This window comes from Lactuca saligna, chromosome 5 (assembly GCF_052625555.1).
Source record: "Lactuca saligna cultivar CGN05327 chromosome 5, ASM5262555v1, whole genome shotgun sequence".
Lineage (NCBI taxonomy): Eukaryota > Viridiplantae > Streptophyta > Magnoliopsida > Asterales > Asteraceae > Lactuca > Lactuca saligna.
Genome location: NC_136421.1, coordinates 185,580,164 through 185,649,488, shown reverse-complemented (window position 1 = coordinate 185,649,488; position 69,325 = coordinate 185,580,164). Strand labels below are relative to the sequence as shown.

The 69,325-nt window shown below is 35.0% G+C and overlaps 4 protein-coding genes across 6 annotated transcripts; 1 reads left to right on the top strand and 3 right to left on the bottom strand.

Annotated features, from left to right (window-relative positions):
- Positions 1–16,839: 16,839 nt before the first annotated feature.
- LOC144998865 (VAMP-like protein YKT61) lies at positions 16,840–18,683 on the top strand. 2 transcript variants are annotated; one of them, XM_078958593.1, is made up of 7 exons: positions 16,840–16,985; positions 17,148–17,371; positions 17,597–17,694; positions 17,800–17,904; positions 18,010–18,075; positions 18,155–18,241; positions 18,402–18,683. In XM_078958593.1, the coding sequence occupies exons 2-7, from the start codon at positions 17,173–17,175 to the stop codon at positions 18,450–18,452; spliced, it is 606 nt and encodes a 201-aa protein (XP_078814719.1). In that variant the 5' UTR covers positions 16,840–16,985; positions 17,148–17,172; the 3' UTR covers positions 18,453–18,683. The 2 variants fall into 2 exon arrangements, with proteins under 2 accessions (XP_078814719.1, XP_078814718.1); XM_078958592.1 differs by having other exon boundaries at positions 16,843–16,985; positions 17,157–17,371.
- Positions 18,684–33,494: 14,811 nt separating this feature from the next.
- On the bottom strand, positions 33,495–37,528 carry LOC144997633 (glycerophosphodiester phosphodiesterase GDPDL7-like). Its single transcript, XM_078957517.1, has 8 exons — positions 37,135–37,528; positions 36,718–37,014; positions 36,333–36,445; positions 35,726–36,233; positions 35,275–35,595; positions 35,056–35,195; positions 34,123–34,603; positions 33,495–33,942 (listed from the first exon to the last, which is right to left on the bottom strand). Exons 1-8 carry the CDS (start codon positions 37,280–37,282, stop codon positions 33,632–33,634), a joined length of 2,319 nt encoding a protein of 772 aa, XP_078813643.1. The 5' UTR covers positions 37,283–37,528; the 3' UTR covers positions 33,495–33,631.
- Positions 37,529–58,188: 20,660 nt separating this feature from the next.
- ABCI1 (non-intrinsic ABC protein 10) lies at positions 58,189–59,592 on the bottom strand. 2 transcript variants are annotated; one of them, XM_078993468.1, is made up of 2 exons: positions 59,377–59,592; positions 58,189–59,064 (listed from the first exon to the last, which is right to left on the bottom strand). In XM_078993468.1, exon 2 carries the CDS (start codon positions 59,022–59,024, stop codon positions 58,401–58,403), a length of 624 nt encoding a protein of 207 aa, XP_078849594.1. In that variant the 5' UTR covers positions 59,025–59,064; positions 59,377–59,592; the 3' UTR covers positions 58,189–58,400. The 2 variants fall into 2 exon arrangements, with proteins under 2 accessions (XP_078849594.1, XP_078849593.1); XM_078993467.1 differs by having other exon boundaries at positions 58,189–59,105; positions 59,377–59,590.
- A 546-nt stretch (positions 59,593–60,138) lies between these two features.
- Positions 60,139–63,229, bottom strand: LOC144997890 (actin-interacting protein 1-2-like). The gene is made up of 6 exons (XM_078957751.1): positions 62,684–63,229; positions 62,187–62,348; positions 61,871–62,057; positions 61,343–61,768; positions 60,868–61,275; positions 60,139–60,773 (listed from the first exon to the last, which is right to left on the bottom strand). The coding sequence occupies exons 1-6, from the start codon at positions 63,073–63,075 to the stop codon at positions 60,516–60,518; spliced, it is 1,833 nt and encodes a 610-aa protein (XP_078813877.1). The 5' UTR covers positions 63,076–63,229; the 3' UTR covers positions 60,139–60,515.
- Between the last annotated feature and the right edge of the window lie 6,096 nt (positions 63,230–69,325).

Sequence of the window (69,325 nt, the reverse complement as noted above, 5' to 3'; positions counted from 1 at the left end):
TCAAATGCAGCCTGCTCCTCGGGTCCCCACCGAAAGACCACAACTTTCTTCGTCAGCTGCATCAGGGGTACGGCTATCTTGGAGAAATCCTGGATAAATCTCCAATAGTAGCCCGCTAATCCCAAGAAACTCCGAATCTCGGATGGAGACTTCGGAACCTCCCATCTCATCACAGCCTCGACCTTGGCCGGATCGACCAGAATCCCGTTCTGGTTGACAAGGTGCCCAAGAAATTGCACCTCGCGCAGCCAGAACTCACACTTGGAGAACTTGGCATACAAGCTCTCCCTCCACAGGGTCTTCAACACCTTCCTCAGATGCTCCTCATGCTCCTCCTGAGTCTTGGAATAAACCAAGATGTCATCGATAAAGACTATCACAGACCGATCCAGCATCGGTCTGCAAACGCGGTTCATGAGATCCATGAATGCGGCAGGAGCATTGGTGAGCCCAAACGGCATCACCACAAACTCATAGTGGCCATAACGTGTCCGAAATGCGGTCTTATGCGTATCCTCCTCCCTGACTCTCATCTGATGATAACCCGAACGCAAGTCAATCTTGGAGAACCAAGATGCTCCCTGAAGCTGGTCAAAGAGGTCATCAATCCTCGGGAGTGGGTAACGGTTCTTCACCATCACCTTGTTCAACTCCCGGTAATCTATACACATCCGATGCGACCCATCCTTCTTCTTCACAAACAGAATCGGGGCTCCCCAAGGCGAACTGCTCGGACGAATGAATTCCTTGTCTAGCAGCTTCTGCAGCTGCGTAGACAACTCCTGCATCTCGGGAGGAGCCAACCGATACGGTGCTTTGGCTATCCTGAACTCCATCTGTCGCTCCGGAGGTATCCCAGGTAGTTCCTCCGGGAAAACATCTGCAAAATCTCGAACCACCGGGACCTCGCTCACGGTCGCCTTATCCGTCTCCCGGGTATCCATCAAATACGCGACATATCCCGCGCATCCCTGCTGAAGATAGCGCCTAGCCCTCGCTGCTGAACATACAGTGGGTCCACACTGCGGCCGTTCGCCATGAATCACTAACTCTCCCCCGCTTGGGGTCCGGACTCGCACTAGTTGCTGCGCGCAGTCTATCACCGCCCCATTAGGGCTCAACCAGTCCATGCCAATAATCACCTTGTTCCCACGCAATGGAATGGGAACCAAGTCTACCAGGTAACGCTCCTCAAACAAGCGCAGAACGCAATCTCGAAACACCATCGATGCTCGCACCGATCGATCATCAGCAATCTCTACCTCTAACGGGCAATCTAACTCGCCTGAAGTCTCATGAAACCTCTTGCTAAGCGCAAGAGAAACGAACGATCGGGATGCACCCGAGTCGAACAACACCTGAACTGGGATGTCGTTTACATGGAACGATCCTAATGCATATATATACATACGGAGCACATATCAATATCATAACATCATAAAACAAAAGATAGAAGGAAAGAATCATACCCGTCACCACATCCGGCGCGGCGCGTGCCTCCTCGGTAGTCAGCTGGAATGCTCGGCTCCTCACCACTGGAGCCTCTGCCTTGCCCTGTCGGCCATCTGTGATCCACAGGGTCGCTGGAGCTGGCGCCTTCACCGGCGCTGAAACTGTCAACAGGGGGCAATTGGCCTTCTTGTGGCCCCTATGGTTGCAGTGGAAACATAGCAACTCTGATGTCTGAATAACTGCTGCAGGAGCAGTGCAATCCCTGCTGATGTGCCCAAACTTGCCGCACTTGTAGCAGCCTGATGATCCCATCCTGCACGCCCCCTCGTGCGGCCTGCCGCACTTCCTGCAGCGGCCCGGTCCTGATGGGCCTTTCGGACTCCCATCTGATCCCTTGGGCTTCTTCCCCGAAGCCCCTCCTGCCTGTCCCTCCTCTAATTTCCGTTTCCGGATGTGCTCCAAATCTATCTCCCTCTCCCTCGCCCTGGCGATCATAGAGTCCAAGGTAGGGCAAGCCGAAAAGCTAACATGCTCCCGAATGTCAGCTCGAAGCATATCGTGATAACGAGTCCTCCTCATATCCTCGTCACCAGCATACTGGGGCACCAACAAAGCCCTCTCCTGGAACTTGGCGGTGATCTCCGCCACAGTCTCCGTCGTCTGTCTCATATCCAGAAACTCCCTGGCCAGCTGCTGAAGCTCGACAGCCGGTGCAAACTCTGCCCTGAACCTGGTCACAAAGTCCGACCAGGTCATAGCCTCGATAGCTGAGGCTCCCAACGAGTCACCCACTGACTCCCACCAATCCCGGGCTTAGTCCCGTAAACACCCCGCTGCATATCTCACCTTCGACCCCTCGGGGCAGAAGCTAGTCAACTGTGCAGACTCGATGTCTGCAATCCATCGCCTGGCAGCAATGGGGTCCTTTACCCCATGGAAATCCGACGCACCACTTCCCCTGAAGTGTTTGAGGGACAGTGTGCGTGACCCCGACTGGCCAGATGCCAAATCGCTCCTGTATGCCCACAGGCGATCCTCTATCAACTCCATGATCCCTTCCTTGATCGACCCGAAGATAATGGGAGTCAACTCAAGGATACCCCTGGTGATCTCTAACGCGATGAACTCACGTAGTCCCTCATCTACCGGCTCGGAACCTGATCCCGAACCTGACCCCTCTCCAGAACCGTCGTCCACTGGCCTCGATCGAAGTACCACCATTCTGCAATACATCACCTCAATCATTAGATATACTGATGCTCCCTGAGGGATCATAGCTACTTACAAGTTCCCTGGTCTTGTCTTGGCCTTCCTTGGTTCAGGTACGGATCCTCTGCTTTCAGTAGTACGGGCCCATACTACCTTCCACATCTATCCGTACCTTCTTCAAGGACTGCCTCGACTCCACCAGATCCCTTACACTAAGGCTGGTTATTACTATACTCATCCCAGGCTCGCCCTAGGGAAATCTCCGGCTCTACTCGATTCAATCCTCAGCTGCTGCAGACCTCCTTGAAATGCCAATTAGCTATCACTTGAACACCATCACATGCGACGAGACTCAGATAATCCTTCGAGTACCTGACTCGTCCCTACAACGGTTGGACTCAAACAAGAGTTGCGCAGTAGGATCAAATCTGGTACTCTAAGATTATTCAACTCTGATCACATGTGGTGTGACGTATTCGCCTAATGGCTAATTCCCATTATTTGGAGTCCCACGTAGCACGAAGCAAGCAGTATTCGGACAAGGGAAACGACTTCAAACAATTCCGCTCTCATAGAGAGGAACTGAACTAGCACACCGTGTTAGCTTATACTACCAGACATACCCTAACAGGCTACCTTACCGCTGTCTACACTATACAAGCGTGCAATTCACATATAGGTGGAACACATAAAGCAGGCACATAAGGCATCATTCCTAGATCCTTAGTCCTATTCTAGCATGCTGTTCTACAAAAGCTGATAAACATAACATAAACTCGTATGGGTACTTTGGGGAATGCTTACTTGAGCTCGGCCGGTCGCGGACATCACACACACTTTTGTTCTTTCTAAAACTCTTTTCTCCTTGTTAGAAATCATTTTCTTAAAAAAAAATCTTTTAATCCCTAGATTTGAGTTCAGACACCCCCGAAGGTGAGTCCGAATCCCTCAAACCAGGGATCTGATACCAACTTGTAACGACCCAATTTTCACGTCCGAAAATTTCGTTCGAAAACATTACTTTAGAAAACATTGGCTATTAAAAACATTGTTTGATCAACCATAACATAACGTAAACCATGTCCAAAAAAAACCAAACCATACAACCCATCAAAATATCAGAGTACAAATCCCAGTGAATCTCGTAAATGCGGAAACCAGAGTGTGTGCATGATGTGCCGCTACCGCGCCAGCTCCTTCCCCTTCGGTGAAGAGGTACCTGAAAACAAAACTGTAAAACGTAAGCACAAAGCTTAGTGAGTTTCCCCCAACATACCACATACCATACAAACACATAACATGCATCCTGCCAGGCTATTTTGGGGTGCCTGACTACCTGGTACGGCCATTCTGGGGTGCCGACCTACCCATACGGCCATTCTGGGGTGCCGTCCTACCCGTGTCAAGCCATTCTGGGGTGCTGACTACCCATGTCAAGCCATTCTGGGGTGCTGACTACCCATCAGTCCTAACAACCGAGGACTGGTCCCCTCCTACTACCTCTATCGCATAACATAACAGGCCAATCATACAAACATATCATCACATACTTTCAGACATTTCTGGGGTGTCTGACTACCCTGCGGTCCTAACAACCGAACTCTACTACTATCGCATATAACGTATCATGCTAGCATATAACATATTAGGTAATAGCAAACCCAAATGATATCACAAAGACAAATCATCTATCATACGTCTCCTACTGGTGGGCCGACATTGTGGCCTTAGACCCACCCCTACTGGAAGGTAACTCACCTCAAAGTAGCTACTGAACTGATCGGGAACTGACTGCTGCTGCTACTCCGGAAATCCTCCGGCTGCAATTCCAACAACATACTCAATCAAACACTGCTAACTGTCCTTTGGGTAAAATGACCATTTCACCCCAGGTCTAACCCTGAGTCCAAGTCAGAGTCAACTTTCAGTTGACCCGACTCGCCGAGTTGGCTCACCAACTCGCCGAGTTCCTATCCAGACGATTGTCCCGAGTCCCTGATTCTACTCGTCGAGTTAGGCTAAGACTTGACTTGTTCTTCTTCTAAACTGACATTGAAGTTCTCCGTCCTACTCGCCGAGTTGTATGAACAACTCGCCGAGTCTGTTCTTGATCTATGAAGATTGCCTTGGACTCGCCGAGTCAGGACATTGACTCGCCGAGTCCTACCATGGGTGAGTTCAGCTTCCAACTCACCGAGTCACCCCCTGTGACTCACGGCTCAAACTCGATACAGCATAAAGGGACCAATTCGGTGACTCGCGAGCAGACTCGCCGAGTCACATAAATGACTCGTCGAGTCGTCGCCATGCATCCATTAAATACACCGATTTGCTCGATTCCAGTCCATGCCATTCACAGATCTGGGCTTCTAGGACACGAATCACACGTAAAGTTTCCAACTTTACGTGTAGATATTCACCAATATGGATTTTAGGGCTCAAAGTGCACCAAAAGGGGTAGATCTAGGGCTTTCATGCAATATGACCCCATAAAGGCATTAGATCCAAGCTCCAGGGACTAAATCATGCCTAGGTCTAAAGGCTAACAACTTATTACAACCCACAATGCACAAACAAGCTTGGGGAATGGCTCAAGAAGGACTTCCATGAAGCTAAAAGAGACTACAAGCTTGAAAACAGAGGGGAAACGAGCTATACCTCAAGGAAAACGTTGAGATGACACAAAGATGCGTGGCCTCCTTCTCCTCTTCTTGATCTACTCTTCTTTCTCCTCAAAATCTTCAAGAACACACCAAAACACTTCAATCTCTCAAGGAAATAAGGGTATAAACGATGTTGGGAGCTCTGAGGGTGAATGGGGGCGAGTTTGGGGCGGAAATGAGGGTTTAAATAGGGTGCAAACCCCTAAAATTTAGGGTTTCATCCAGGAACGGTGACTCGCCGAGTCGCCAACTTAAACGTGTCCTGAGTCTCGTCCCTACTCGGCGAGTCGGACCTATGACTCGCCGAGTCCAAGGCTAAAATGGGAAATACTCAAATAAGATTTACATAGCAGGAACCAGGTGCTACATCGATTTTATGTGACTTTTACTGATGATTATAGCAGATGTGGATATATCCACTTAATCAAACACAAGTCAGAATCCTTTGAAAAGTTCAAAGAGTTCAAACGTGAAGTCAAAAATCAATTGGGCAGGAAGATCAAGATGCTCAGATCTGATAGAGGTGATGAGTATCTTAATATCGAGTTCCACGACTATCTTAAGGAATGTGGAATTGTTTTACAATTGACACCTCCTAGGACACAAAAACTTAATGGTGTGGCTGAGAGGCATAATCGAACCTTGTTGGACATGGTTCGTTCCATGACGAGTCAAGCTTCGCTACAATCTCATTCTGGATGTATGCCTTAGAGACTGGTGCCTATATCCTTAATCTAGTCCCAACAGAGAAGGTTGCCAAAACACCTCATAAGATGTGGACAGGTATGGTTCGCTCGTTGGCACATATCAAGGTTTGGGGTTGTGAATTTTTTGTTAGACGAGAGACTCACAACAAGCTTGAACCTCAAAGTGAATGATGTATTTTCATCGGCTACCCACTGAAGTCCTTTGGATACTTGCTCTATAGACCTAGTGAGAATGTGGTCTTCGTAGCATGAAGGGGAGTCTTTCGTGAGAGAGAACTCATATGCAAAAGGGATAATGGGAGTCCAATTGGTCTTTAAGAAATTCAAGAATCAAGCAATGAAGGAACCTCTAACACTAGCACTCAACCTGAGGAAGAAATTCATGTTAAACCTATTGACGATTCATTACCTCTTAGACGTTCAAATTGAGTTAGAATGGCACCTAATTTTTATAGTTTCCATATTACTACAAATGGTGATATGTTCATCAGTGATAGTACACTGAGAAATTTGGATGAACTTCTAACTACAAGGAAGCTATGACGGGCCCATAATCTACCAATTGGAAAAAGGCAATGGACAGTGAGATCTAACCTATGTATGACAATCAAGTTTGGAACTTGGTTGACAATGTGCCAGGTCGTAAGATAATTGGGTCTAAATGGATCTTCAAGAAGAAGAATGACATGGATGAAAAGGTACACACCTTCAAGGCTTGACTGGTGGCAAAGTTTACTCAAACCCATGCGGTTGACTATGATGAGACCTTCTCACCAGTGGCTAAGATTAAATCTATTAGGGTTATATTAGCCATAACTGTGTTTCATGATTATAAAATCTGGCAAATGGATGTCAAAATCGCTTTCCTTAATGGAAAGTTGGCTGAAAATGTTTACAAGAGTCAACCAAAGGGTTTTGTAAATGGTAAATACCCCAATAGAGTGTGTAAGCTTGAGAAATCAGTATATGGATTGAAGCAAGCTTCTCGCAGATGGAATCTTTGCTTCGATGAGAAAGTCAAAGAGTTTGGTTTCTCTAGGAGTGAAGATGAGTCATGTGTATATGTCAAAGCTAATGGGAGTATAGTTAGCTTTCTAGTATTGTATGTTGATGACATACTACTCATAGGAAACGACGTTCCAACCTTGCAGGAGGTTAAGTCTTAGCTTGGAAAGTGTTTCTCTATGAAGGATCTAGGAGTGGCTCCTTATATTTTGGGAATAAGGATCTTGAGAAATAGGAGTAGAAGACTAATTGGACTTAGTCAAATTGCTTATTTAGATAAAGTGCTAAAGCGTTTTAGCATTGAGAATTCCAAGAAGAGAGAGTTTCCTATCCAGAGCAATACCAAACTATATAAGACTCAGAGTCTAAGTACTGTTGAAGAGATAGCAGAAATGAGTCGAGTACAATATGCTTATGTTGTTGGCTCAATCATGTACGATATGACATGTACTCGCCCTGATATGGCTTTTGCCTTCAGCATGGTCAGTCGATATCAAGGGAACCCAGGTAAAGCTCACTAGATAGCAGTCAAGAACATTCTTAAGTATCTGCGAAGGACTAAGGACTGGGTCCTTGTACTTGGTGGCAGTGACGACTTGAGAGTTACTTATTATTAGGGGTGCGCGCGATGCGGTTCGGTGCGGTTTAGAGTCAAAACCGCAAACCACACCGTATATGCGGTTTGAATATTTTAGAAACCGCAAACCGCACCACAGATGTTTAAAACCGCGTTATGCGGTGCGGCGGTTTATGCGATTTGGTTGTGGTTTGGTGAGTTGTTAAATATTAAATCTATCAAAAAACCAAAACACTGACTGGGTTAAAAAATTGATTGCTTTCATTTTATAAAAACAAATACAATTTTCAAGTTAAATCGTTTTCAATAAATTGATTTATGCTACTATAGTTTTGTAAGTATCATTGTTATTGCTTTATATTACCGTTATAGTTGCTATATTCTTGTAAACCGTCAGATCTTGATCCAATAGTGATTTAATGTTACGTTATAGATATTTGGTTATTGTAAGAAATATATTTATATACATCGTTTCCAAATCGCGATTTGAAGTTATAACAAAGTAAAGAAAAAAAGTGTGTGTGTGTGTGTGTATATATATATATATATATATATGTATGTATATAACATGTAGTGCGGTGCGGTTTGAACCGCAGTTTTATAATTACAAAACGCAAACCATACCGCATAGTGCGGTTTGATAAAATGATGAATCACAAACCGCACCACAAAATTCTAAACCGCATTATGTGGTGCGGTGTGGGAGGTTTGTGCGGTTTTTTGCACACCCCTACTTGTTATAGTGACGCCATTTTTTAGACAGACCGAGACAACTTCTGTTCTCAGTCTGGTTGGGTGTTTACACTCAACGGAGGAGCTGTGACTTGGAAAAGTTCCAAGCAGGAGACCGTAGCTGATTCAACATGTGAATCAAAGTATATGGCTGCGAGCAAAGCATCAAAGGAGGCTATATGGTTGAAGAACTTCATTGGAGATCTTGGAGTTGTACCAGCCATTAAGGAGCCGATGGAGATTTTTTGCGATAATAAAGGAGCGGTTGCCTTAACTAAGGAACCAAAGGATCATGGCAGATCTAGACACATCGACAAAAAATACCATTTCATCAGACATCAGGTAGAAGAAGGACTCCTCGTCGTCAATAGGGTATCGTCAGAAGAGAATATTGTAGATCCCCTCACAAAGGGTCTGAGTAGGATTAAGCACGTTCAGCATGCGAGGAGCATTCGTCTGAAGGATGATATTAGTTTTAGTGATTGAATAGATATTTAGAAACTTGTAATAGAAAAATGTAATTGACATTTGATGATTAAGTAATTGAGATTTATTTGTGAGTATTATTTACTATCTTTTGTCAATTTTTTACTTTTGTGTTTCAACTTTTGTATGTTTTACTTCCTGAATAATTGAATTATTCAAATTATCCACAGTCGATCATACTTTGGAAGTAGGTAATGAATTAATATTATCATGAATTGGCTTGTAGATTGTCTAAGTGTTTAGACATAGTAAATGTTTGTTGCAACGTTCATGAGTACTCCTGAAATGGGGATTTGAGAATTAGATTAAACCCATGCTTATAGAATTACTTCATGGAATTTATCTCGAGTAATTATGAGACAATAATATCATATAATCTTTAAGCGGAGATATATGAGTTGTTGTTTATGAGTTGGTTGTGCGTTGATAATGTGTAAACACATCAGTAACTTGATGTTATAAAACGTATTGTTGTGTATGATTTGATGAGTAAATAGTACAAGCATATAAGTCAAATTTTATCTGTTCTTTTTTCCCTATGGGGTAAAAGCGATATCTTGGGTCACTCGATGTGTTGCATTATGTGTCGGGCCCTATCGGGACTGAATTGATGTGTTCAATTAAGTTCATTGTCATACAAATCAAAAATCGGAATACCAACTGTTGGACAATGAGAATGATTCTATTCCATGTCATTTTTCTACATGATATCTTGTAGAATGGAGGATTATATGATCCCTTATCTTAGGATATGTAACTAAATGGGTTAGAGTTCGATAGTGACTTTGAGAGCTATGATTGCTAGTCAAAATTTGAGGTCATATTTGCAATCATAGTTATTAAACTTATCTATGTACAAGACTATTAGATTAGGTTTCTAAGCCCATAAATATAATTGATTTGTACTTGATTTGATAGTAGCATGATCCTTTTGGGTTGCCTTCACACTTACGACTAGACAGGATGACTATTAGAGAGAGAGGCTGAATTTATTATTTGGAATAATAAATTGGTGTATAAAATGATTTATTAATATGTTATGAGAATAATATATTAATTAGAATTCATATTATTAATTAGTATTTAATCAGAAATTATATTGGAATTAATTTTGGGATTAAAGTAACTGATTAAAAGTACAAGGGTTGTTTTGTAATTATTTGATAGTTGAGATTTTGTGCTCTTGGATCATCCTCATTGGGGTTGGCCGAAAATCCCTAGAAGATTCTAGAGGATTTCGTCCAAGCCTCATGGATGGGAGTTCATGGGCTGCTTAGGTCCTAAGCTAAGGAATTAGGGTTTTCCACCTCAAAACCCTAGTTGCCTCAACTATAAATATAACCCCTAGCCCTCATAATTTGTGCACCTCCAAAGAACCCTAGAAGATCCAAAATTCTAAACAAGTATGTCCACTCTCTCATATTCATCCTCTTACCCTAGTGTGTTTTTAGCCATTAGAGGTGCTACATGTGTGGTACTTGTTCTTAAAGCAAAGGATCTTCAAGTTTTTCTATTGTTATCACTACATAACAATAAAGGTATGTGATCTAATCTTTCTTTTATGGATTTTGAAATTATTAGGTGCGTGCTAGGGTTTCCAGTTTTGTGTTTAATGCTTGTATGTCTAATAGTGTATAGATCCTCAAACTAGGGTTACATGCACACATATGATTGTTTGCTATGTAGAAAACCCATCATATGAAGGGAAATTATTGAGAATAAGCTTTATTTAAGTTGCACTTGGTGAGTTGGAGGGTCTAACTCGGCGAGTTTATGATGGAAGATTCATGGGATTAAATGAGCCAACACGATGAGTTAAGGTGCCTCAACTCGACAAGTTGGTGTTTAGGAAGGAAACCCTAATTTTAGGGTGTTGCACCCTATAAAAGGCCTAAAATTCCTTTGGCTGGCCTCCTTAGCAGCCTCCATTGTTGTCAAAACCCTAAATCAAGTTGTAGCCTCCATTGTTAAACATTTGAGATTTGGATGAAGTTTGGTGGTCAGTTTGTGAATTGTGAAGGAGTTCGAAGATCTTGAAGTTCTAAGCTTGGAGAAGGAAGTCTTGGATCTAGAATATCAACTCATTGTGCAAGGAGTTTGAGGTATCAAGTTCTTATCTTGATGACTAGATGATTAGATCTCTCTTTTGGGTTAATTTGTTATGCTTTAGCCATGGGTTGGATGAATGTTTGGATTAGGACGTCCCAAAGCATTATTCTTTCAGATTTGGGGTTATCATGGACTCTTTTGGCTTAAAGGTGCCAACTTTATGGATTTAAGCACTTCTTGTGTGCATTAAGTCCCTTATTAAGCCCTTCTTGAGCTTTTGATCTTCTCCTAGGCATGCATGAATGTAAAGTTGGCAACTTTATGTGGTTTTCCATCTCTAGGATGTTATATCTTCAATTTTGGGCTTTTTTTAGAGATTAAGTGCTTAATGGTTAAGCCCTCACTCTTTTAAGTCTAGGGTTTGGGATTGAACCCATTTTGGTGGTTCCTAGGGGTAAAGTTGGAAACTTTACACTTCTAGATCTCATTTTGGTCGAGATTTGAGCTTTGGAACTCTTGGATTCAAAGAAGGCAGCTTAATGTATTAAGATGTTGGGTCTCGAGCGAACTCATCGAGTTGTTTTGGTTTTCCCTGTTTTTGAGTTGATGTAGAACTCGACGACATGACTAGACAACTCAGCGAGTTGGGTCAATATGGATTATGGTTCTTGTCCTTTTGGCTTATGTCTTTAACCAAGTTTGACCAAGGGGTGCTTGAGGTAAACTGAATTGTATCTAAGGAAAATATAGGCTTAGGATAAGGCCTATATGGGATTAGGACCAATTTAGAAAATTGGGCCATTAGTGGGTCTTTGTGGATCCTTTGGTTTTGGGCTTGAGAGTTTGAGTTATTAATGGGCCATCATAACACAAAGTGTTGGACTAGAGCGAGGTTGGGCCTTAAAAAAAGGCCATGTAAGGGGTTTGGACCCAATTTAGAAAATTGGACCAATGGTTGATTTATGGACAAGGTTAGGTAGGGGTAAAATGGTCCTTTTACCCCACGCATGGAGTTGTGGTTTGGTTTGGAACTTAATTGTTAATTGGTTGTCATTTGTTATTAATAGTTCGGGGATCAGTCAGCCTTCAGCTAGGAGTTTTCTACAAGATTCAACAGTGTGAGGTGAGTATTCTCACTATATCCATGGGTCGAAGGCACCAATGCTGGCCCATTATGTATTATGTGGTATGCTAGTTGTCTTTGTGATACGTGCATGGAAGACCCCGAGGGGAGCCCAAGGCAAGTGGATATCAGACCATGGGGGGATCCCATGACATTCCAGGTAAAGACTAGGAGGGGGAGCCCATGGCATACTAGATAAAGATAATAGGGGGAGCCCATGACAACTATATGTATGTGTGTGTGATAATTTATGATTGCATGTAGTATGATATTTTGGGAAACTCACTAAGCCTTGTGCTTACGGTCTTCATTTTATGTCACACCCCAAACCGGAATGGCTGAAATGTTCGGGTATGGATGACTTCATGTGTAGTATCACAACAATGCACAAGTGTTTTGTCATTTTTGTCGCGGATCTTCGATTGATCATAACTTCTTTGTTATAACTCGGATTTCAGTTTTCTTTATATTTTTGGAAACCTTGTTATGATCTCTACCACTTTATTCACTCCAATTAAGACTATTAAACAATTTATTTTTTACGCTTATTTTCGTCTCAATAAACTTCTATTTTTATTATTTCAAAATAAGTTACAATTTGACCTAAACTATTACATTGACTTGAAATATTAGGTTGTTACAGTTTATGTTTCAGATACTTCATTTTTCTAAGGAAAGAGTCCGGAACGAGGGCACACACCACATGTTTCCGCATTCTGTGAATTACACTAATTTATTCATGTTTTTGCTAACTCTTGGTTACCTTGGTTTCATGGGAAAGAAATGTATTAACGATTTATTAATCTAAAAAAAAAATTATGTCATGATTTTTGGGACGTTTCATATATATATATATATATATATATATATATATATATATATATATATATATATATATATATATATATATATATATATATATATATATATATATATAATTTGTGTGAAGTATTTCCCTTTTAGTAAATATATATAAAAAAAACAAAATAATATACAAAGTGTACTTAAAAATTTATAATCAATACATATGATATGTATGAGATGAAAAAAATTAGAAGTTTAATATACTCAACTTGAGAAAACGATGATTACTGACTAAAGTTACCAATTCTTAAAAGTTGAAAATTGACTCTTGATTGACCAAATGGGACTTAGAAGTCATAAGATATTTGAGAAGTTTTTTAAGGAAATATTGATGTATTAGTTAGCTTTCAAGTCAAAAGGATGATCTAGGTGCAAGCTAATGAAGTTGAGATCTAAAACTATCATCTAAACCAACCTTGAAGGACTAATTGTAATTAATCAAGACCATATTGATAAGAAAGGGAAGATTATGGGGCCAATGTGTGAGAATAAAAGGTACCATTAAAATACTAGTCAATGTGGTGCTTATTTAAGAGAAATTAAACTCAAAGGTCCATAGTGTAACATAGGTGAGTACATAACACTTGAGGGTTTTCTTCTATGGCGGGGAGAATCACGATCCAAGGAGGGAAGAGGCTATCATGGCCGAATTCTAAGAAACGCATGGTGGTTGTGAAGGATCAATTAAAGGGGAAGAAAATAACTGAGAGTTAATGATCATTTAAGATATTGAGAGGTAGTTTTCTTCTCACTTTCTTCCCTAATTTGATATAGGGTTCAATTCTAAACCCAAGTCCAAAAATTAGACTATATTATATTGATTAATGGTTTAATATAATGTTAGTTGTTTATTATCATGATACTCTACATATAATTTTGCTACAAAAAACTTTGGACTATTGCGTTACATTCTTGTTATTGTTAAATTCATCATGCGTGTAGTTTGTTCTTATCATAAGGAAAATATGAAGAAAAGATTATCGACATATCATAATCTCATTCATTCAAACTTTGTTTAAAAAGTATGCCATATCAAAATGTAACTATCACATAGGAGTACATAAAGCCACAAACCATTTACGAGTTAGTGGCTGTTTGTTTGGTTCTTATTTCCTCTTAATAAGAAGTAACTCCAAATCTGTTTGATTTAAAGTGTTTGTTTACCACTTATTTTAGCAACAGAATATGAATATTTGCTCTTATTTGGTCAGACATACACCCATATATGAAAGAAAAACACAAACAAGTTCCTTCTTTTCCCTTTTCCTCATTCCCGCTTCCTTCCATTAAACACATATGTCGAACTTCAATCAAACACGTATGCCGAACTTTCTTACCTTAGACCTCCTTTGACGACTCTTCCCTCTCCGACAACGTACAACACTGACGCCCCCTCGCACAGTACCACTGCTTTTTTGTAACATTGGTGCCCTATTTTCATGTCTCATATGTTAGAACTTCAACCACTACTATGTCCTTCAGTTTACTGCATCCTCCTACCTTTGTCGTCATCATCTTCCACAGTGCTGTCACCGTCGCCGTTCTACGCCAACAACAACACCCTTCGGTAAGCTTCTTTACTGAAATTGATTTCCTATGTAATCGATTTTATGGTTATTGCCTTTGCTCATAAAAGTTGTGTTTTTAGTCAATGGAACCAATCAAGTTTTTTGAGGTTGTTTGTTTAAGTTGCGGTAGATATAGATTGAGGTCGAATGTTGATATCAAGCATGTGGGAGAATCCTTTTATTGTTGGCAACGATATGGTGTGGATCTCTATAAGAGGCAATGACACAAAGATCCCCGATTGGATTGTAATTGCAACACCTATGGTGAAGGCTAGTACAAGATCGGAAGAAGAAAACTACCTTTTATGGAGATTAGAGAAGGGAGTTACAGAAGGGTTGATTGAGATCCCAAAAGGCACGTTTGGTTTGGTTTGCTTTCTGGATAATTTTGTGTAGTCTACCCTTTGAAACGCAAATGCAAATGCAATTGTTGAGATTAAATGTTTTATGTACACCATGTGAGTTACTTGATCTTATGAAAATGTTCTTTAATTAACGAATTCATGTCTTCAAAATTTGTGCTTTCTTTCATTTTGGTTTGTTTCATTTTCATTTGGTTTTTGTCTTATGGGGTTTCTATTGTTTCCTGTTTAACTTCTTCTGCAGATCAAGTTATTATGCACATTATGTGTTTGTTTTTTGTGCAAGAAAATGTTGGTTGTTATTATTAAGAATCATTGGTATAGTTGGTTTCTATTATGTGGGTAATTGATCACATAACATAGTGAATTCATGTTATTCACTCTTGGATCTAGATCTCATGGTATTACCCCCGGTAATGTTGTTGAATATTTTATTGAGAGCCACTAGAAAGTTGGATGTTGTACTGATGATTTGCACATAGTGGTTGCTACCTTTCATTATTATATCTTTGTTATTGATTCAATTGCTTATCGTTTCTTATTTATTATTTTATTTGTTTGTTGATTATTGATTCAATTTTTATAGTTTCTTGTTTGTTATTTATGTTTCAATTATTTATTGCTAGTTGTTTGATTTGGATTTATGTTTAATTTGGATTTTGTATGATGTTTATATATATATATATATATATATATATATATATATATATATATATATATATATATATATATATATATATATATATTCAGAAAGTTGGTTCATTTATTTTATAAAACAAAAATGTTGAATTCAACAAAAAATAGTACATAATGGTAGAATGATTATTTTTATCATTCAACACAACAATTCATATGTTCCAACTAGAGATGAACATTTGGACCGAAACTCGAACCAAATTAGACCCGAATAAGCAATTCGGTTCGAATTTCAGATATCTATGTTAGGCTTATTTTATTTCTAGAGTTTTTTTTTGGTCCGAGTTACCAAAATAAAAGTTTATTCGTTTCTAAATATACGATCCGAAATTTTAGCATGTTTGCAGAAATTTAGGCAACTTTAAACTGTAATAGCGTCTTCATGATTTAACCGATTTGCCTGATTTTTTTTCAGCTTGTTGTTCACAATTTTAATTATTTTTATTTAGTTTATATACTATTTTTGGTTATATATTCAATGAGAAACAAACCCTTAAACACGGGGTATTGAAGCTTAGTTTTCTGTTTAAACATGTTTGTAAAAATTTAAAGAACCGTGAACTGTCATAATATCTTCGTTATTTGTCTGATTTTCTTGATTTTGGTTTTGAATTTTATATTCTTATATCTCAGGATTAGTTAATTCGTGCTTACAATAAATTTTAAAAAAAAAGTAAAATCATTTTCAGTGTATATCAAATATTTGGTCTATTAATTTTGGAACAAAACATTACAATAAATATAATTTGTGTTTACATGTAAACCTACAATTAAATGTTTGTCCGTATTGTGTATGCTTACTACGACATTTTAACATATTTTTGTACCTTCGAAACAATTATTTATACATTCATTATTTTTAATTAGTAAATTTGTTTTTTTTAAAAGTTTTGTTATGAAATAATAAGTTAAAAAATAATAAAAAAAATACAGTATTTATAATGGTAAATAGAAAAATAATACGATTTATTTGGTGAATATTATATGATTCCTACCAAAACAGGCCCTTGGTGCAAGAAATCAACTTTTTTTTAATGGGTCCAAAGAGCACACAACCGACTTTCAAAGTTATAATGGGTGAACATGATATTAAACAAACAAGTTTAAATAAATAACTAACATTTATTATAATCTTATTAAAGGTGTACAATATTTTAATTGTAAAATTGATCAAAGTTGTTATAAAACATCAAAATAATATTCAAAATTAAAACCGAAAAAATCAAGTGACATCATAAACCAAAAATATAAATTTCCTCTTGCTTATGTGTAGGAAATTGAGTTATGAAAATAATCATATTTTTGTTAGATTTATCGTAGAACATAATATTTTTTTTTCAAAACATTAGTGACAGCTGGAAGTTATGGCGACGGAATATTTACAAGTAAAGGTCGGTAGGCATTGTCATGGTTCGAAATTCGATCCCAAAACGCCTTCTGAATTCTGATTCTTCATAAAGCAAAAGCGTGAAAATTTTCTTCGATCGCAAGGGTAATGCACTTCACTGATTACGGACCAGTGGATAATTCTATTGATCATCTTCTTTTTGACCTAGAATTCATCCATTTCGTTCGTTTCCAATTCGTACAAGCCTCATCAAGAATTTGTCGTCGGAAACCTAACCCTAATCTCTAATTTTTACTGTTTTTTGAGATTGAATAGGAGGGAGGAGAAGAGGATGAAGATCACGGCGTTACTCGTGCTGAAATGTCACCCGATTCCAGACGGTTCGGATCCAGTGATTCTAGCGAACGCGACGGACGTGAGTCATTTTGGGTATTTCCAGAGGGTCACCGTCCGGCAGTTCATCGTGTTTGTTGGTAGGACCGTCGCCAAACGAACTCCGCCTGACCAACGCCACTCCGTCCAACACGAAGGTTACATAAACCACCTCTGTTTTCCTTCTACCATTTTTCCTTGAATCATGTCATTGATTTCAAAATCTTATCACCGCGGTGATTATCGAAGATGGGGTTTCAATCGTAAATATTAAACGAATTACATTGGGAAGGATTCGAATTTCATATCTTGAAACGAATCATCTGTTGATTGAAGCATAAGCATAAGCATAAGTTAATCACATCTCTTTTTCCTGGTGATAGAGTATAAGGTGCATTCATATAACAGAAATGGTCTATGTGCGGTGGGCTTCATGGATGATCACTATCCAGTTAGGAGCGCCTTCTCTGTGCTGAATCAGGTAAGCTCATATTATTAAGAACTTTAACAACCACATGATCATATGATCAATCATATCACAGCCTTAAAGCTTTCTATAACTGACATGATGCTACATTTTGATTAGGTTATAGATGAGTACCAAAAGAAGCATGGAAATTCATGGCAAAACATACAAGCAGATATCACTGATCAATGGCCATATCTTAATGATGCTTTAACCAGGTTTCAGGTACAAGTTAACATCTAACCTTCATTGACATTGTTGTGCACTTGATGTGATCTTTTAAATCTGATATCTGAAATCATCTTTGAATCTTTTTTTTGAACTATACAGGATCCTGCACAGGCTGACAAGCTGTTGAAAATTCAAAGGGAGTTAGATGAAACCAAAATTATCCTTGTAAGCATCAAATTCCTTATTTTGGAAATGAGTTTTTGACTTTTGTTATTAACTGTTGTAAATAATTTTTTGTTCACAGCATAAAACCATTGATAGTGTCCTTGAAAGAGGTGAAAAGCTGGATAGCTTAGTTGAGAAGAGTTCAGATCTTAGTGCAGCTTCACAGGTTCATCTTTAATCTTTTCCCATCATTATGCATGATTTTAAAGAGGGTAAATTTGTAAAAGGTTAAGTTGTTCTTTTTGCATTAAGTCTTGTCTCCTGTTTAAGTCTATTAAGTAAAAACGAATCATCTGACAAAATTCTAATGAATGATTGTGAAACAGATGTTCTATAAGCAAGCAAAGAAATCCAATCAATGCTGTACTATTTTGTGAAAGCTGCATAAAGTTTTTACAGATTATATGATTCAACAAAGATATGGATTTTTGGGGATTTATACATGCTTTAGATAGACAAAAAGGCGCATGCTTGTGCTCATTCTTGTTTGTTATTTTCGTGTATCTAATTTGGTTTTTATTGTTATTTAGAGTATTGTCTTGTAACTAAGAGAGAACTAAAGATGATTTATCACAAAAGTAATTAAACATCATGTCATAATTTTAATACACTATGATGTTCAAGATTTGTGATGATATATCTTATGATTTACGACTTCTAAAAATGGGTTAAAGAATATGATATAAGGTCATGCTCTAGATACACATTAAAATATAATACCATTTTGCATAAAGGAAACTCAATGAGAGTGTGGTGATGTTAAAATGGAAATGACAAGTTTTTCGAAAAATAAGAAAACGTAAATCGTGGGTTTCAATTCTGAATTTTGTACCGTTTTTATTTTATTTTACTTTTTTCTTTGCTTGATTTTTAAAGAAAGTTTCAAGTCAATAACAACATTTACAATCAATAAAACATGCATTGTCATAAACATTCACCGGCTTATAAAAAGTTTCATTTATTTTTTATATTAACAATAGATTGATTTTACTTTATTCTATAGCATCCTTCTTTCATTGCTTCTTACAATTCTTTTGTCTAATTTTTTGAGATATGATGTAAAAAAGGGGTTGAATGTATACACATCATAATCTGTTTATTATATGTACTATTTTTCAAAAATGTGTTGCTTTTATTGGTTAAAAATAAGTACATCGTTATTATTGACTAAAATGAGAAGTACATTGACATTATTGGATATAAAGAGAAATATCATGCTATTATCGGTTAAAAAGTTAAATGTGTTGCTATTATTGGTTAAAAGGATAAGTATGCTGCTATTCTAGATTAAAAATATATTTTAGATTGTTATTGTATGTTAAAACAAAACTTATGATTTTTAAGTATCTATTTATTATTAGGTAAAATAATATTAGTACATTACTATAACCTTTTGAATTGGTTAAATAATATAAGTAGAGTGCTAAGAGCACACATTCACATCTCTAATTTGTTGAAACATAAATGTTTTTAAAAAAAAATACACTAACACAAATAGAAAAATGGTCATCTAGAGCCTATTACAACAACGAAAATTGTAAAATATCACTAACAAAAGCTTCATAAAATGGCTACTTGGTTCTTCATTTAGGAGACCATTTAGAGCAAATAGTGTAACCTAGGCGTGCAAAAACCGGTTTTTTTATGAACCGGACCGGTTCAGAAAACCGGTTCACACCAAAACCGGTTCGGTTCCAATCCGGTTCACCCCAAAAAATATTCGAACATATTTAAACCGGTTCAAAAAACCGGTTCAAATAAACGGGAAAAAACCGGTTCAGAAAAGGATCAAAAAAACCGGTTCAAAACCGGTTCGACGCAAATAAGGGTTTTTTTTTTTTTTTTTTTTTTTTTTGTTTTGTTTTGTTTTGTTTTTGGGCTAATAAGTGTAAAATAGGAATGAGTTTTTTTTGTTTAGAGTATAAAGCTCTAAATTGTCTTAAATCATAAATTTTTTTGGCTTCACAGTAGGTGGTTTGGGTGATTGGGAAGGCAAAGCCTTATAAGCCTTACATTACATATACACGTCCATATGGAGTTATGGACCATGTCCAAAAGTTTTTTTTTTTTTTTTTTTTTTTTTTTTGTTTAATAATATACATATCTTTTCATGTATTAACTTTTATTTTGGTTTTAAATTTTATGTTTGTGTATATGTAGAAAAACATAATGTATGTAAAAAATTGTTCAACTTGAATCAACACATTTTTTGGAGCAATTTTCAACCTATTTTTCATTTTTTTTTGTTTTTTTTTATATTGGAAATACATAATACAACTTCAAACATAAAAACACAAAACATCCAAATTGTCAAACTAATACATCTTCAACCTATTTTGTTTTTTTATTCGTCATCCGCCATGTCGTTGCGTAATCCTCTCTCATACTCGATCTCTTCTAGGGTGAGTGGCACCGACATTCCCATCGCTACTTCTTCCTCATGTACTTGTGGTTCGGCATGTAACGATGTGCCTTCTAGTAGTTCAATGTCTTGTATCCTTTCCACGCCATCAAGGTAGCATTTCAAGCAAATGCACACTTCCACCGATAAAGGGGTTAGTTTTGTTCTTCTTGGTGATATTACCCTGCCACTAACAGAAAAAGCCGATTCTGAAGCTACCGTAGAAGCTTGGGAGCTTAGTAGATCATGGGCCATAGCGGCTAGAATCGGAAATTGGGTTTCCTTTCCTTTCCACCAAGCCAAGATATCAAAATTTTCAAACTCTTGAATACTCATTTGAGACAAGAAATCGGAACCAATGTACCTCCCGAGCTCGCTACTTGGGGTGTTAGACCGAGCTCGTTTGGAATTTTCATTCCTCATAGTATTATAAAGCCTAATTGTTTCGTTATTTTGGTGAGAAGTGGATCCGGATGCCCCCGTATTTTGCATCATGTCATGAATGTTTGTTGAACCATATTTTGTTAAATAAACTTCAAACAAATTTTGAAAAACTTTGTTAAATTTTGAAACTTCCTTTGATGCATAATCCATGTCATCATCCATTAAACCAAAATCGTAACAAATATTTTCAATTAAAGTCTCAACCCCCCCAACATTTAGAGCCGGATTCAAAGCGGCGGAACAAGTAATAATGGGAGGCATTTCTTGAAAATATTTTTTTAACTTTGCTTTCATCGGTTTCATCATATTAGCAAACATTGTGCTCCTCATTTCAAACTCATTTATTTTCGCACACATTAAAAATATTTGGTTTAAAACTAAACAACTTGTAGGATAATAAACACCCGATAAAAAAGTAGTTGCTTTTTTAAAAACATCAAGCATGTCCGTAACAAGTTTGATAGTATCCCAACTTGATTCCGGATAAGCCGTAACCTTATTACGGTCCGCAAGGTTGTCATGGAACATTTTTAAAGTATCTTTTTGACGTAAGGCACATTCAAACATTTTGCAAGTGGAGTTCCATCGGGTGTTATTTTCCCAATTCGGACCTAAAAAGAGGGCATTCGCATAAACACAAAATTGCATATAATTATGATATCGAGCGTTACTAGAACTAAAAATATCTTTTAGCATGTCTTTGAAACCATCTTTTATAGTTTCAATGCTAGTTAGTCCATCTTGCACAACCAAATTAATGATATGTGCAACACATCGATTATGAAAAAAAACACCATCGCAAATTGGTTTATATTTTAGTTTTAGTTGTCCAACCGCGACGGTGTTGTTTGAAGCATTATCAAAAGATATAGAAAAAATCTTTCCTTCAAGTTTATAAGTTTTGATCACACAATCTAAAATTTTAAATAAATTTCTACCGGTGTGCGGGTACTCAAACAATTCAAACGTAATCGTACGCTTCATCATTACCCAATTAGTTGGATTAATCCAATGAGCGGTAACACAAAGGTACGCATCCGGTGAACCGTAAGGAGCCGTCCAAACATCACAAGTTAAATTCACACCGGTTTCTAAAGATTGAAATCCTAAAATCAATTCATTTTTTGCAAGTTGCCACATTTCAATACAATCACGTCTAATAGAAGTACGACTCACATGGCAATATCGTGGTTGGAGAGTATCTTGGATGAGTGAAGTCAATCGTTTGTTGTCGAAGTGGTCAAAAGGCAAACATTCTTGAATCACGAACTTCGCCATCCTATCCCGAACTTTACTCAAATCGTAACTCCACAATGTTGCATCATTCGCCATTGTTGTTTGATTATGACCCGGCCCAAATTTCACCGCGGGGCATCTTTTTGTCATATGAGTTTTCAATGTCGAATTCTCTTCTTCATTAAAAAAAGCACCACATTTCTTGCATCGCGCTCTTTTTATACCGTTCGACATTACACACAAATCATAGTTGCACCAAATAGCCGGATTTCTATTTGTTTCTTTGATGCTAACAACGGTAAGATTGTTTGATGAGTCTCCAATACCAATGGAAGCCGAATCCATTGTTTGAATTAAGAGCGTTTTTTGAAGTAAGAGAGGTTTTTTGAGGTTTGGTTAACCCAAAACATGTAATAGGTATTTATACTATCAAATATTGGGGAATATGGCCAAAAGGGACCAAAAAACGAGTATCTAACAGCCATAAACGGCTATATAGCCGTTAGAATAAGACAAAAAAACGGTAATATGCAAAAAACCGGTTCAAAAAACCGGTTTACGAATAGGTTCAAAAAACCGGTTCTTAACAAACCGGTTCGAAACCGGATCACACATTAAAAAGGGCGAATTGGTTCGGTCCGTAGGTTCAGTTCTTCGGGGGTTCGGTTCATGCCTGAACCGGTTCGGAGGTAAACCGGTTTTTTTGGGCATCCCTAGTGTAACCTACAACAAGCCATTTAAGAGCCTACAATGCTAATTATTTGCAAACATAATGTAAAAAGTGGCAGCCCACATTCTTTTAAAAAAAATTATGCCCATATAAAATGTAATCTCATTAGCAGCCACCACATCTCTCAGTTTCTCATGTGATCTTGAGACCTTTGCTACATCATCTATGGTTGCCTCTGATGCATACGGTTTGTTTATTGTACTTTGTGGTGTACATGGGTTGATATGGGTCAGATCAGGGGCATTTACGACATTTGGAGAACTTTTTGTGTTCTTTTAAGCTTTTAGAGATCTCAAGAGTTTGTTATCTTTGATTTCATTGGTTGTCTCCATTTTTTGGATTTTTGTCTGACAACTATAAAAAGTTAGATTATTTATTCAAAAAGATTGGAAAATAAACATGGTATATTTGGAATAAAGGCACGTTTAATTTTTCTAACATCTTTAGCTTTTTCAAGCTTTTTATGTACACACACTTCATCTCTCCCCAAAGTCTTTCGCTTCATAAAACCCTAATCATTAATCCAAAAAAAAGTCAAAACTAGAAAGAAAAAAAAAACTATCAAAATATTCCATGCCTAATTTTGTTGTTACACTTTCCAGTTCCATTTCCATACTACATTAAAAGGAATTTCACTTTATAAAAAATATATTAATGCAAAAAATGATACAAAAGTGAAAGTTGCAAACCTAATAATAATCGTCTGATTTACTCCATCTGCATGCAACATAAAAATAGAGTAAAATTACAAACACATCATTGTAATTTGGATATATTTTCCGAAGTACAATCCTATGATTGGAGTCCTTTGTTAATTTAAGCATCAATGTTTGACTCATGCATCTTTTTACTTATGTCAAATTGTCAATATCAACTTATATTGTTGTAAGTTGAACCATGCAATATGTGAGAATCATTCATAAAAATCAAAAGTGAAGTTCCATATAAAATAAACATATTTTTCCCATTTATAGCATTCATAAAAATCAAAAGTGAAGTTCCATATAAAATAAACATATTTTTCCCATTTATAGCATTTGCATACTAGAAGTCAATTTCAGATGTACCCTTTTACGTACACAAAATTACAACTTTCTATCTACTTCATGTTCAGACAAATGCCACAACGAAAAACACAATGTCTGCAACTTAATGCTCCAATTTCACAGTTGCCAACATGATATATATGGAATATAGAAAATTAAGCAAATGAAGTGAAGAAAGTTTCACCAAAGTGATGATCCTAGGAAATTATCACAAACAACCATTCTTTCTTCCCTTGCTGATATTACAATTATAACTTGCAAGTAAAACACAACTATTATGTAATAAATTTCCTTCTAAAAAGAACTAATCTGCAACTTCCATCAGAATTATACCTCAATTTTCTTGATAGAGTGCTATAAATGACAAACATAAAAGATAGTTAGGGCTCCCTACATGAATCATTGAAATGAAGAGCAAACAACTTCTTCTAGCCTAATCCTCATCCTATTAGTACCCTAATTTTGATACCTCTTAACTACACTTATAACAACAAAAAACCCTAAGAATATATAAAAATGAAGATTCACAATAGTCATGACAATAAACCGTGGAACACCAAAACCATTACCTTCACTTGTTAAGAACGACTCTTGATCATGGGTCAAGTTCATTTCATGTATCTAAAACAACACATCGACTATTAATAAATAGAAGCGAAAAAAAAACAATTGGGGTCCCAAGATTTTACTATAGCTTCAACATAAGAAAAGTAAGGTATTTCACCATCACTATCAGAGTTGTTTTGATCTGATACATGACAATCATCCATTGATTCTGGATCAATGAGTTTAGTGGTGCCAACTTTTAAAAGCAGTCATATCCAATTTCATCAAATTGACACTCTTATTTTGGTACCTCACAACTACAACTATAACAACTAAAAACCCAACAATATATAAACTTATAGATTGGTAATAATCATGATAAGAAACTATGGAACATGAAAACCATTACCTTCAACACGCTGCATAATGGAATCTAAAATCAAATTCCTTTGATTGTGTAAAAAAGTAATCAAAAAATAGAAATTAGGGCAAATTTGCCATGGAAAATGGTTGGTTTTAGGGAAAATAGGCCGCCTGGTTCCTTAATCCGACTCTTCAATGTTCTGTTCATAAATGTATTGAGATACATAAACGAAAAATGAAACTTGACAATTTTTTTTTTTAATTTACGAGAGAAGATGAGAATGGAGCACAACAAAGAAAAGAAAAAGAGAAATCAATACCTAATAAGGAGAAATCGATAAATGTTGTGCCCAAAGTTCATTCTCGAGTTCAAGGAATTAAGAGAGCCGATATGTAGGCTTCTTTGGGATGGAGTTGTTGATAATTAGGTATGATGGCTATGTTTATATATAGAGGTCCAATAGAGTAGGGGCATTTGGAAGTGGGGGAGTTGGAGATGGAGTAGTGTGGTCGAAGGTTGAAGAGGAGTCGTATGCGATCGTGGGTGGTGAGAACATGATAGAGAGAGGTTGAGATACATGAGAGGAACCACTGGAAAACTGTAAATCGTGTGTTGCAATTGTTGAAGAAAAACGATTCTTAAAGCAAATCGAGAAGGATGGAGTCGTGGGGAAGACTTAAGACGGAAGAAACCTTCGATTAACCTTAAATGTTGAGTTATTACGACTGAGATTGAAAGTTAGGGGAGTTTTAAGGACTCAGATTGATCTGACGGTTTTTCACTCACCGTTAACAATAATGTAAACAATTATTATATATATATTTATGAAGCTAAAATCTAAAATATTCCGGTGGAGAATAAAACACCAACCTTTTTCTAAACATTTACCAAGTTAAAAGAAAACCCATTCAAAACTATAAAACTCCCACGCTCTTAATAGATATTCCCTTGGGTTAACACATAAAATGTTTATAAACCATAAGTGATTAGCAATTTCTTAAATATCAACATTATTACAACATTCGAAACATCAAGAACACAGAAAATCCTTTAGGATCAATCTAATTCTAAAACATCCAATTTTTGCAAGACCTAAAATAAAGGTGGTGATTATTTCACTTCCTAATTATAGAAACTCTCTGATTATTTGACAACCACCGCCACCGTCGCCACCGGCCGCCCACAATGGCGGCTCGTTTTGCCGATGACCAAACTTTTTCAAAATCGATACTAGGTTTTTCAAGAGATGTTCCCAATTCGATGCCCATGCTAAAAAAATATAAATAAAGTTTAGCATGTGATATTAAATATATATAATAAAAAAGATAACTAAGCGGTTTTGTACTGGCTAGTCGTCCTTTGGAGAGATAGTCCAATCAAATAGATAATTGAATCAATAGCCTACAATTACAAATAACATTTATTATATGAGATTAATTAAGAAACAAAATGTAACATCCATAAAAATCATGCCAATTTAAAATTGTTTAAATTATTCAAAAACCAATAGCTATTACAAATTTGTTTTCAAAATAGTTCCATATCAGAGTATTCCAGAAACAAAGTCATAAACCTGTGTCGGGCTTCCAGAAAGAGTTAGTGGATTGGATGTCATGAAATCCTTGTACTTGCACCTACATCCATCATTTCCTCCATTGGCATGGTTTCTTCTAACCATATGTGGCTCAGCTTGACTGATAATCATACTATAGTTTCCTTCCTTTGATTGTTCTATGTTCAGTTCAGATTGTACAATAGGTATAGTTGGGTTCATCCCTATTATTAAGAAACATTTTTCTCATCTCCTCCCTTTATTCGGCCACCATATCCCGAATCATTGCTTGGACTCCTGCCATCGTGATTAGCTCGGGTGCAGTTTCTACCTCTAGTTCATGCTCAATCACTCATGGCTCAGGCTGCTGATTAGCGTTTCCAAATCCGCTTCAAGTTCTCAACATGTCGATCTATATGCCAAATCAGACGTTCGGTATGCAGTGAAGAGAATTAAGATAGGTAAGCTTTATTTACGGTAGACGCATGAATCTCATTATCACACCGAAAAGTTAAATGTCAGTTCTAATATACTAATTAAACATTTAGAAATCTGAACACATAACATTTCCAGATATGGTCGTCAATAGAACATGAATCTGATCAAAAGATAGCATCATAAAGCATATAAGGCATCTTACAGCATAAAACATTTAACACATAAAAGCAATTTAGGCATCTTTCCTAAAATAGGCTAGTGTTGGTGTCTACCCAACCATATTTCCTAAATATAACAGACACTCATCTCACAATCATCGCTTAGCATTCTAAGTTTAAGTCTAGAAATAAATCCTTACTCCTAGTTCGCTTAAACTAATGCTCTAATACCAACTATGACATCCCCAATTTCACGGCCATAAAAGATCGATTTGTTTATGCTTTATTTTAAAATTAGAGTATCTTTTTTTGAAGAATAATATTGCGGAATTTGTTCCCAGAAAACATGATAAAGATGTTCTCAAAGCATTTCCGAAGAAGTGTATTTTTTTATTTATATTAAAACATTGGGATGTCATTATCAATACAGAAACATAAGCATAAATAGACCTTACATTAATTTACACTAATGATCTACAACTCATTGAATCCCTCAGCAAAGTGTATTTTTAATATCGCTACCTGTGATACAATAAATTGAGCAGGTCAGGTTGGAAAACCTAGTGAGTACATAGGATTTTCAACCTACAATAATATAGTTAGTTTGTTTCTTCACATATTTCATGTCAAACAATTAACCCGATTACTCATCCCCATTTTCTTTATTTATTCTTCCCAAAAGATTTATCCTAAGGGTCATCTCCTACATCATATTTACCTTTCATTGCCTTACATCACATTTCCGTATATGTTTGTTCCTAAGGACTTTTGCTAAGGATCATCACACGGACAGTACCGATTCGGGGATTACTCCCCCAATACGTGTCCAGTAAGGGTTAGCGTATCATTGCATGAATACGTAGTAACTGTAACGTCCACATATTTAGGCCAGTCAATTTAGAGACAATGAGCGTCAAGACATCTGTACATATAAACAACGCTGAAATCCGAGTTATAACGAAGAAGTTATAACTCGTCGAAGTTTTGTGATTAAACCGGCATGACACTGTGTAACCTAAAAAGTGAATTTTTGATAAATTACTTTTTAGACATAGTGATCTAAATGAAAGTTTTAGTAGACATTAAGCCTAAATCGTGCATGTAGAAAACGTCCAAATCTGACTTCGTATGAGGAAGTGTAGATTTTTCTTAGATTTAGCATAGCAGTGCACAACTCAGAAAATCAAAATATAGATTGATCAATTTTTAGCCGACACAATCTAAACAAAAATTGAAGATCTCGTTAATAAGAACTCAACGATATAAAGAAAGACAAAAACGGACATCGGGTGACAAAATTATGAATGTTTAACGGACTTTATCTGTCTAAGTTTATTAAAATATAACTTTTGAAAATAATTCAAAATTAGCCAAAGAAGTCTAAATGAAAGTTGTAAATTACGTCACCACCTACGCGTGGATATAAAGAATGTCAAAAACGGAGTTCATATGCGAAAGTTACGAATTTTAGAAGATAATTAGTTTTTGGAGTAATTTGTGAGTAACACGTGACACAATCCTGACCACTGCTTCTTCCCCATGTCTTGCCACCAGAAGGTGACACTTAACACCCTAACACGATGTGTTGGGTTCAGTAACACGCTATGTTGAGCCACTTACAACCTATAAATAAAGGCGCAAATAATCTCATTTATTCACACCTTTCCACTTCTCTTCTCCCAACAACTCCCAAAGCCTCAAGGCTTTTCTCTAGCCCTTCTTAGGAGTTAGTAGTGAGTCCCAGAGTGCTAGAAGGATCCGAGAAGAAGAGCTTTCGGCTTAGAAGTTCTACCCGTGCAAAGCACAGTTCTTCGCTAAACTCCATTGTAAGTGAGTTATGCTTACCTTTCTTATGTATAACTTATATTTAAGTTCATTATTGTTATTATGAAATGATAAGAAATATATGTACCAAGTATAAATTAAGAAAAGTGTTATTATAATACCTTTTAACTGCTCGCAGTATGAAGAATCTGGTTTGAAGGGTCGCATAGAATTGTTGGATTTCAGAACGGCTTAAATGTCAAAATGGTTCTGCCCTCCGGTGTTTCATGTTTGGCCCCTGTCTGTACATAGTAGTTGAAAAGTATTCTTTAACACTTATAAAACAACAATGCTCATAGACCTTGAGTTAATTAGTCGCAATAAATATTAAACGAAAACTTAGCAATAATAATGTTAGATTTCGTCGAAAAAAAGATGATTGTTAGAAGCGAAGCTCTGCCCGAATTTCGAGTCATCACTTTAACAAGTGAGTGCATAGTTACTTTCATCTTTCACATAGATATGAAGTATTTAATTTAAATTATGTGTTATGTGTGCATATTATCTGTGTTCTTGATATCTATGCTAGATGAATAAATATACATGTTTTATTCGATTTAAAATATATACGTATTTTTATATCTATAATTATTATGGGTAAAGATGGGTAGAAGAAAAATGAGATGAGATGAATGATGAGAGAAGAAAGATGATATAGATGATGAAAGGTGGAAGATGATGAAAAGCCTTGACCCACGCGATGTCCCAGTCATCTAGCGAGTATAGATGACAACCATAGACTATTCTATACAGCCCAGTAGAACTCTAAACCCCTGGCAGCTATAGACTTAGTGTCTTACAAATGAACGTTGACAGCTATGAACTTAATGCCTTACAAATAAACGTTGACAGCTATGGATTTAGTGCCCTATATATAAACATTAGCAATTATGGACTTAGTGCCTTACAAATGAATGTTGGCAACTATGGACCTAGTGTCTTAAAAATAAACGTTGGCAGCTATGGATTTAGTGCCCTATAGATGAACATTGACAACTATGGACTTAGTGCCTAACAAATAACATCGACAGCTATGGACTTAGTGCATGTTATATAAACTCTGACAGCGATGAACTTCGTGCGTATTCCTTAAGACAATCCTTAGAAATAAATATTGAGGAATATATGATTCTTAGGGAAGATACTTAAGAATAAAGAAGATAACAGGGATGAGTAATTGGGTTATTATTTGATGATGAAACATAATAACTTTATTATTATGGGTTGAAAACCCTATGTACTCACCAGGTTTCCCAACCTGACCCACTCAGTTTATTTGTCTCACATGTATCGATACGAAAACACATTATATTGAGAGATTAAAGGAGATGTAAATCATTAGTGTAAATGAATGTAATTTCTGTTTATGATTATGTTTCTATATTAACGATGACATCTCAAAGTTTTAATATAAACAATAATACATTTATTCGCAAATGCTTTGATAATATATTTATCATGTTTTCTGTGAACAAATTCCACAATATTATTCTTTAAAATGACTACTCTGATTTTTGAATAAGCATAAATAAAATTTTTAAATGATCGTGAATTTGGAGATGTCACAGTTACTACATTGCCTGAACTCATAATTCATCACCTACAGGTTATGAGCCTGCCGGTGTTTCCGCATAACTTGTTTAGATTAGTCAGTGGTCGTCATCTATACCGTGGTAGATGACTACATTGCAACATTGCACGTCAAGGTTATGACATCTCCTAATCATCTATCATCTCGTATCACCTATCTATCATAACCTATTTATCATCACATAGTTATCATTACCTGTCTATCATCACATATCTCTCATCACCCGTTGCTACCCAATACATATTTATAGGTATATAATACTTATATGATTAAATCAGTTAAACATCATCTCATAGTATCTTATCTAACACATAATATTCTCAGTATATATAATAAGCAAACAAGCATGTAATTATCCAGATAAATCATATCTATGTGTAAGATGAAGTAACTATACACTCACCTGTTAAAGTGATGACGAAATTCGGGCAACGCCTCGCTTCTAACAAGTGTCTTTTCTAGTTGACAAAACCCAGTATTATTATCGCTAAGTTTTAGTCTAATATTTATTGCGACTAATTATCAGTCTAGATTTATCATTAACTCAAAGTCTACTTCAAGATCTATCAAGTAAGAAACAACCAGGTAGGATCGTATCGGAGGTAGGGTCTGTTTGGTATATGAAGTGTACTGTTTGGAAATCTCACTATAAACACCTCACTAAATCCAGCCTAGACATCATCACCATAAGTAGATCAAACAATATAACGGCTTTGAACCACTAATAAATATTGTTTATATGTTTATGATAACGATAATGAACTTAAACATAAGTTATATATATATATATATATATATATATATATATATATATATAATACGGTAAGCATAACTCAACTTACAAGTGATTTAGCGAGAAATCAGGCTCTTCGCGGGCTAAACTTCTGAGACGAAATCTCTTCTTCTTGAGGCCTTCTGGCGCTCCAAGGCTAACTACTAACTCCTAGGGAGGGCTAGAGAAAAGGTCTTCAGACCTTGGGAGGTTTGGGAGAGAATTGGTTGAAGAGGTGTAAAGCAAAGAGTGAGAAATAAGCTTTATTTATAACTGTCAGCGCCCAAGTACGCTGAGTGTACTCAAGAATTACGCTGGGCGTAATGGCTTTTTGAGGGTTACGTTGGGTGTAATGTGCCACATGTCACAATCTGGTGGCAAGCCGTGGGGAGAAAGGTGCGGCCTAGATCGCGTCATGTGTCACTCACTGGTTAACCCAAAAATTAATTATCTTCTAAAATTCATAACTTTCACATACGAGCTTCATTTTTTACACTCTTTAAATCCACGCGTAAGTAACAATGGGATCTACAACTTTTTTTTAGACTCCATCGGCTAATTTTGAATTTATTTTTAAAGTTATATTTTAACAGACTTAGACAGTTAAAGTCCGTTAAAATTCATAACTTTGTTATCCGACGTCCATTTTCGATTGTCTTTATATCAATAGGCTCCTATTGATGAGATCTTCAATTCTCGTGTAGATTGTGTCAGCTAATAATCTATCGATCTAAAATTCGATTTTCGGGTTGTGTACTGATACACTAAATCATAGAAAAATCATAACTTCCTCTAACGAAGTCAGATTTTGATGTTCTCTATATGCGTGCTCTTGGTTTAACATCTACTATGAGTTTTGTTTAGGTCGCTAAGGCTAAAAAGTATTTTTTTCAAAAATTTACTTTTTACAATACGCACAGCCATGTTGGTTTAATCCCGAAACTTCGACGGGTCATAACTTCTTCGTTATAAGTCGGATTTCAGTGTTCTTTATATGTACGGAATCCTTTTGACATATACTATAACTTTGGTTTAGAATATTTGTTCTAAATAATCTTTTATCAAAAATTCATTTTTAATGTTTATTATCTCTAAATTGACTAGTCTGAATCTGCGGGCGTTACAATTATCTCACCCTTAGGATGATTACGTCCCAGAATCATTAACAAAACAAGGCTTGTATAATGACTCCATATGTTATCTTTTCATCCTAGATAATAATCGTAACTCTTATTTCCTTTTAAATGAGTATCTAAATATTGGACTTCTTGACTGTTGACGGTGCTCAATCTTGCATCTGCTCTTCGTATTATGTTGGAATTTCGACCGTAACCTTCAAGTTACAAACTTGATCCTTATTGGAGACTCTCGCTCCTTCTTAAACATACTTAACTTAAGATAAGTTATTTACTTCAATTACCGTAACATATCGATGAGTCATGTTCTAATGACCTCTCATCTTATGATGGAACGCTTAGACTCAGGTTTTTCTAGTCAGATTCCATAATGAAAGATACCTTACTTTATGTTCTAATGTGGTATAATTACATTCTAGCATGTAACACTTCTAGCTATAAGTTTCTTACTTTCACGGTGATTGTGATACTTCTATTGATCGCTTCGATGTTCTTTCACTTCAATCTTCCGACTTAAGTCGGATGTTACATTGAACTTGGTTCTCTGGACCACATACAATACTTATCTTAGCCGGTCTCAATTTGATATGATCACCAGGTTCGGAATAATAGTTATCTTCTTAGCCATTACCGAAACGATGATAACAACAGACGTGAACAAAACGAAATCAATTACTAGCGTCTTGGGAACTTTGTGACTTTCTCTGATCCAAGTGTGAGTCATGTGCTTCCGCTAGTATAGGTATCTACTACCTTTCACACCTACTCATACTTATCTAAAATATTTTCTCTTAGTTCTCCAAGTCACTACACAAGAAAAATCATATAACAATTTAACACATTATATAACATAACCAATGTTTATATTATTTCCTAAGACAATTACATAGATATTTAGGTCTACATAGATATACACGATCATTGTGTACCACTTTAAATTCCCCGGTTATTTGATTGATTATTATTTCGTAGTTTGTTTGGTGTGCCATTTAAACGTTATCTATCCGTTCTTGTTCGGTTGCTTGAATACCTTGATTTTTTGGGAGCAAAGGGTTTGGGCATCTTAGGGGGTGATTTGGCAATGTTGATTAACCCATTGTTTGGTCATTTTTAACAACATATAAATGCAATTGAAACATAATTTAAAAAAGTATCAGATACATATTTTACCAAATCTAAAATAAAACTATATTAATTTATCTACCAAAAATGAATAAAGTAATTAACACTAACGAGTTCTTACAACAATTTGGTAGTTTCCCGTGTGGTACAAATACAACTCTCGTTTTACCCCAAACCAAACCAAATATTACCAAAATCAACACCCCAATAGAAAGAACACCACAATCAACAATAACGTTGTTGCCACCACATCCACGGCCATTCTCTGTTGGCCAGATTCCGATCCACCACCACCATCACCGCCACTCTTGTCAGAGTCACCTTCTTTGCGTGCAGCAGCATTCACAGGAGGCAATGGCGGGTCGACAACATCCGTCACCCGAAGAGGAGGAATTGGTGTTGATGCAGGCGGCAAAACCGTGGGTTCAACTTGAGCGAGATAATCACCGGGTTTAATCGGTTGGAAAACAAATGCGGCCTTGCTATTTGGGTCAACACATGGACTCCCTGCCACATTAGCCACAATAAGATATAAATTATTGATATTAATGATGCATTTGACACAATTTGTACTTTTTGTCCTATTTATACGTCACAATGACTCCTATGCATGTCATACAGTAGATGTCATGTTATATGTCATATATAACAAACAGTGCATAAAACAACTGTATTAGCTAAACTTACTCAAGAATGCACTTGCGGTTTTCGGGTTATCGGTGATCACACCATCAATACCCTCTGCAATGAATGAAACAAGCTCAGTGTAGGGATCGCTATAGAAATCGAGCTGCATACTTAAAGTTTCCGTTGAGAATCCCGAGACGTACACCGAGATGTTTGCAGCATGCATTTGTTCTACAATTTTTGTGGCTCCATTTGTAATGTAAATCTTGCTCTCTGGCATTATCGACTTCTTCACTACGTTAACTGCATCGGCATATTTCTTGATGTTATCAGTAACCGGCTTTGGTGCATCACTGATCGGCTTGCTGAACAATAGAACTCGTTTGTAAGTAGGGTTTGAGTTCTTGAACTTTTCCAGGATAGACGTGTCATCTGATTGGATTAAAATTTGTTGTTTCGGGTTCAATTTCGCGTTCTTGAGGGCATCATTGACTGATTGGAGTATATCAAGACCCTTCTTCGATGCTAGGTAAGCAGCATTCTGCGATATGATCGAGTAATCATGTTATTGGAAGGAACACCTATAGGTGCACATGGACCGGGTTCAAGACACCCAATCCTATCAAAGTCTAAGTCAACGTCAGTTTGAAAGAAACCCGGTCTAGGTTTGAGATTATATACGGACCAATGAAAGACTATGGTGCAGGTCGCCACTTTATCCCGTTAATTGTTTGTATATATTACAAATTACCATTAAAATGGATAAAATAGAAAAATGTATACTATTAGTTTGTAAACGTTGCTACTTACAAATTGTAAAATTCACACATGATTGAGTAATTATGTTATAAATCTACAAATAATTATAAAAACGTTTATTGGTGTATTAAGCATGATTAAAATATGAGTGGCTTGAAGAGCAAATTGAGATTTATTGATGGGCCATTTTTGTGACATTAACCCTAATTCTAATAAGTAAAACATTGAACTCACTTGGATTCCGATCAGAATACCGGTCGATGCATTCTTCTTGGCAAGCTCCAAAAACTCCGGGACTTTTAAAAATGTTCCGGCGTTCTTTGATTTAGGATTTCGTAACAATCCGCCAGACTGAAACGGGTTCTGAATTAATGCTACAACCAAGTGAAAATAAGTAAAAGAAACAAAACTTGCATTTCATCATAGCCCAAGATAAAAGAAGGCTAAACTTACGCTTAACAGATTTGATCTCAGTCCACGTCACATCAAATGTAAAAACACCATTTTTCGGTTGGATTTCTGGCACCGAAGTAGACCGATCCATGAAAGCCATTGCCGCGTTAGTTTTTCCCAAGAGATCAGCCGAATCAAGGCAAAACGCAACACCATCTTTTGTCATTTGGACATTGCAATCGATTATATCTGCCCCATCATCGATAGCCTTCTTATACGCGAGATCAGTGCACCCAGGGTAATCGATACTTGCTCCATTGTGAGATATGATCAAAGTATCCACCACCTTCTTGGTCGGTTTTGGACTTTGAGCTAAGCATGCTGCAATCATTTGACATTTCAGTTCATGCAGTCATTTGATATCACTGATATCGGATCACTAACATTAGCAACGGAAATCATTAGCGACAAAATCTATTTGTCACTAATGTCGATGATCATGATTTCTTACCAATGGCATTCGAAGCGGATCCTGGGAATTCCGTAACAACCCCATCAACCGAAAACTGTGAATTATCAACGAATTGCAAGTACTCAACCTCAGGATCATAGCTGTAATTATAACTCGAAAATGTATCGGATGCAAACCCTGCGACATACACTTCAAGGCCTTCCCGATGAGCATCGGCAACGAGAGTTGTTGCGGGTTGTAGGTATCCATCTTTACCGATGGGCCACACGTAGTTTTTTGGGACAAAAATCCCCGATGCAAATGTCTTGATCATAGCTAGCTTCTTTAGGAGTGCGCCATATGTTTCTTTGTAAGTAGGCTCGACCTCGACGAGAGTTAAGAACCGGAAAACAAGCTTTGTTCTTATCCGATCGAATGTTTTGCTTGCTGCCATGGCTTTCAAGAAACCGATCTCCGGTGATGAGATATAATCCGCCACAAAGTATTGTTTGGACTCATCGATGTATCGTATTACGTTTAACTGATGTGAGCTCCAGAACGCATCATTCTACGAGACAAGGAATACAATGAGTTGTGTTTATATTAAGAATAAACTATGTTAAAAACGTGGGACCCATGTAACTGTGTGGGTCCAATCGTAACACACCTGAACATTCAACCAGAGGTGGCCTTTTGGCTCCATGCCGAAAACACTATCGGGTTGCAGCAAAGGGTATACGAAATCGAAAACACTTGCTCTTGAGTAAATATTCTGTATCACTGTGATAAAACATCAGCAAGAAAGAAAAGAACTAACCTTTTGCACTAGAGGTTCTAATTTAACTACTTTAATTAATCTTTTACGTGTTTCTTTCTAAGTTAATATAAAAACATCGACTTAAACCAGGGAAAATAGGCTTCCTTACTAACCTATTTTTTCTTCCATTCCTCAATATATGTCGTCATTATCCTTTTTTTTAAAAAAAAAAAAAAAAATCATCTATCAAATTAAAAGACAGAATGAAAAATAGACCGTTACCCGTGCCACTTACAACGTATCTCCTTCATTATCTCGTCGATAGTGAAATCGAGAGGGAACCAACCATCAATATCGCGCCCATTGACGCTATACCTTCGTTGGTGCTTTGGGAACCTGGTAGCTGCATTGGTGCAGTTATCAAGCTTTACATTCGGAAGACAAACTCCTAAATTATCTTTGGTTAATTGCAAGTTACAATACTTTAGGGTTCCAATAACGCCCATTGCAATAGCCGCAGCATAACCCGCCCCAGAAGAGTCCGGGAATAAACCAGGAAACCCACCTTGGGCTATCACCAATGGCTCCCTACCTAAACATAAATACATAACCCAATGCAAAACACCATCATTTAACACATATAATCATGATTTGATGTTATAATGATGTGTTATTATGGCATAAAAAGGAAGTAAATGAATCAAAATAATACCATGCAATGTTAGCCATTTCTTGCCAGGACCAGTTATAGCTTGTAACCGGGTCCGTCGTGTGGGTTTGTTATTACCGGGATGAACATGTAAATGTTTGGCGAGAGATGAATGAAGCAACAGCAAACCAAAGAGTAACTCCCTGATCATATCTTGTTTAATCTTGCATGGAAGAAATCAATCAACAACATGTATATCAAGGAATATGTGTCGTTTTATGGGTTAGATTCTTTGAAACACGTTAAAAGAAGGATTTTTTGCATGGTTTCTTTTAAAATAGGTTTTTGACTTGAATAAACCTTATGAAAAAGACTTATTTGATAAAGGAAATTTGATTTAAAACATGATTTCCCTTGTGGAGTTTCAGAAATCAAGAAACTCTCTAAGGGAGTGGGAAGAAGGTAATGGAAGAAAAAGGAGGTATAGAAAATGGAAAGAGAAGACGATTGCTAATAAATTGTACCCACAGATTAAACGAATTTATAGGTAGCAAATACTGCAATTATATCCGGAGATAGAATTTAATTTGATTTTTAAGAGCATCTAATAAGTTGCCATAATTAGGCATGCGTATAATGCCTGAGCCGTAATTGAAAAATTAAAGATAATGGAACAGAAAAATTGGACCTAAACTGATACAGGGCATCCCGACTGAGGAAGGGCCAAAGGACTAATTAAGAATATATAACTATACATTAACATTAATATTCCTGCACATTTTGAACTTTGAACGTGGGGTAGGGACCAAACGCTCAAAATGGATCGGAAGTCTAAATAAACGTGAGGGAAGATGCCAAGAAAATAAGCCAACCAACCAAGATCGGTTATGGCGAACTCGATGTTGGATATAATCTTGATGGTTCAAGTCAGGTTAATTGGGTAATCTAGATGGGTCAAGTTCATTTGGTTCATGGGTCATGTAGGTTTATTATGCATGTTTATTTTTGAATAAAAGGATATGGTAAAGCTATGACCGAGTCTTAGGGAGTGTGTTGAGTGGTAGAAGAAGTCACTCCACTTACCAGGTTTTTAGGAAAGAATAGTAGTTTAATTGTTTTCTTTTGTAGCTCCCACGTGATGTATGGAAGGCTTATATATAGCCTTTAAGTGATAGCATTAACTTTTGCAGATACTTTTTCCTTCTTATATTTCTCTATCTCTCTATTTCGTTTGTGTGCAGATTTATAGCAGTAGAGAGGGCCTGATCCAACACTCGATCACCACTGAGAGATTGAATCATGTGCTATAAAAGAGCAGGATACAAGACAATGAGAACAATATCATCCATATAGAGAAGAAGGTGGGAAACTGATAAGCCAAGTTTATAGATTAAAAGGGAAGAAACATATCTTCCGTGTTTAAACCCGATTCATGACACATGGAGGGGAAATTTGCGAAATCATGATCGAGTGGCCTATTTTAGTTCCTAGAGGGTCGGGACTTGCTTGGGTGACACATGAAATCAAGGTGGGAGGCTTTAAGAAAACCTAAAGGCTAGTGCATGTAAACCATCTCGTTAAAATCCCCGTGAAGAAAATAATTATTGACATCCAACTAGTGGACCACCCAATGGCAATATATGACCAAACTAAAGATCACACAAACGGTTGTCGCCTGCATTAACTTTCTTTTTAAATAGCCAATTGGAACAAATAATATTATTGTTATGGGTTGAGGTACAAGTACCCATGTACTATTGTAAATAAGGGCATTATATTCTTCTTTTATGGAAGTAGACAAATTTGGAACTTCGAAGGCTTACAGGTAGGACTTTGAATAGGTAACTCGACTTTCATATAATGTTAAGTTGTTGAGTTGGTTTATAAATTTCATGCTTTAAACATGTTTGCAAGGGATTAGTGGGTGTGGGATTGGGGCTTGTGAGGGTTAAAAGTTACGGACTAGAGGCATAAAGGGAGTCGATTTGTAATTTGGAGACAGATAGGCTAAAATAGAATGGGGGTTGTGTTTGGGTCGTAAGAGATGAGGGATGGGTTGTTGGGCCGAGGTAGGCAAATGGGTCAAAGGATAAGGGTAGTGGATGGTAGGCTCAAATGCATGAGAACGAGTAAAAAGAAGGTGATTTGATCTGGGATGGGCCATATGATGGAGAGTGATGGGGGCATGGTGCTAATGTAACACCCAAAATCAGGAAGACCAAGAAAAGAAAGGTTAAGCTCTAAGTCAAGAATTAACTCGTCGAGTCCAGGGAGGAACTTGATGAGTCGGAGCGGGATCCGGGTCATTGAGTAAGTGACCGACTCAGCGAGTCAGCGAGTGGACCCGGTGAGTCTGGTCTGGGCGAGAAAAAACCCTAATCCCAGAGGTTGTGCCCTATATATATAAAGCACATTATAACCTACCCTCAACCTCTTTACTCCCCTTTTGGGTTCCAGAAATCCTAGAATTGAGTGAGCCTTCATTATTTGAGAGAATAGAGCCTTGGAGGAGGGAATCTTGGAGAGGGGCTTGAAGATCAAGGGCTTTGCTGCAAAGGAGTGGTGTAGATCCGGGATTTACTTCAGTTGGAGCTTTCATTTGAGGTAATATTCTGTTGCTTGGGCTTTTGTGTATCTAAATCTATCTTATGTTTGAGTTTTAGGCATTTTGAGTATGGATGAGACCTATTTTGAGTTTGGAGTAGATCTGAGGTTTCTTACCTCAGATCTAGGTTGGTAATAATCCAGAAAGTGATAAAGTTTAGGCCAATAAGTTGTTGGTGAAGCCTCTTTGTTACAAACCCTAACCCTAGAGTGTTCTAAGCCTATAACTCCTTGGTTACACGTAAAGTTTGCCACTTTACGTGGGGGTTAGGCTCTAGAGGAATGGATCTATGGTTTTGAGCTCCTGCATGGCTCGAAAAGCCATTGTATGTGAAGAGACTCAGCGAGTCACATAGGTGTACTCGGCGAGTTGTTTGAACATGAGCATGGACTCGGCGAGTTGGAAGAACAACTTGTCGAGTCTGTTGAAGATTGCCTTGGACTCGGCGAGTCTGGTCGCAGAACCTCAAACCTTTTCTGATTAAACCTCGAAGCAGTGAGTCGGGAGGTGACTCTGTGAGTTGAGCAAGATAGGACTCGGAGATCGTTAGACTCGACGAGTCTTGGGGCAACTCGGCGAGTTGAGTCGTGTTCTAAGAATTTTCAGAGTGCAAGGACTCGACGAGTCAACGTGCTGACTCGGCGAGTAGAGTCAGTCTGGAGGGTTGACTTTGACCAGGACTTTGGCTTTGACCAAAGTTGACTTAGTTTGACTGTTGGAGGGCAGTTTGGGACTAAGTGTTATATTTGGTATTAGTAGATCGGGGAGTTATTGGACCAGCAGTCTGGGAGCTGTCAGATAGCAATCAGAATGGTATCAGCAATAGTTTCAGCAGTGCAGGTGAGTTTCCTTCCAGTAGGCTAACGGCCCTCGACTAGTCAAGAGTGCGGTGGATAAGAGTGGATACCCAATGACGGTCATTTTACATGCCACTTCCTTAAACACCCCTTATAGACCAGCTTCGTGCATGAGGTCTACTAATGTAAGACTGATCTTTTGCTATACATATATATAATTAAGCTTTTAATCTTATATAATATAGGGTGTATTTTAAACTTTTAAAATACTAAAGTTTGATCCTTTAATAAATTAAGCTTTTAATTTAATTAGATTTAAACCTAACTATTGATTTATCAATTATCTTTTAGTTAAACACATTATTAATTTATTAATAAAATCCATGATGGTGTGTTTTCAAACTATTCAAAAATACCAGGGCTTTAATTTTAATTTTAAAATTCGAAAAATAAACTATTACATTTAAAAATCAAAATAAAAATAATTGATTTAATAGTTATCTATTAATTAAATCAATTGAGGATTATGCATTAAATTAATTAAGATAATTTAATCTAATCCCAACCCCCTAATTTTCGAAAAAGGGAAGGATAAAATTATCTTAGTTAAACAATTAAGAAGATAATTCCTAAAAATATGAACCCTATCCTTATCCCTAAATATTCGAAAATCACTAGACTAGGGGAGGCAGGCAAGGGTTTCATCCGTTGCCTTATTTTCGAAATTTATAAGGGTTGGGAAACCCTTAATTTTCGAATTTTGAGGCCAAAGGAAAGGGTTGAAACCCTAACAATAAAATCGAAAAACTAGGGTTATAAAACCCTAATTTGCAAAAATTGTAAGGCCAAGGGTTTAATTGTCACAAACCCTAATTTTGTCAAGTTCAACCAATTGCATCATATACAATAGAAAACAATTCCTAGTCTCTAATACCACTATTGGGTTATGAGCATAACATACAATCCTATGTGTACATGCAACCCGAATTGAATTGGATCTAGGTTTTCTCTAATTGAACATGAAACTTGAACACAAAAGAAGAAACCCTAGGTTCTATGAATTATAGTCAAATTCAAACAACATGGATTAAAATACATACCTTGATTGTTATATTGTTATAACAATCTAAAAACCTTGCTTGAAAAACCTTTGGTAGCAAGTGCCACAAGTAACACGCCTCTAATGGCTCACAAACAAACCTAGCAACCAAGTATTACTATGAAGAGAGAGAAGGGTAGTGGAAAACTCGGTTCTAAGCCTTTCTTGGAGTGCATGGGACAAAATCCAACCCTATAGGGTTTATATAGGTGATAAAGAAGGTTTAGGATAAGGCATGTGTATCTTAGATAACCATAATCCCTTAACTTCCTCCCTAAGGCTTTCAAGGCACCCTTAGAGCCCTAGGAAACCCTAGGAGCATCTAGATTTCTCCCCCCCCCCCCCCCCCCCCCCCCGGGAGGTTCTAAAATGCTCAATGCTAAACTATTAAACATTGTCACCTTTAGTCCCTACAGTTTCAATTAATTCATTTGATCCCAAAATTAACTCCAAGTTAATTTCTTATTAAACATTAATAAAACTATATGATTACTAATTAATATATTATTTACATAATACATTAATTAAATTATTTATTTTGATTTCAAAGTAATTTATCAAGCAGGTAATAATTAATAAATCATTGTTCTCTCTCTCTAACAGTCATCATATTCCATTACCAGGTTTGAAGGCAACCGAAAAGGACATTGCTACTATCAATTCAAGTTTAAACCAATTATAGTTATGGGCTTAGACACCTAATCCAATAATGTGTTCATGGAACTACATGATACAGATCAATAAAGGAAGCTATGAGATTGAATTTACCATTTTGTTGAGAGGTTTGAGGACATGAAAAAAATTGAATATTGTTGGCATAAAAAAACAAAATAACAAATTGTTCAATTCACCACCATGGTCATGCATTGGAACTTTTAAATGTCAAGGTTAAATTGTTCTTGGACAAATGAGAGAAAATGTATATATTTGTGGTGTATAGTTTATTGCGTGATGGGTATACCCACAAAAAACGAGAGAAATGATCAAAAAATAAAACATAATTTTAATGCCACTAAGACTAAAAATTCATGAAGTCCATAATCGAATGAATAGAATCAAAGGGAACATGAATAAGAATCATAAGTATAAAAAGGTAAACAAACACCTTTTCCTAATCGACAAACATGACATCAATTCAATGAATGAAGTTTATTACATGAAAAACTATTGCAAGAAACTAAAAAACAGATATAACCAAAATACTCGAAAAAGTAAGCCCAAATTTTTTTTTTTGATAAGGTTACAATATATAGTAAATCATTCTCAAATAGATTAAACTTTTCCTCAGAGGAGACTACATATTTGTACCGCATGCTCAACACATACACACAAAAACATTAATAAGAACATGAGTCGAGTTTCCAATATGAACATAAAAGATAAACATTATAAATCTTCTACTCTTGGTCCAATCCGACCCCTTCCCTTTCATACAAAGCCTCATTCCTACATCACATTTCAACATAGGAACAATAAACATATAGATTAGTGAGTAACAATGATAATATCTCATAAGAAGATTTAATTATCAATATTACATCAAGTATAAATAATGTACTCATAATGTGACTATAATGTCATGCTATGCAAATAGATACATCGTATATAAAATGCAACACACACTACATTTATGAATCATATGCAACCCTTCTTAACCAATATCCCAAGAAACCAAGCCCGAGGCTCCACCCAAGCTTACCTATCTTTTTGGTTCCACTCGAGCTTGCCAACAAGTTAGGATGGCTCTATAGTCCTCTACTTAGGATGAAAGGCTCTACTTAAGTTTCACCCATCTATCAAGAGCCTCATTCTCACCCACGATATGAAACCACGACTCTACTTCACAATCTCTTTATTTAGTATACTCATGTATGGAATTATGGTTGTCATGAATATCATGTCACTCACCTTGGTTGTATGGATGGTTTTAAAAATCGTGAAAAACGCACGGTGAAGCGTATAGTGGCCAAACTAGAGGTGCCGCCTCTATGGGTGGATTTGAGACGCACGCTTTGTACTGGTGTGGCATTGAAGAAGCGATAGAGGTGATGCATAATAAGATGCGTACGCCTAGGTTTTTTTTTTGACTTATTGACCTTGACTATTTTTAAGTTGTTTTTTATTCATCGGGTATTTTAATAAAAAGGAAAATCCATTTCATTTATTGACATAATCGACTCATTGTGTCACTCTAATATGCTGCTCCTCACTTTCTTCTTCCCAACTCCACCTGGTTCTGCACTTCCACTTCTTCTGGCCAAAGGTTGTTGCTAACTTGTTGTTTGCTACTCCCTTTCAAGGTAACTGTTCTTCTTCTTCTCTCAAATAGATTTTGTAATTATTATTATCATTTTATTAATTATTAAGCATATGATTTATTTTGGTATTGTCTAACTACAATTACTGTATGAATTTACTGTTTGCTATTATTCAACACATATAATTTTGCTACTAATGTGTAGTACGACTGTATGAACTTGTTTTTGGCTGCCCATTTTATTTTGCTTTTGTTGCATTCTGTTTACAGTGGGATGTCTAGTAGAGGTGGAAGCACGGATCCTGCTTGGCAGCATAGTGAAGAAGTAGTAGGAGAGGGTCTGAAAAAGGGATGCATATATCTAAAAGATAACTATTGTAGCAAAATCATTAAGGGAAGAGTGAAGAAAGTGAAGACTCATCTTTGCTTGTACACACCAGGATGTAGAGCCTTGTCCGAATGTTCCAGATATAGTGAAAGAATGAATGCTTAAGTTTTTAAAAGCATTTGAGGCTACTAAAATAGCTTCTCGAATGACCTTTGAAGAAAACGTGGCAAGCGAGGCATACTACAATAATGGCGAAAGTGTCAATCCATCATTTACAACTAGTAGCTCTAGGGATGTTAGAGGACCAATAGATAGATGGATAGTGGAGGGATGGGATGGTGCAATAGATAGTGAAGGACCTCCTATTAAAATGACCCCAGTGAATACTAAAGAGCCTCAAAACCAAGTTTGCATGGACATTGGGAGATTCTTTTATGAGAATGGAATCACGTTCAATGTATCAAATAGTCCATAATTTGCTAGTATGGTACATTCTATTGGAAACTATGGACGGGGATTGAAACCCCCTTCAATGCATGATTTAAGAACTTGGATCCTTTAAGAAGAATTCAAAACAACGACCACAATGGAGGATTACATAAAAGCAACTTGGAAGACAACTGGGGTGTCACTGTTATTAGATGGTTGGTCAGACATGAGAAATCAAAGTCTGATCAACTTTTTGGGATATGTTTGACATACTAACTGATAACTGAAAAGCTAGTTGTTAAATGAAAAGCTAGTTGATAGCGAAAAAGCTAGTTGATTAAAAATGTCGTCTGGTAAAAGTAGTTGTAAAGCTAGCTGAAAAATAAAAATAGCATAAAAGGACATTTAAAATAATGTGTTTTTATAATTAACTAAGGGATATATTTGAAATTAAAAATAAAAAAAAAATAAAAAAAACTCCTAAAAAGCTAGTCTAAGTAACTTTTTAAAAAGCTAGTTGATAAGCTACTTTTCGTTTGCCAAACATGACAACTTAAAAAAACTCGAAAAATAAGCTAGTTGTGGCGCGCCAAACACAGCCTTGGTCAACAATCAATATGGAACTATATTTTTAAGAACTATTGATGCATCAGATTACATAAAAATGCTTAAAATTTTTCTGAATTGCTTGATGAAGTTGTTGAAGAGATCACGTAAGATATTGTCGTCCAAGTACTGACCAACAATGCTAGTGCATATAAAGCTGCTGGAGCATTGTTGATGGAGATGAGAAAAAACTTGTATTGGACCCCGTGTGCAGCTCACTGCATCGATTTGATGCTTAAAAAATTGGGGATTTAACTCAACATAATAATGTTTTGCTTAAAGCAAAGAAAGTTAGCAATTTCATCTACAACCATCAGTAGGTGTTAAGTTTATCCCAGAAGATTCTAAAGAAAGATCTACTTCGATCGACTGCCACGAGATTCGCCACAACTTTTCTGACTATACAAAGCATTTACGAATCAAAACAACAGTTACAACAAATGTTTGTTTCAAACGAATGGGTGGCATATTATTGGGCTAAGAAACCCAATGGTAGAGATATAAAAATAATAATTATGGGTGAAAGAAAATTTTGGTCTAGTGTGGTTTATTCCATGAAAACTACAATGCCACTTGTTCAAGTTTTAAGGCTTGTTGACGGGGAGAAAACACCAACAATGGGATTTATTTATGGGGCGATGGACGAGTTCAAAGAAAAAATAGCAAAGAACTTGGATAACAACCTCGCTTCTTATAAAGAAATTTGGGACATTATCGATAAAAAATGGGAGTTGCAAATGCATCGTGATTTTCATGCGGTTGCCTACTATTTAAATCCACAATATCGATGGAGTCCCAATGTTTTCGATCATCATTAGATTAAGCGAGGATTGTATGATGTCATGGAAAGGCTTGTGAAGGATACGGCGGTTTATTTGAAGATTGAAGATAAACTCGTTTCTTACAAAGAAAAAACAGATTATTTGGATATAGAGGTTCTTTATTGACAAATCAAACACGTCCACCGGGTATATTATTAACTATTTTTGTTATTATAGTTATATTTTTTGTTTTATATAAATTGCATTACTTATTAACTTTTTTATAAACATATATAGTCACATGGTGGGGGGAATATGGATATGATGCTCCGGAACTCAAGTCCCTTGCAATAAAGGTTTTGGGTCTTATGCATTCCGCTTCGGCTTGTGAACGTAATTGGAGTACGTTCAATCAAGTCCATACCAAGAGACGCAACCGGTTAAACACCAAAAGAATTAACAACTTGGTTTACATCATGTACAATAAAAAGTTGAAGCAAAATTTCATTACGAGGGCTAAATTTAAAGAAGATGACCCATTAGTTGTTGAACATGTATTGTTGGATGATGAGTAGATAGCCGCCCCAAGTGATGATGAGGAAGATGACATTGGAGGTGGTGGGATATTAGGGGAGGAAGATGGTGGGGTAGTTGGAAGTGCTAGAGATGGTGGGGCTATTGGAAGACCTAGAGGTGGCAGGACAATTGGGTAAGGGAGTGGAACTAGGAAAAGGAAAAATGTTCAAGTAAATTTGATTGGCGAGGATGACGGGGATGAAGTGAATTTGATTGACGATGATGAGAGTGACTTGTTTGAAAATGTTGTGAATGATGCTGATTATTTTATTTGAACTTATCACTAACTTGTGCTTGTTTTTTGTGTGTGTTTCCTATATGGATGTTATTTGAAGTTTTAGACTTTGATGTTCTAGACTTTTTATGTTTTTGAATATCTTTTTTATGACTAATGGATTTGATGGTGAAATTAGGTTAAAAAGGCATGTTTAGTATCATATATATATATATATATATATATATATATATATATATATATATATATATATATATATATATATATAATTCCGCCTCGGGGTTACGCCTCACTCCGCCTCGAAGCTTACGCCTTAAGGTGCAATTCCATACTTTTAAACCTCGGTTGTATGACCTATGATGCTTGCCTCCTTTATGATTAGCTCCATGGTAACAACATAAGGTATTGTCATCAATGCTCATGTTCACCCCAATTAAGTGAACCGCAAAAAAAAAAAACAAAAAACAAAACAAAAAACAAAACAAAACAAAACAAAAAAACAAAAAACTCACATTATAACTCTTCACCTCCTTCCAACTATATTAACATTGAAATTTCTCTCATCACCCCTACCCCCCCCCCCTACTTTAACAAACTCTAGCTTTCAGCATCATAGCAAGATGAGTTAAATATCATACCTTGATTTGGGGATGTTAATATACCAAAAGTATGTTAGATATTCTATCCAAAAGAACTAGACACCTTAGCTCCAAAATACAACATAAACACACACAAAGAACTCTAGAAGTGAAATGTAACAATACGCCTAAAATTCATCTTTTAGTCGCTTAAATTAGGTACTAACATTCAAGTTCAACCCAATGCATAAACACAATTTTTAAATCAATTCATATGATTCTAATATCATTCCACACTATACATTCTACTTCAAGATCTCATTCTTGAATACATAAATGTCAATGTATCTATTTAGGCATCATACTTTTAACTTATGCTTATACAAGTAGTTAAGTTTGTTGATAATACTCTTCCAAACAATCATTATAGTACTCTATGTTGGGCCTTCAAGTCTGAAAGTTGTGGGAGTCTTAAGCCTATGGTTGGACTCAACATTATTTCCACCAAGAAGATCATTAAAGGTATCTATATCTCTCTCTTTTCAAACTTTGAATTGGAATTTGAAACTCCATTAGTGTTAGCTCACCCATTTGGTCCATCAAATATGAGTTTTATAAAGTATATAGTGATTCAGTGATGTTCTGGTATAGACTCTAGTGTTCCATATACATTTCGTTTAAAAAATTTCATTCAAATGGTTACTTAGGAGGTTATGAAGCTTTGAATTGAGTTTTGAGGTCCAACAATATGGTTTAAGTGTGGATTCTTATGTTCCACACTAAAGAAAAATCCTTTAAATGGTCATTATGGAGTTTTGAAATTTATTATGATGATCATCATTCCAATCAATGGATTAATCTTCTTAATGATGTTAATTAGAGTGGAATGAAATGTTTAAACAAAATTTGGAAATTTAAGGATCCATACTAAGTCATTAGAAATCGATTTAGAAGAGTCAGAATCGAATTGATAAGTTTTGAGGATATTTTACAGCTATTAGGCCATGTTTTTACGATGTCACAATATTTATGATGTTATAACATTGTATTTTTATTATATTATCCCTACTTGTCTAAGTCTAATATCATTATTACTCATTATCCTTTCCAATCCTAATACACTATTTTGGCATGTGCTCAATAGCAGTCTCGTCGTGTTAACTTAGAGAACGAGGAGGATTTGAGGATTTTAGAAGATTATTTTTATATCTTTGATAAGGGTATGAAGACGATGGTGCTTGAATAAGATGAAGGTTGATGATGACGTGAAGGAGGTGTGATGGCTACTTGGAAAAGATGGTGAACAAAGCTTGTATGGAGAGGATATGGTGGTGGCTAGATGAAGGAGTTTGAGGGTGATGATACGGTGGTGTTAAGAAAATAGGTTTAGGTTGCAGCAGTTTGGGTATAAAAAAGATTATGGTATGTTACTACATAAGTGGTTCCGATGATTAAGAGGTGGAGGTTGAAGCATTGGTGAGTAGAGTTGGCAAACATGTTGTGACGTGTTGGGTTTGTTTCATTTCGAAATAATAAACAAGTTGAATGAGCTTGACCATAACCCAACTCGTTTAATTAACATGTTGTTTCATGTCAGCCCGTTTATTTTCGTCGAGTTCGTGTCGGGTTCCATATTAGGGGTGTACCTTGAAACGAGGCATGTCATGTGAGGTTGAAACACTAAGCATGTTGAAAGAGTAAGAGGTAATAGTTGGGAGGCGGAATGACTAAATTTATAGTAAGTTTAGAATGCAAAATGGAAGGAGTAAGAGTTTGGGGAGGCGGAGGGCGTGATCATTTGGAGAAGGGAATGGTCAAGAGCACTGTGTAGTTTGGGAGAGAACAAGAAATCTGAAAATTATGTTTTGACCTAGACAACTAAGTCATTTCTACTTTACAAGGCAACTAAACCCAAAGGTTTTCTTTTACTTATGGTTTTAATTTTGGTTCTTTATAGTTTATTTACAGAATTCAAAAAACTTGGATATAAATAATTGGGTCATTTTCGAGTTGAAATTCTCAACTCTAACACTACCCATTAAATTTTCGTGTTGTGTCGTGTCAATCCGTTTAATTAAACAGGTTGAAACATTTTACCTAAACTCATCTGTTCCGTGCCAGGTAAGCATGACGTGTCAGTTTTTACCACCTCTATCGACAAGTATATGAGGGAACCAAGAGAAAGAACTTGGATTTGGTGGAGGTGGTGAATATTTTTGTGATTCATCAGTGTGAAGAACCCTATTTTACTTATTTATTAAAACTACAAACCAATAGCCATACGTATAATAAACAAATAGAAAAAATTTCTCGATTAACTGAAATGATCAATATATACAAACAGTCAAGAAATCGTAATTTAGAAACATTATGTGTGATTCTATTATTTAAAATTTGATTAATTTTGGTTTAGAATTCTCTAAGAAAGTATGAGTTTTAATAAGTATGATTCAAAGTCAATACCAGTGATTTGTTGGATTAGCGTAAAATGCGTAGATAAGGACGTAAGCTGTAGTGCCGGTCCACAATCATCGTCAAGACAACTCCTCTATGTTCATCATTATTGATTCAAGTAAGCTTTCTTATAAATGCGGAATGAGAAATCTTTTTTAATCATGCAGAATGAGAAATCTTTTTGAATCATGCTTGAATAATATGATTAACTTGATTGTTTAAAGAAAAAATTATTTTAACAAAAATCTCAAATCTTGTAAAATTAATTTTTATAAAAATTCGAAAGGAAATAATCATAGTAAATAACCAAAATATTTATAGGAGAAAATTAATTCAAGATAATAACAAGAATTGAATAAAGTACTTATTAAATAGTACTTTCATTGATTAGACTTGGAATACAATCAGTACAAGCATTTTGAGAAAGGATGATCTGGAAATTTAGAGACTTTGAACACCGGGAGGTACGTAGAGAAATAGTAGGTGTTTTTCTAGATATAAACTATACATTTGAGAGTGTGAAATTTTTCGAATGCTTGAAACTAAAAACTTCAACTTAATTTATAGAAGATTTTTGATCTTGATCTTGGTAACCGAATGTTTACCAAATCTTTTTTTGAATAGTTTTTCTTTGTCATGTACATGATTGGTTGGAATAAAATTTCTTCTTTAGATATTGTTCTTGTCTTCTTGTCATAATGGTTGTAAAATCATTCTTCTTTAAACAATGTTTTTGTCTTCTTCTTGTCATAATGGTTGTCAATTATTCATAGTGGTAGTCAATTCTTCAATTATATTGTCGACACCCTTTTTAATTATCAATTTTGAATTCTTGAGGAATATAATGATAACAAACCTGCAATATGTATTTTTATAAACTGTTTTGATAAAAGTGTTTACACACACATTTTATATTGTATACATACAAAATGTACAATACCCCATTTTTTGAGAAACTAGATATCTTGAAAAACATTGAAACGAAATACCCTACATTGAAGGTATACACCAAAATAAAATTTAGAATAATTTATTCTTCATATGGATCATCAAATGGGTCTTGAGTGTCTTGAAGTAATTGAGTTCTTGGAGTAGATTCATTTGATTCTGTATGGGATCTACGAATATCTTGTAATAAATGGTGAAGTTCTTCTTGTGATGAACCAGCAGCGTTAAGAATTCTAGCTAGTAGTTTAGGATTAGGGAGAGGAGCGTTCTTGGTTTTGACTGTTTTGCTTTTGTAGAATGATGGATTTTGTGATAATATTTGATCACCTTCGTTGAACTGGCTTGAGGAAGTTTGAATTTTTCCCACCATTTTGTTCTATATTGGTAATTAAGCCATGGATGAGAAATGTCTTTTGATTCTTGATAATTAGAAGTCCATGACATAATCCATGGAATTTTGAATAACACAGAAAATTGTAATAGATATTCAAATTCAGGGATAGGTTGAACAAATAACTCTTTGAATTTGAGAAATCCGTTCAAAACTTCATCATGTAGACATTTTAGTATTAAGCCCATGAACTTATACCAATTACAAACCATTTGGGATATTCATAGTCAAAGTTTAGATCAAAAAAGATAAACCAAGAATGTGAATAATTACGTACAAGGAATGCTTTGGACCAGGCCTCTTGATAATCATAATAGGAATATTTTGGGTAAGCAGGATATCCTACTAAAATCTTTTTGGAATGGGGATTTATTGACCAATCTTGAGGAGAAATGACCTTGAGAATTTGAGCTTTACTGTAATCAATTGTTCCTTCAGATGAATTGGAACGATGAGTGAAACATATAGAATAGGATTCTTGAAGAATGGTTTGATAGTACTTTCTGGTCTTATGAAGATCAGAATAAAAGGTTTTCCCTCGACCAAAAAGATGATCAGTGAAAATATGAAATTCTTGATTTAACTTTGAAATCTGAGAGTCTTCAAGAATTTGAATTATTTCAATATTTTGATTTATAATATATATGGAGTCTTAGTAGAAAGAACAGTTTTTTGAGTTCCCAAAGGAGACGGGGATGAATATTTGATAAAAGGACTAACAGTCTTGATTAGAGAAATATTAGAAGGGACAAGTTTTTATTCTTTGTTTTGAAGAACATCAGTAAAACGTACAGATTTATTTTCTGGAGATAAAGGAGAAAATCTATTTGGATGAGGAGGAAAAGGTACAAGTTTTTGAGAAATAGGCTTCTTGTTACCTGTTTTGGAGGATGAAGAGGAAGAACTCATTTCCCCTGTAAAAATTCACGAGAAAGAAAATCTAGAGGTGAATTATTTTCTCTTTTAATAAATTCTATTTCAAAATCAAAGTTGCCTAGAAGGGTTTGCCATCTAGCAAAATTTTGTTTAGAAATAATGTTTTTGATATCTTTTTCTAAAATTGATTTTGCAGATTGATAATCAATTCTTAGTAAAAACAGTTTCATAAATAAATCATCTTCAAACTTTTTTATGTATAGAACAATGCTTAAAATTTCTTTTTTGACCATTGAATAGTTTCTTTGGGTGTCATTCCAAGCACCGAAAAAATATTGAACTAGTTGTTTATCTTTTGAATCTAATTTTTTTGTTTTAATATACCTCCAAATACAATATCACTAGCATTAGTTTCAACTATAATTTTTGCATTTGGATGGCATAGATTCAAACAGGGTAATGTTGGAATTTTTTATTTAATATGTTTAACTATATTAGTATGTTTTTGAGTCCATGGTTCTCGATTATCCTTTAATCTATTATAAAGAGGTTTACATATAATTCTCAGATCCTTGAAAAAGTAGTGTATATAGTTTAAACATCCTAAGAATCTTTGAAGTTGTTTTTTATCCTTAATTTTGTCAGGGAATTTACTTGAAAATTCTAAACTTCTTGTTATGGATATAAGGGTCTTTTTAATAATGTCATGTCCTAAAAAAGTATCTGATCTTTAAATAGATGCATTTTTGTTGCTGATACAGCTAAACCATTTTTATAAATAAGATCATGGAATATGTTTAATTATCTAAAATGTTGGTCAATATATTTTGAAAAGATAATAACATCATCAATATAAACCATAGTGAAACTGTTTATAGGAATGATAATATCATTCCTAATATTTTGAAATTTAGGAGCATTTTTTAATCTGAAAAGCATAACATTTCATTCATAATGTCCAATAGGAACATTAAACCCAGTTTTATATTTGTCAGATTCATGAAGCTATATTTTCCAAAACCTTGATTTCATATCAAATTTTGAAAATATTTTTGAATCATAAAGTTTTTTCAATAAATATATTTTATTTGGAATAGGATATCTAATCAATTCTAAAACTTTGTTTAGAGGTTTATAAATGATAACCAATCTGGGTGATCCTCTTTCTAATTCGGTTGCATTCATAATATAAAAAGTTGAACAAGAGCATTGCGACTTAAAAGGTCTTATTAGCTTTTTATCTAATAAGTCTTGAATTTCTTTTTTACAATGAATTTTCAATTCATTATTCATGTGAATGGCTCTTGATTTTGAAGGAATGTCATTTTCATTAAAAAATTTAATGTAAGATAATTTAACGATATATTGTTTTCTGGTCCAAGAGGCATTTGGAATATTAAAGCAAACATTCTTTTCAAATTTTTATTTTAAAGTTGTTATTTTGTCTTGAATATGTTTTTCTTCTAATTGATTAATTATATGAATATCATTTATTTCATTATTAAGATATTTAGCTTGTTTTGTTTTATAATTGAGTATATTTATATTTGAGTATTGAATAGGTTCACAAAATTTGAACATAATTTCTTTTCCAAAAATATTAGTTTTGATTCCATTTTCATGGACATTAAATGGATATATGGTAGTAATAAAATGTGCTCTTAGAATTAGAGGAGAAATGAGATTTTTTACTAAAATTAGATGAGTTTTGAAACAGTAGTCTTGATCATTACAAATATGAACATCGGAAACTTTGTAATTGACGATTAATTTTGAGTCGCCTGCTCCATTTAATCTAAAAGAAGTTTTTTCATAGAAGTAAGTAGGAATTATTCCTTCTTCCATGTAATTCATGTCTGCACCAATATTAATTAAAGTTGCTATCTTGATTTCAAAATGATCTTTTACTAAAGTAATATAAGTATTTCATTTTTAAGAAAGCTGTGAATTTATAATATTTCCAATTAATACTTCTTCATTTTTTTTTTCTTTTTCAATTTCTTGAAAATCATTTTTATTTGTTAAAGATTGTTCTCCTTTTTCAATAATAAGAAGTTTATTTTTTTTATTTCTTTTATTTCTTGTTTAACGAATTTTAATTCTTCTTGAAGTTCCTAAGTAGAAATAGGTTTTTCTTTAGAAAATCTTTCAAATACATTATTGAGATTAAATAATTCAGTATTATTAAATATAATAGTGTCCCCTTCTTTCTTATTAAACATTTATTTAATAATTAATTCTTGGATATTTTTATCTTTAATAGAATCTAAGCTTTTTAGTAGTTCTTTATCGAAATGAGTGAGAAGATTAATTGAGAAGATTAATTGAATTATTTGTAATCACATTAATTGAATTACAGTCACATTTTCCAATACCTTCACATACATCAGAACTATCTGAATCAGAAGTAGTATGTTCTAAAACATTTAAATCATTTGTTTGATAGTCAGAAATACTTTCTTCAGAGTTAGAGTTTGAATTTAGAACAATTTTTCTTATTTGTTCTTTTAATTCTTCAGATATACTTAATTCATTTATTTTTGTCTTTGCATACCAATTGTTTGCTGTGTGACTGGTACGTCTACATTTATGACAAATAAATAATATCTTTTGATTTTATTTTAGATTTTTTAGATGACCATTTGTAATATTTTTTTAGAGTAGTCTTTTCTTTTATGATAATTTTCAGGATTATTATATTTTCTGTTTTTCTTAAAATATTTCAAAGATTTTTTCTTGTAATTTTTTGATTTTGATGTAAATGGTCCAATTAAAGGTTGATATCCATATTGTTAACAAAAAAATTTTAATTCATTTTTACTATTGATTCTATCTGTTTTAAGTTTTTCTTTAAACCTAAGATCTGTGCAAACTGCCAATCTTTCTTTATTAATACAATTGATTAGATCTTCATAAGTTAAATTTTGATAACGAATTTAATTATTAAAGTTTTCTCTTAGTTTTTATCTAACTCTTTCCAAATAATTTTGAAAGGCCAGCAATAAAGCGTTATTTCCAATAAGCTTCTTTAGAGTCAGGTCTTGAAAAGAGTTTAACAATATAATTATATTTATACCATCTAAAATTGGTAAGTTTTCTACAATGTAAATTCATTAATATTTCAGAAGTTTTTTCTTGAAATGTAGTTGGATCTCCAACAAAGTTTTTGATAATGGCAAAAATTAATGTATTAACCATATGTTCATCTAACGTTTGTACATGTTGACCATTTCTTGTTTTATTATGGTTTTAGTAGCAGTTAAAATCTTGTTTTTTTCTTCTGGTGTAACATAGAAATCCCACCAGCCTTTAAGAGTTCCAGTGAATCCACAAAGAATGATATTAACAATTTGAAGTTGAGTATTACCTTTTGACTTGTAAGCATTAGTTTTCATAGTTATTTCTTGAATAAGATTCATTATTTGATGTTCAAATCATCCATCGATATTCCATTTGTAAACAGAAGTTCCATTGCAGGCAGATCGATCATACTAGAATGCTCTTTCTTCAATTTGAACATCAGGAAGAGAAGTTCTATTCCAATAATTTCATAGTGTTGGCTTTTGATTTCTTTCAAATGTGTTACATTCGGATTGATTAATTTTATTTAATTTAGAAAATTCAGTAGTAAATTGATTAATATCTTTAATTATTTGTAAATTGTTGAGCAAGAGTATTAAAGTCAATTTCGCTATCACTATTAATATCTTCAAATTTATCAGTTGCTATTTGTTTAAGAGTAGTAATATTTTTCTAATTCGTCTGTTAGGTCTTTATTTTCTAAATTAAAATTTCCTTCAATTTGATAAGGAACAAAACTAATATTTGAATAATTATTAGAATTTGTTTCTTCTTTTTTATTAAAACATACCTCTTCATTTTTCTCATTCCGTTTGAATAATTATAATTCCATATTTTTTAATGTTTTATTTATTTTGTTATTTCTATTTCTAAATTTGTTAAAGTCATTTGTAAAGGTTTTTCTTTTAAAATTTTTTCTTTTATTCTATCTTATTGTTCTCCAATAGTTGTTACAACTTCATTTGAGTAATTGTTTTGATAAATAATATTTTGAATTTTTTTTTCAGTTGTTTGTTGATTTGGAACTTTTACTAAAGGAGTTGCTAAAATATCTTTATCAATAATAATATCTTTTTTGGTGGATAATTTGAAATAGTTTCTTGATTAGAGACAATGTTTGTATTTTTTTATTAAAAATAGGAGTAATAGAATCATTTTTGAATGGATAATCAATATTATGTTTAGGAGCATAAAATAACTCAAACCATTGAAAAAAATTGAGAATAAATTTTGTTTGATTAAACATAATCTTTCTAAAGTCCTAAATGTAGAAACCTTAAATAATATGAAAATTCTTTGTTATGCCAATCTCTTTTCTTATTATTATATTCTTTATAATATTCAATATTTTTTAAGTAATTAAAATCAACATGATATTCTTGTTTAGAAAAATCTATATAAAAAAGCTGTTTTGGTTAGGATTGAAGAAACATAATTTATTGTTTCTAAATTGTGATTTCTTGATTGTTTGTATATCTTGATCATTTCAGTTAATCGAAAAAAAAAAGTCTATTTGTTTATTATACGTATGGTTGTTGGTTTGTAATTTTAATAAATAGTGTTTTTCATGAGATCTTGAATCTTTTAAATGTTGAATATTTTTACACATATTAGAGTTTATTTTCCAATATCTTTTTATTATGTTATTCTAAAACCGATTATTTTTTGAACAATTAATCTGTATTTTAGAACTCATTTAACAAATTAATAAACTATTAGTAAGATGATTAATTGAATAATTGATACCTTTTATGACCCTTTTAAAATAAACCATCTCAATTTTTAATCTTCTTGTTTTAACTAACTAAATTGCGTACAATGTTAACCTTTAGATATTAACTATTTTACTTCTAATTGTTTTTCTTTTAAGTGTTTTGTTGAAGTACTGAAGTCTTGCCAAAAACTTTTAAGTAAATTAGTATTATAATTGTTATCGAAATTACAATATATTTGAGTTTTATTACTCATATTTGTTGTTTAAAATTGTGAAGTTCATCTATAAAATCAGATTTAGTGGGACTAGATAAACTAGTTTTACTATTTTGTTCATCTTGATAAAGTGGTTTAGAAATGAAATTAGTATAATCAACAGCCTTTAGTTTTAAAGATCTTGATTTTGAAAATGAAGGTTTTGATGTGCCAACTTCTAGAATCGAACTTGTTGCAAATCGTGTGTGTGTCTATATATATATATATATATATATATATATATATATATATATATATATATATATATATATATATATATATATATATGGGATTACAGTTTAATCTTAATTAAATTACATGATTTCATGGAAACAAATAAAAATAAATTTACTTCAATACCATTAAATTTTAACATTAATTTAAAAATAACAAATTAATTATTTTAGTTTTAAACTTTACACAAATGACATCTTAAAGATAGTCCAATTCCTCAAATTTAGATTGTTGTGATCTGTTCTCGCATTTTCAATTTTTTTGGTGTTCTTGAATGAACCTACTCTTCATTTCAATTTTTTTGGTGTTTTTGAATGAACCTACTCTTCATCATTACTCATCATGTTTCCTAAGCCTAATACACTATTTTGATATGTGCTCGAGTTAGTGGCAATCTTATAGTGTTAACTTGGAGAAGATTATTTTAAGATATGTTTGATATAGTTTAAACAACTTATTTATTTTTCTTTATTTGGATTGTGATTCCCTTAAATACTCTTTTGACAACTTATTTTTCAATATGTTAATAGACTTTGAAGTTTATCGGACGTTATCCACAATTTACTATGTAAATGGTTTTCAAAACTATGTTTAAGCCGAGGATATGTGTTCTTAATCGCCACATGAACGATCGCCAAGCAAAAATGAATCCTTCCTCCACCAGAACTCAAAATCGTAAGCTTTCCTCTATCCCTCTAAGTTTGATTTTGACAAACGAAACTAATTAGGGTTTTAATGTCTTTAATTATAACAACTTCTATCACTAATTAATTTATTTAATAATATAGTTGCTTAAATCCTCAGTTTTCACCAAAACCCATCCAAATGGTCATAACTGCCATTTAACTCCAATGATTAATTACCAACATCCAAAAACCCAAATTACACTATAAATTAATTTAATAATAAGAATAGGTATTTATTCACCGTAAGGCTAAAACATATAATCTTAATTTATGGATGTTAAAAAAAACAATGAACCCAAAAGGTTTCATAGTAAAGAAAAAACAATAGTATTTGAAACCATCCTAATCAAATAACAATAAGAAACCTTTCATTATATAATATAAGGGAAACTTTCCTAATTGCTTAATTTAAGTATCACCTCAATGAGGAAGCATGTCTACTAAAGTTATCCTTCTTGGAAACCTTGGAGGCAATCTCAAGATCATAGCATCTTGAATCTCAATGGGGAGATGTGTAGCTACAATGACTATTCCACCCTGGCTCCTATGATCTGCAATCATCTGTTCCAAAAGCTTCACACCTTCATCATCTAAAGCAACAGAAGGTTCATCAAGCAGCCAAATCGGTCTATCCATGGCCATCACTCTTGCAAGCTGCAATCTTTTTCTTTGACCCATTGAAAGCATCCGTGCTTTCTCATTGGCAAGTCGTCCAAGCCCCATGAACTCAAGAGCAGGTAAAGATTTTCCTTGTTTACTTTCAAGAACTTCAAACCATTGAACATTGTCAAGAACAGTGAAGTTGGATTTAATGGCTTCTTTCAGTGAGAGCCAGTTGAGTTGAAGTTTGTATTGGTGGAAAACTCCTGATTCGGTTATGTCATGGCCATTCCATAGGATCTCACCGGCTGATGGTTTGGAGAATCCGGCCAGCATCCGTAAGAAGGTAGACTTGCCGGAGCCGTTTGCTCCGGTGAGTACTAGGGCTCCACCGTCGTGAATTGAGATGTTTGTGTGGCGTAAGATTTGTTGAGCGTTTCTCATGCAAGAAACGTTGTTGAGAAGTAATCGAGGAAGTGGAGGTCTGCGTAAAGACATTGAAAGTCGTTCAAGAGAAAAAAAAACCTGCAATGGAAGAATCAAAGCGGTTTCGGTTTTCTTAGATCGAAAAGCTGCATACGCTACGAAAAGTTCTCAGAGGCATTTGATCGAACAGATAGACTGCATGACTTTACACAGTAAGAACACACAACGATTTTTTTCTTAACAGACACATAGTTTTTTTATACTTGTTATTGTTTGTGCAGTTTCAGTCAATAAGGTATTCAGATAGCAATTGGTGAAAGGTCAAAAGATAACGACATCGAAATCATGAAACAGATAACAGTAAGCACACCTTATTCTTCAGAAGTCAAGCTGAAACGGAGGAGTTTCTGACGAACAGTGACTCCGGCAGCGTCCCGGCGGAAGAAGGCCGCAGCGGCAACGGGAAATCAAACAAGTAACAGATGGATCAACCGATCAACATGATTTCCGAGATACAGAGCTTAGAGAAAATGGGGAATTTACTTTTAAAGGTTGATACTTTACCAACCCTGTACTTTCACGTATCTCATTTTCTACCTCCAACTTACAATTTTGCTACTTGAGACAGTGACTTGATTTGGGTCATGGACTTTATGTTTACAACTTACTCATATTTACTACTCCATTTAAAAGTGGAGCATGTGATTATATGTTTATATTATTAAACTAAAATATTTGATTATTAGCTAAATGTCTAATTTGTATTTTAATAAAGACAAAATCAAAAAAGGTTACAAACAATATGTCATGTAGCTCTCTTACAAGTGATGGTGACGTTTTATATGGGCTGTAGAAGTTACATGTGATACACCTAATGTTGGTGTGTATGTTAAAATTCAAGATGAACTTGATAAACTACATACCGAATCTGAATGAAAGTAAATTGGGTCCAAATTCATGTATGTGTGTGTATTTTATATAAATAATTTACCATTTATGTCATAATGAAAGTTGAAAAGATGAAACACAATGTTAAGGTTGTGTACTTGTGTTAACGAGTATCCGTCACCTACATTCATGATGCAAAGGTAAACACTCTCGATTCTCTGTTTTCAATTGGTGGAAAAGTGGAAACTCAAAACACCAAATGATATTTCATAAACAAAGTGGAAACTCAAGTCTCAAAACACAACTTAACCACTTGAGAATCAAACCAAAAGGTTTCATCATTCATCATAAAAAACACACCCAAAACACATTTATTACATAAAAAATAATAATAATAAAAAACCCATCAAGCTTTCCAAGAAGCATCTCTTTTCCATTCGACCCAATCCTCCATTTCCCTGAAAGCTCTTAAGCAAAACATACGAATTTGTGCACCAAAACCTTACTTTTAATCCAATAAGTCCTCCACTAAAAACCTTGGCCTACTTGCAAAACCAGCTTCACAAAAAGTAGAAGAAAAAGACATGAAGAAACGTTTGTTTGTAACTTTTGATTGTTTATTTATTGTGGAGTTATCTCCCATAAACGAATACACGCGTCTTCACCAGAACTTATGACAGTTTTTTCATCAACAAAAGCCACTGAGTAGACCCCACCAAGGTTAGCTCCTTTTACAGTTGTTCTGCTTGAAGCTGGCTTATCTATTTCATACACAATTACACACGTGTCAAGAGATCCTGTTGCCACCATTTTGTTATCAGGAGACCACGCTAAGCTGTTTATACGAGCTGTATGATATAACATGTTCTTCAGCTTCACCTATTTATAACAAACATCATAAGTTAATAATAAATCATAAACGTTTTTCTTTCTTTCAATTTAGTAATAAATTAGAATTTCTATTTTCTAGTACCTCTCTGGAGGCCCGATCCCATACAACAGCTTCTCTATTTGCATCAGCAGACGCAAACATGGAAACATCAGGAGAGTAACGAATCACAGTAATAGCCCCTCGATGTTTCTCAAGAACAGCTTCTTCCGAAAGAGTATCTCCCTTCACTGAATACATGTGCAATTTACCATCTTGCCCTCCTACAATCGCTTCATCTCCATCGGGTGAAATAGCGCATGCACTCACAGTGAATCCAAGCTCAACACTTGCCAACACCTGTGTACCTTTCAGAAGAACGACACCTGTCTCAATTGAAATCAATGCGAGTTCATGATTATTAATAGCCAAACTCAAATCCTTCGGTTGACTCCCAATGTCAATAATATCTGCTTCTGAACATTCTTCTCCATTTAACGGAATCCTCCATATCTGTTTATTACAACATCTCGTCAGATAACAAACCCTAAACCCTAAACCTTGACACAAATTGAATTACCTTATTGTCGAATCCAGATGACATGATTTCTTCATCAACAGCAGCGAGACATTTGATTTGATTTTTGTCGCCTCTCTCTAACTTACCATTGTAGCCAAATCCTCGAAGCCATTTGAATATTAAGCCATCATAGCTGCTAGAAAGAATGGCTTTTTCTGGCCCTTTTGTAAGCACAGCTAGTGAATTAACATTCTTCATGTGTCCACACAGAATCGTTGGATCTTTATCAAGGTCACTTGCAGAGTATAAATATATGGTCCCACCAAGAGAAACAGTAACTATATAATCATTTTGCCATAGACACCCAACTAACATGTCCTCAACTCCACCAGATCCTGGACAGGTTAAAGTCTTTGAAAGTGTTCCATTGAAATCATCTGATATTGTCCATATTTTTGCAGTTTTGTCAGCAGATACAGTTAGCACCTACAAATATAAAGGAAATAAAAAGAACCCTAAATTTGAACTCAAAGCATAGATAAATGAGCATTTTTTGTGGAATTTAGAAAAGAAAAGGAGATTAACTACCTGTTTACTATCGGGACTCCAGCTTACAGCATATATACTACCTGTGTGGGCGTCCTCTTTAGACAATTCACCCTTGACCTCTGCAGTTTTTCCATCATATAACAGCCCTCTTTTGTCAGAGCTTACAGTGATGAATTTGTTGCCATCAGGTGAAAACCTTACACAGTTGACAAAATTCGAGTGATCCCTGCATGTGAGAATAACAATGAACACTAGAATTGTACTAAATGTGACATAAGGATTTGCGTCATGTGATACTGTAAGTTTATGTGTTTGATGGAATTTGTTATCTGTTGTTGTAATACAAAGTACAGACCTATGTGATTGCTTGAACTTGAATGGTGGTCCTTCATAGAAGTTGACCAAGAAGTCCTCTCCACATGAGACTATGCGAAATGGTCTTGTGGGTTTGAATGCACAGCTTAGAACTCTCCTTGAATGCCCATCAAATTCTCCAACATTGCTTCCAGAATCCCACCTGTATAAGACTGTTGAAATGAGTGTCTATAATGGTAGAAGATCAAAAGGTTGACATGTTCATAATATTTCCAGATAAAGAAAGATGTCGATTTTGAATAATTGGACTTAGGGGTGACAATGAAGCAAGGATGTCATGGGGCCCTGCCTCACCCCCAAATGATGTCTGATTCGAAAATGACGACGCATCATCAAAATCAAAAGTGTTTGTATGATTTGGACAGATTTAAGACCAATACCCCCAAATTGTGTAAATAAGGTAGAGAAAGGGAAAAGTTGAAAAGATGTGATTGGCGCATTTCAACAAACAGTTGTGATCGAGAAAAACAAACCCACATGAAAGCTCGAACGAACGACTTGCCCTTGCCATCACCCGAAGCCACGATCCTCATCCCATCAGCAGACCACTGGATATCATCAATTCGACCCGACAAGACCCGAAACTCATTTTTCAACACGAATCCATTGTGGGTACCGTAGATCCTTATCGTCCCGGACACGTCAGCGGAGGCGATCCACTCTCCGTTAGGCGAGAACCTCGCAACGGTGGTTTGATAAGCATGTTCTGCGTACACCTCGACATCCAATGGTCTGTCGAGGTACCGGATAATCACCGATCGGCCATTACAGTACATAAATGCATTTGTTTTCGGATCACCGGATATTAATATTCCACGGCCGCGCTCCGTCGATGGGACGCAGGCGTACGTCTCTATAAGCTTTGCCATTTTTGATCAATTCTTTTCAGGTTTTTTGGGATGTGAAAGGGGTGATTGAAGGAGGTAAGAGGAATGAAACTTTTTGCAGGGGAACTTGGGAATTTCGTGTTCCAAGTGTCTAATGAGTGATGACTTTGCGAAAAGAACGTGGGGTGTCGAATGAGTGAGATTATAAACATATTTTCTTAGGATAATTTACAACGATATATTCATATATAATATTAAAAATAATGCTAGAAGCCTATAACTTATACAACGGCTTAAAACAAATAAAGGATATTCTTTTTTCTAATACGTAATTCATCCCCAATTGCTAGCGAGGTTTTTTATTATAACAATCATAGTTTTATTCGTTTACAAAAATTGAGGAGATCATATCAAATCATATTATATAAGTGTTCATTATTTGTTAGAGTTTCTAACAGTGAAGATTAAATGTTAAAACTTACTAACTTTTTTGGTGTGTATTATATGATTTATAACTTATATGTATGACATTAGTGTAACACTATCATTTATATTTGACAAACTAATTAATAGCTGAAAATACTGATAAATTAATTGATAAAAAACCACAATTGGTAAAAAAAAAATTTGAGATGCTAGCTATAAAATATAAATGAAATAAAAAGATTTGTAAAAAATAATAATATTATAATAAAAAATATGTAATAAATTTTATTAATAAGTAAATAGCTTTTTGGCAATCTCTAAATAATTCAAATATATGAATAATTTAGAGGTTTGAACAAATACATGTTGTTTGGTTAGATCTTTAGATGTTTTGTTGAATAAGAAAAAAGATCATTTTACACTTAATGGCATAACAACATCACTTCATGTTCTTAAAACTGTAAAACAAGATCAAAATAAACTAAAAAAATAAAAATTGTAAAGAAAGGTCAAAATCCTATCTCACAACATCACTTCATGTTCTTAAAACTGTAAAACAAAATCAAAATAAATTAAAAAAAAATAAAAATTGTAAAGAAAGGTCAAAATCCTATCTCACAATCTCTATCTAGTTTAATCAAAATAATACAATAAGATTATAATTATAATAATAATAATAATAATAATAATAATAATAATAATAATAATAATAATAATAATAATTATTATTATTATTATTATTATTATTATTATTATTATTATTATTATTATTATTATAACAACAACAAACAAACAAAGTATCATTTACCTCAATGCTAATAGGTAGGTATAATGTTGTAGAACTCGATATTCGGTACCTGTTCGGCCAACTACTGAGTAGTGAGTACTCGGGAGTACTCGGGGAGTACTCGGATTTGATAATTCATGTAGAAATGTTTTTAGGGAAATTATATATGTCAAAATCATAAGTTCAAACCATAAGTTGAGTGAAATATATAACAAAATTAGATGAATGTGAATACACAAAAAACTGAAAAACACATAAGGGTTTCACTCTGTGAGTAATTACTGAAAATTTAAGATATATATGTAGTAATAATCATATGTGTGTGTGTGTGTGTTAAATAATAAATTATTAAGTATATTATACATATCAATCACTAAGTTGACAGAGTTTTACAACATTGCTCAGTTCAGTAAGGGCCGATCAGGGAGTACTCGGGATTCTGTAACTCGCCTCGGTAAGGGGACAAGTAGCGAGTACTCGGAGGAGTAATCGGCCAACCCGACGAGTTTTACAACACTGGGTAGGTAGTCTTACATTGATACGTTTATCAGAGGGTGGTGACGACAGAGGGAATGAGTGGTTAAAATGTGATGTTGAAAGCCATATGATGTGTCGATGGAAAGGACAAGAGGTTGGGGAGGATTCAAAGATTAACTGACTTAAGGGTGACCACTTATCCTTTGGATCCTTAAGTTTTAGTTGCCCTATAATTAAGTGTTGGTTTTGCCTACGACAAGGTTGTTTTTATAAGTAGCATTCTAGAATGTTCTTAGGTACATGTGTGGTCCTACTAACTTACATGTGTTCTGGTGTGATGACCACTAGTACACAGATTTGGATGTAGGCAAAAGTTATGTATTCTAATATATACTAACTGGATTCTTATATATATATATATATATATATATATATATATATATATATATATATATATATATATATATATATATATATATAAAGAATGCAAACAACTCAACAACTTCCCAACTTCATCATTTCATTCACTATGAAACAGGTGGTTTATACATCAAACAGATTACAACTGGAACCTCTTTACATAAACACTCACTCTCATATGTAATCTATTAAAATCTATATACTGATACAGAACATGAACAAACCCTAAAGTATGAACAAACCCTAATCTGAATATGAGAGAACAATGAAAGAGTTTACAAAATATCTCGACTGAATGAGAAGAACTCATACAAAAAACAACTATATACTCTGGGTCACACAACCATGGATACTACCCATAGCCCACGCATTAACCCGATAACCTGCATAACCTTTCACAACACACCCCCCACAAATGTACAGAAATACATAGCTTACCCAATATCCCATAAATTAATGTTTAAGTTTGACACTAAATTTTATTAATTCTTTTAACATGCCCCTTCAAACTAAACATTAATATAAGGAAACATATCCTTAACTATTTTTTAAAAACATCAACCATGTTAAGTCTATTTACAATATATTCATGTTGACCACTTCCAAGAGACTTGGTCAATATGTCTGCATTTTGATCTGAAGACAAAATTTTATTTACTTTTAATATTCCATTTCAATTTTCTCCCTCACAAAATGAAGATCAACTTCAAAATGTTTTGTTCTTTCGTGAAATACAGAAAAAACATCATAAATGGTCCTTATGGTTTCCCAAAATCTGAAGTTTAGTCCCCGTGGTTTAAAAACGTCATAGATGGTCCTTGTGCTTTCAAAACTTTTAACGATTGGTCCTTATTGCTAACTCCGTTAAGTTCTATCTGTTAACTAAAGGGAATTTTCTTCATTTCACTACCACAGGGACCATTTATGATGATTTCTCTTATTTTATAAAAAAGGAAATAATATACAAAAGGGACATCTCTCTCTCTCTTTCTCTCTCTCTTGTTTTCTTCTTCGTTCAACACCAAACAAACACCCCGATCCTTGTTATTGTTGTCCCCATTTCTTCTTCATTAGACTGCCAAGACTCACCGACCGGAGGTGGGTGGTCCTCCGATCGCCGGAAAATGCGAAGATGCGAGAGAGGAGGTTGTTGCCTTCATCCCAACCTCCAACAAATCCCTTCCCTTCGAAGCTCAACCCCCAAACACCCCAGGTTGTTGCTCTCATTTTCTTCTCTTTCAATCTGATGAAGATGAGGTCCCACGCCCCCACTCGACTTCTGATTTTGTCCACTTCTTTCTCAAATAGGTGAGAGCTGAAGTCCTCTCATCCCCTTTCGCATTAGCCAAAAACGAACAGACAAGAGAAGGGCCATCGGAAAATCCAACAGTCCCTTTTCTTCTTCATCGATTTCAGTTGTCATACCACCACTTTTGACCACTCTATTCGATTTCCATTCCGATTAGATGAAGACGATGACCAGGGCGAAGATGAAGGCTCATCGAGGATCAGTTATGTTGGATTAGTGTCTAAGTCCATAACTATTTTTGGTATGTACTTGACCCGATGGTGCATGGTCCTTTTGGGTTGCCTTCACCAAAGCAACTTGATAGGATGAATTATGCAGAGAAAGGATTAAATATGATTTATTGATATATTATGAGAATAATATATTAAAGGAGAAATCATATTATTTAATTAATATTAGTCAAGAATTAATAAGAATTAAGTTTGTGGCTAAAAGAGATTAATTAAACTTAAGGGACTGGAATTGTAATTATAAGATAATTGCATTTGGGCTATGGATTACCTTATATTATTAGGTTGGACGAATTATATGGGGAGACCCATTAGAAATCGTCCAAGGGCCTTTAAGGAAGGAGTCCATGGGTTGCTTAGGGCTTCAGCATCCAAATTAGGGTTTCCTTACTAGATAACCCTAATAGCCTCACTATTTAAAGAACCCTTATGCCCCAAAAACGTGGTGAACTAATTGGTTAGGGTTTCCACACGTTTTGGGCAGCCTCCTTCTCTTCTCCTCTTCATCCTCTTGCTCTTGGTGTTTGTGAACCATTAGAGGAGTGACATTTGTGACTCTAAGCTTTCTAAAGTCATTACAAGAAGGAATTGTGATTGTTATTGCTACATAACAATCAAGGTATGATTTAAACCCATTATTATGTTAATATCGATTATCATATGCTATAATAGGGTTTATAGTCTTGGATGAATTGCATGTACAATAGAGAAACCTAGATCCAAGCATTAGGGTTTGTATGAGCACATAGGATGTTCTTATGGCCAAAACCCATCAAGTTATTCCCTCCGTGCAAGGTTGTAAAAAACGTTCGACGTTAGCTAGTCGCTGGACTGGGGTCAAAGGATTAATTGGCTAGGCGGAGATCAATCGGGGGATTAATCGGGTACCATTAATTGCTAATTGGTTGAATTTTAAAAAATTAAATATGACTAATATCATATCAAATTTCGTAAATACCACTAATATGATAGCATAATAGGTTAATATGCCTAATACAATACTAATCATGTCTCAAATACTTTCCATTAAGATAAAACTTCTTAAATATATTAAAATTTCATCGTCTTATAGTGTTTCACTCATTATGTATGTAGAGATTAATCGTTAGGCGCCCTCTAATCGGTCAAGTAACATCTAGGGATTAATTGGAGATTAATCGGGACCTAGTCGGGATTTTTACAACAGTGCCTCCGTGTGATCTGTTAAACCCCACCGGACCACCTCATTTGTTGATTTCGTTCGTACTTCTCCCTCCCAATCTACCCGATGAACGACGATTGCTTTCCCTATTTTTTGTACCAATTTGCTCAAACACACCTCCTTATTGTAGCACTTAACCATCAATAACTAGGTTAGAAATAACCACGAAGCTTCTTCCTTCCTTTCCTATACATCGATTCAAAAACCCAAAATTCAGAACATGTTTAGTATTTTAGGGATTGTGGTGGTGTTCATACCCAAATCCGATGAGGTCAGGAGGCAAAGGAAACCACTGAAAAAGATAATGAAATCATCCCCAACTCCCCGATCATTTTTTGGGTTTGATATCCATGCAAAGCCAATAGAAGATACCGAGTTTAGGAGCTGAAATCATTCCCAAATAAATGACGCCACTACATCTGGGAAACATACGTCTGAATCGATCTGATCAAACTTTGGCACTGGCGGTGGCTGAATCGAATCACAAACCCTGCTCTATTTTCTAGTTCTAAATTTCTCCCATTTCTCACTTGATTCTCTTTCTCACTCAATAACCTGCACCAAGAAACCCACCAACTCCATTGAATAACTCTAGAGTGGTCAAAAAATAAGAGAGAGAGAGAGAGAGAGAGAGAGAGAGAGACTTTGCATATTATTTCTTTTTTTATAAAATAAGAGAAATCATCATAACTAGTCCCCTGTGGTAGTGAAATGATGAAAATACCCTTTAGTTAACGGACAGAACTTAACAGAGTTAACAATAAGGACCAGTCATCAAAAGTTTTGAAAGCACAGGGACCATCTATGACGTTTTTAAACCACAGGGACTAAACTTCATATTTTGAGAAACCACAGGGACCATTTATGATGTTTTTTATTTAATATTTCATTTTCAATTTTCTCCCTCACAAAATGAAGATCAACTTCAAAATGTTTTGTTCTTTCGTGAAATATAGGATTTAAAGCTAATTTGATTGCAGACTCATTATCACAAAAAAAATATTTATAGGTAATTTTGATTTTATACCCAAATCATGAAGTAATTTTAAAATCCAGATAACTTCACATGTTATACTACCTAAAGCTTTGTATTCAGACTCTATGGAGGAGCGAGAAACAGTACTCTGCTTCTTGTTCTTCCAAGAGACAAGTGAACCACCTAAATATACAAGATAGCCAATTACAGGCTTGCGGCTAAACAAACATTTAGCCCAGTCTGCATCTACAAACCCAACCAAATCAAATGAACTAGACTTAATCAAATGAATACCCATACCTGGACCACTTTTTAAATACCTCAATAATGTGAAAGCAATATTAACATGAGACTTGTAAGGCCTGTGCATGTACTAACTTAACAACTGAATAGCATAAGAAATATCAGGTCTTGTAATTGTTAGATAAATCAACTTACCAATAAGCTTTTGATATTCAGTTATATT

Excerpts from the sequence above, each read along its gene's own strand:
- LOC144998865 (XM_078958593.1), top strand. The coding sequence starts at position 17,173 with ATGAAGATCACGGCGTTACTCGTGCTGAAATGTCACCCGATTCCAGAC. Across the intron at positions 17,905-18,009 it reads ATGCTTTAACCAGGTTTCAG|GATCCTGCACAGGCTGACAA; the intron begins GTACAAGTTAAC and ends TGAACTATACAG. Across the intron at positions 18,242-18,401 it reads ATCTTAGTGCAGCTTCACAG|ATGTTCTATAAGCAAGCAAA; the intron begins GTTCATCTTTAA and ends ATTGTGAAACAG.
- LOC144997633 (XM_078957517.1), bottom strand. The coding sequence starts at position 37,282 with ATGATCAGGGAGTTACTCTTTGGTTTGCTGTTGCTTCATTCATCTCTC. Across the intron at positions 35,596-35,725 it reads ATCCGCTTCGAATGCCATTG|CATGCTTAGCTCAAAGTCCA; the intron begins GTAAGAAATCAT and ends AAATGATTGCAG. Across the intron at positions 34,604-35,055 it reads GTATTCTGATCGGAATCCAA|AATGCTGCTTACCTAGCATC; the intron begins GTGAGTTCAATG and ends ATCATATCGCAG.
- ABCI1 (XM_078993467.1), bottom strand. The coding sequence starts at position 59,078 with ATGTCTTTACGCAGACCTCCACTTCCTCGATTACTTCTCAACAACGTT.
- LOC144997890 (XM_078957751.1), bottom strand. The coding sequence starts at position 63,075 with ATGGCAAAGCTTATAGAGACGTACGCCTGCGTCCCATCGACGGAGCGC. Across the intron at positions 61,769-61,870 it reads GGAGTCCCGATAGTAAACAG|GTGCTAACTGTATCTGCTGA; the intron begins GTAGTTAATCTC and ends TTATATTTGTAG. Across the intron at positions 61,276-61,342 it reads CATCTGGATTCGACAATAAG|ATATGGAGGATTCCGTTAAA; the intron begins GTAATTCAATTT and ends TGTAATAAACAG.